Below are 72,089 nucleotides of genomic sequence, written 5' to 3' on the forward strand. Positions count from 1 at the left end.
TTCTTGTCTCTAATGTAGAAGGTTGTTGTCACACATACAGGGGGTGGGGAAGTGATCACTGACCTCCACCCTCACCCCTGTCCCTGCCTACTTGCCTCGCAAGTCCTAGCAACAAGGGACAACTGGTCGACAAACCCTTAGCTAGGATAGTGCAGGGAACACAAACACATAAACAGAAAGGTCAAACAAGCCGCGTCAAAACCAAGAGAGCAATAAAAAAGTACCGGAGGAGCAAGCAGAGAATCGTCAGGACAAGCCGAAGTCAAACCAGGAGAGCACGCCAAGACCAGATGAAGAGACGGACGGGAAATCGGAAGCCAAGCAGGAACAAACAAACCAGGTGAGTATCATGCAGAAAGTTTAAATAGTGCCAGCGTCACATAACTCCCGAGTTCCAATGCAGCCCATACAGCCGAGCGCCGAGTGATCAGCTCGGCACTCAGCCCCAGTGTGGTTCCCACTGGAAGGGGCGATGCTGGGGGCGCTGATGACGCGATCGCGCCTCGGCCATCCTCGCCTCCTGGAACCACACACAGAGCGCATCGTGACAGTACCCCCCCTTCCATGCGGGGCCACCGGACCCAAGGCCCCAGGCGACAGCTTCTCAGGATGTTCCAAATGAAATTTTTTGACAAGCCTAGTGGCGTGAACATCCTTAGCTGGTACCCAGGACCTTTCCTCCGGTCCATAGCCTTTCCAGTGTACAAGATACTGTAAAGAGTTGCGGACTCTCCTAATATCCAAAATTTTTGAAACCACAAATTCCTCAGAATAATTAACCAGTACTGGCAGCGGAACGGGCTGTGAAGGAACAACCGGAGTAACATGTCTTTTCAGCAGAGATTTATGGAAGACATCATGGATGTGGAACGAATCAGGTAACCTTAATCTAAACGACACTGGATTGATTACCTCCGTAATCTCGTATGGACCTATAAAATAAGGTGCAAACTTTTTGGAGGCCACCTTGAGAGGTACATTCTTAGAGGACAGCCACACCTGATCCCCAACCTGAAAATCCATCCCCCTAGAACGTCTCTTATTAGCATTGATTTTTTTTATTATTTTGAGCCTTCTCTAGGTTCGACTGAACCTGGGCCCAAACTGTGCACAGTTCAGATGAGACCTTATCCGCCTCAGGGTTAGATGAGGAGACAGATGACCCAGAATGAAAACGAGGATGGAAACCGTAGTTACAAAAGAATGGGGAGACACCAGCGGAGGAATTAACATGGTTGTTAATCGCAAATTCTGCCAAAGGAAGGTATTTAACCCACAACTGTTGATTACCAGAGACATATGTCCTGAGAAATTGTTCCACATACTGATTAAGTCGCTCCGTCTGCCCGTTACTCTCAGGATGATAGGCAGACGAGAAGGACAATGAGATTTGGCACCTCTGACAGAAGGCTCTCCAAAATCTCGACACAAACTGGACACCCCTATCAGACACAATGTTCTCGGGTACACCGGGGAGCAAATCCTGCACTTGTGGCCCGTTGCTAATGACGATCCCCAGCAAAAATGCATACAGTGGAGAATGTCCGCAGCGAATTGCTATCTTGTGTAGGATGTCTATTGTGGTACTTGTGGTTCGCTGCGGGCATCCTCCACTGTATGCATTTTTGCTGGGGATCGTCATTAGCAACGGGCCACAAGTGCAGGATTTGCTCCCCTGTATATATATATGCACAACTGCATGTGGGTTTGAGCACTTCCTGCCTGTTTAATACTACGCTATTCTTTTCAGTTTGTATATATAGAGATGCCTGGAGGTGTATAAACTCCAGTTTAAATGTGCCTGCTTTCCATCTACAGGCTAAATTTAGGTGCACCTGTGAGGCCTGGGCCATATCAGCCAGTCTTGAGTGGGACTCGCAGACTCCTCCCTCCTCCCATTGCTAGCATGGTTACATGCTGGAGGTAACTGGTGAGTTGTTTGTGAGTCAGCCCCATGCTCCTGTAATTTGCCCACTGGCTCCTGGTATTGCCCACATGGCACAGGTAGGTGAGTGTTAGGTCTCGAGCTACTTGAGAAACCTTGGCGCGGTGCTCGGGCTCAGACATGTCCTACATAGTAGGACATGTTGGCTAATCTCTCATTTTTAAAATCAGTTTGAGGGTTTAGTAAGACCGCAGAGTGCACCTGTCTTTGCTACTATTTTTATATATTGTTATATTGATTATCACATCCACATAATTGCTATCTTGTGTAGGATGTCTATTGTGGTACTTGTGGTTCGCTGCAGGCATCCTCCACTGTATGCATTTTTGATGGGGATCATCATTAGCAACGGGCCACAAGTGCAGGATTTGCTCCCCTGTATATACAGTACAGACCAAAAGTTTAGACACACCTTCTCATTCAAAGAGTTTTCTTTATTTTCATGACTATGAAAATTGTACATTCACACTGAAGGCATCAAAACTATGAATTAACACATGTGGAATTATATACATAACAAACAAGTGTGAAACAACTGAAAATATGTCATATTCTAGGTTCTTCAAAGTAGCCACCTTTTGCTTTGATTACTGCTTTGCACACTCTTGGCATTCTCTTGATAAGCTTCAAAAGGTAGTCCCCTGAAATGGTTTTCACTTCACAGGTGTGCCCTGTCAGGTTTAATAAGTGGGATTTCTTGCCTTATAAATGGGGTTGGGACCATCAGTGGCGTTGAGGAGAAGTCAGGTGGATACACAGCTGATAGTCCTACTGAATAGACTGTTAGAATTTGTATTATGGCAAGAAAAAAGCAGCTAAGTAAAGAAAAACGAGTGGCCATCATTACTTTAAGAAATGAAGGTCAGTCAGTCAGTCAGCCGAAAAATAGGGAAAACTTTGAAAGTAAGGGCTATTTAACCATGAAGGAGAGTGATGGGGTGCTGTGCCAGATGACCTGGCCTCCACAGTCACCGGACCTGAACCCAATCGAGATGGTTTGGGGTGAGCTGGACCGCAGAGTGAAGGCAAAAGGGCCAACCAGTGCTAAGCATCTCTGGGAACTCCTTCAAGACTGTTGGAAGACCATTTCAGGGGACTACCTCTTGAAGCTCATCAAGAGAATGCCAAGAGTGTGCAAAGCAGTAATCAAAGCAAAAGGTGGCTACTTTGAAGAACCTAGAATATGGTTTTCAGTTGTTTCACACTTGTTTGTTATGTATATAATTCCACATGTGTTAATTCATAGTTTTGATGCCTTCATAGTCATGAAAATAAAGAAAACTCTTTGAATGAGAAGGTGTGTCCAAACGTTTGGTCTGTACTGTATATATATATATATATATATATATATATATAAAATTGTATTTTTTCTTTGGGGGGGGTCATTGAATATAATTAATCCAGCATATAGGTGATCAGTACAGCAATACACAGGCTAGGGCAACAATTTACCTGTGAATGTTAACGTGATATTAAGGGTCAGACCTCAATCATCTGTTTCCATTTATTCTATTTCCACACGGTTAGAATTTTTTTATTATTCAGTTTAATAAAACCAGCATATATGAGTAATTATTTTAATAATACACATGGTAGGGCACGGCACAGTTCTGGAGGATGAGGATGATGATAAGGAGGAACCCTGTTCACAGTAGGGTGGCACCCAAAGCAGCTCATGGACATCACTGGAGCGTGGCTGGGGGGATACAGAGGACACAGACAATACACCTCCCACACAGGACAGCTTGTCGTTGCCTCTGGGCAGCCTGGCACACAAGCAATTACATGCTGCAGTGCCTGCGCAACGACCGCCGAGTTGCCCACATTCTAACCAGTGCTGATAACTGGGTGGCCACCCTGCTGGATTCACACTACAAGGACAACATGCCATCCTTAATTTCGTCACTGGAGCGTGATCGTAAGATGCGCGAGTACAAGCTGGTAGACACGCTGCTGATGGCATTCCCACCTGACACCGGGGGCACAGTGGAAGCACAAGGTGAAGGCAGAGGAGGAGGAAGAAGTTGCCAACGCAGCTGGGGCTCCGCCAGCACCTCAGAAAGGGGGGTTAGCATGACCAAAGTGTGGAAAACACAACAACCAGCACCACCAGCTGATATGGAACATCTTAGCAGGAAGCAGCATTTCAGCAATATGGTGGAACAGTAGGTGTGCACACGCCTACACGAACTGACTGATGGGTCTGCCACATTCAACTTCTGGGTCTCCAAATTGGGCACAAGCCCTGAGCTTGCCCTTTACGCCTTGGAGGTGCTGGCCTGCCCTGCGGCCAGTGTATTGTCCGAACGTGTGTTCAGCACGGCAGGGGGTTGATCACAGACAAGCGCAGCCGCCTGTCCACAGCCAATGTTGATACCTCAGCATATTGCACATCATGTCTGTGGGTAGGTTGCTATAGCTGCATATGGGCTGTTCCCTTGAGTAGTTTATCTTTTTGTATGTACATATGTGTGCAACTATTGATTTGGCTTTACTACGTAGCTAGATATAAGAGTTTGGGGTTTGTTTCCATTATTATTTGTTGTTGCCCTGGTGGAGAGCCTAAATTATCTAGCTTGGTCAACAAAACTTTTTTTGGGGCGTGTATTTTTTCACCCCCATTGTTGGAGTACAACTATTAGGACTCTATAATATCTTTTTGGCTTTACTATGTAGCTAGATATAAGAGTTTGGGGTTTGTTTCCCATTATTACATCTGTGGCATAAGTGCTGTATCTGATCTATGTACCCCATGTATATCTTTTCTGGATCTGTCACAGTCATTACCGCTGGCTGTGACCTTCTGTCTATGCTCTCGCTGCAGCTCCGTTCCTCTGTATTATTTGTGGTTCTGTATGGGTTAACTCCCCTGTATTCCTATTAGGAGTTAATCCTCTGTCTGCTCCATGGGTGTGGTCTCTCTGCTGCACCCATGGAACCTGTATATAAGCCTGAGGTTTCCTCAGTTCTGGGTCAGCTCTCCTGGTGTGTGTTGTCTGTCCTGTTCCTGGTTTGTACTCTCTCCCATGCTGCTGACCCATGGGATCTGTGTCTGTCTGTCTGTGCTCTGTGAGTTCCCCTACTTGTTCATTTGCGTCCTTTAACGTCGTCTGTCTGTTATCTGTTCTGCCTGTTATGTTTTAGTTACTTTGTGTTTATTCTGATGTCGGTGTTCAGCAAGCCTTTGCAGTAGAGTGGCATGACAAGGCCATGCAGTTTACTACTGGTGGAGCAAGTCCTTCTCTGCTCATTGCCACTCCTGCTCTCTTGCGTGAACTCCTGCTTGTATTATTAGTTGCCCTGTTTTGTATTCATATGTCTGTGTTCAGCAAGCCTTTGCAGCAGAGTGGCATGACAAGGCCATGCAGTTTACTACTGGTGGAGCAAGTCCTTCTCTGCTCATTGCCACTCCTGCTCTCTTGCATGAACTCCTGCTTGTGTTATTATTTGCCCTGTTTTGTATTTACCTGTCTGTTATGTTTGCCTATGTGCCGTCGGTACCTTCTGGTACCTGTTGTCCATTCGTTCCTGCTGTCACTGTGTAGGTCACGCTCCAGAGTGGACCCTGGCAACTTCCTGCGGCTAAGTCTAACCCTACCATCTAGGGCTCTAGTGAAAACCAGGAGTTGCTTTGTTACGCCCCTCTGGAGTATTACTAGACAGTGGCGCAGTGGGGGTTTTCTCCCACTGTGCTGATGGTACATAGAGCTCATGTTTTATCTGTGCTGCTTTCCATGTTTCTGTTTGTGCAATAAACTCTTATGTGTCTGTATCTGATTTCCGTTTATTGCTTGACGACGCGGTGGTCTCTCCTGGGACCTCCAACTCGTGACAGGATCACTTTCCAACGTACCTCTTTCGCCTTAATATTGTATTTAAATGATATATTTTGACTAATAAAAATTATTATACATTTTATAGTCATAGTCCCATTGATCTTTCTTTTGGTTAGGATCTATGTCGCGTTTTGATCTGTGGACAACTTGGATAATATGAGGTGGTTGTAGGTTTTGATTAATTAAAATGAACCAGGCATGGATCCCACAGGACTTGTCCGTACCTTGTGAAGAATAGACAAGTATACCGGCCGCACGCAGCCATTGTTATACTCCAGCGCACTTTCTCTTTGTTTTCTTTTTTATATTTCCCAATGTTTTGGGGTCTTTCCAAATTTATAAAAAATATATATATATTTTTTTTAAAAGAATACAAAAAAATACAAAAATAGTGTTGGCTACCTCCTTCTCCTCCACCGCTTCCACCTACACCACCACCTTAACCTCCTACTCCACTTTGACCTCCGCCTCCTAGTTCAAAATCATTATTTGTAACTTTTTTTTTAATTCTATGTTATTTTAATGAATTTCCCTATCCACATTTGTTTGCATGGCAATTGTCCTGCTCTTACCCCTATTTTGCTTCCTTTTGCAACCCTCTAGTCCTTTCTATGACTTTTTTAGAGCCATTTTAGTGCCCCAAAGTTCGGGTCCCCGTTGACTTCAATAGGGTTCAGGGTCAAGTTTGGGTCCTACCCTTGCTATCAAGGCAAAATGGGGGATTTTATTCCTAACAGAAAGGGAGGACAAATTACGTTATTACCAGGAAACACTGTGTATCTAGCTTGCCGCAGCTTACAGTGAGCAGACGCCTGCTGCCAGCATGTCTGAAAGGAAGGTCCGACTCCACCCCTCACAGAGTCAACCCCCTCCCGCCACCATGAGCAGAAGCCACAGCACCATCATGTTCCGTATGGTTGCTGCTGACTCCATTATGCCACTGCCACGATCATGCCACTGCTGTGACCTACCAACCATCATGTTCTGTTCAGCTGCTGCTGCCTGTGTTGTACCCAAGAGCTGGCACTACCATTCCTACACCCTGCTACTGTCTCTAATGGCTAACCATAATGTCATCTGTGTATTTATACCATGTCCACCTACACTGTGCATTCATAATATTGCTATGGAACTGTTATGTTCATGTAATGTGCAGTGTATCTGGCAGAGAGATCTTTAGATAGAATGGAACTTACCATTCCATGCTCCCCCTTTTGGGCAGAAGTGGTCGAGTTCTGTTTCCTACCAATGGTAGTGGTTTCAGGAAGTTCTAGTCTAGTCTAGAGTTGGAAGCAGATGAGTCAAGATAGAGCAGTAAGAGGACTAGCCCCCCCCCCCCCCTGCAGCAGGAGTTTCCCAAGGGAAGCAGCTCATAGAGCACCATGACTCCTTACAGTTTATAGACAGAGTATGACGAGGGGGTCAACAGCCAAAGGCACCCCACTCCAAAAGGTACCAGAGCTGTCAAAGTCCAGCTACCAGACTGAAGCCAGAGTTTAGCACAGCAGAGAAAAATACCCAAGTTTGGGTGTCAGTTTACCCCAAAACCTGCAGGAGCTAAGAGAAAGATCAAATATTGTCTGGATGCAAGTTTATTCCAGTAAAGCCGTCTGGACTCTTACTTCACAAACTATCACTCTCCCCTTTATTGCTACAAAGCCTAACCCTGGGGAGTGACGGTATCCAGATAGGAACACTGTGACACACAAAACTAATAAGCCTGCATCCCCACTCGGCATTCCTAAAAACCTGGGGCACGATCAGCCCTGTGGGCGGCTCGTTGCATCTCCATCATACTGCTGCCTGCCAACTTGTACAATATGGCTGCTGTTGACACTGCTCCTCACTGATAATCCCCTACTGCCAACACCATTAACGCAAAGCATCTGCCACTACTACCACTACTATTACTACTACCCATAGACAGCCTTTATGTTCCATGCTATGCTGCTTCTAGTGCCGCTACTATTGCGGCCGCATGCCACTAAACCTGTACCCTTTTCAAATCCACACTGCACTGCTGTTGCTCCCAATTAAAAGGGCGAATTTTTTATAGGCTCATTAACAAAACTTTGCCTCCCCATACGCCCCAGGCCCCTCACAGAGGTTGTCCTTATCTGGCTCCCTGACACCCAACAACACTTGAGTCCTATGAGGCTAGAGGGGGTTATACTGTATACCAATTTTCTGGGCAATTGGAGTGACTTTGGTTCGGCCCGAATCCATTCAGATCCGAACCAAACTTTAAAAAAAAATCTGTGAACCTGATCCAAACCGAATCTCCAGTGGTTGCACATCTCTATTACCAATAATGTCAAAAATATCCTACCTTAAACATTTACAAAATATAAGAGGAGAGGAGTCACCCCTGAGTGTGGGGAGCAGGATCACCCCTGGGCGTAGGGAACAGAGACTGGAATGGAGGTTTATCCTCTTCAGCGTTGAGTCCCACTTTTGTTATGGACATAATGATAGGCGGACATTGGTCTGAACATAGGAAACATTATTAAGAGACCTTCACAAGGGAACGTCACACCAGTACTACTCCGGGGATTATAGTGTGGGGTGGCATAATGTAGAGTATCTGGACCCCACTAGTCTTCATTTTAGCTACACCAACAGCTCAGTGTTACATTGACTTGGTTTTGAAACCAGTGGTACAGCCATTTCTCCAAAGTATTTCAGGAGCTGTTTGTCACCAGTTCAAAGTTAGTTTGCATGTTGCTTATTCTACTGTGAGCAGCCTGCATGGCCTTAATGTGCTACCATGCCCTGCAGCATTTCCAGACTTGTCTCCTATTCAGCACATCTAGGATATCTTTGGTCAGCAGTTGAAAAAGGAGCCCCCAGCAGCAGAATTCGATGATTTGCTTGCCCAAGTTCATTCAGCATCGCAGAACATTCCTCAGACAACCATTAATAACCTCACTGGTAGCATGTATGCATGTGTTTCTGCCCTTGGTGCTCATACTCGACACTGGATAAATTGAGATGTTCTGAATAATTTGCATATCATTAAAATGTTCCTGTGATTACAATAATTTCATGACTTTTCCTTCTTGGTGTTCAATGTTGAGAATTGTATATTCAGAAAGTTGCTACTGACCACACAAGTCTAAGTTTGTGCATTCCTAATATCTGTTGACTAGGGAAGTGAACACAATCTCATAAACCACACAGACTTATAAGAGCAAAGGGTTAATCATGTTCATACAGTGTCCGCTTGCATAGAGGTTACAGCATGCAAGTGCATGGAATTCATCCAGGTTGCTGAGGAAAAGCTGATTATGCCGCTGAGAGGAGATGAGGCAGAGAGGTCTGCGAGATTAGGTTTTTCCCTCATGTCTGCCCTACATTGCCAAAGAACCACCCGCTATACCAACATGGTAGATTTCTCTGCAATTACACAGTAAGGTGCATCCCTATAAAGCATGTCAATATTAACATACAAAAACATGTAGTGTCAGTATAAAATATTTATCAGGAGCAAAAAAAATCTGCATTTTCTTAATATGTCACTGTAGTAATCTGATTCTAACAGTTCACAGAGAAAGAACACACAGACGGCAACATTTCATCTATAGAACTCCACTTTGCCGCAACTAAACTGGCCCCAAGAATTACTGGTAGGTGCCTCCAGTTAGTCTGGTGTTTAATTTTCTGGAATAACTAATTGGGAACCAGGGCAAAATAAATAGATTGGAGCAGTGGCGTACAAGTAAGGGCCCCATAGCAAGAATCAAACTAGGCCCCCCACAAAGGACAGAAGGGTTTCTGCCTAAGCCTCTCACAAAGTTTTCACCCCAGTATAAGAGGAGATGATCCAAACCGGGCCCCCTCTTTCCCTAGGCCCCATAGCAGTCGCATGGTCTGCCGCTATGGTAGTTATACCACTGGATTGGAGATATGGCTGTAATACACCTGGAATAGTAACATGGAAAGGGATCACGTGAGGTCAACAGGGCAGAGACACATGTGAGACCAGGGGCAAGACTTAACTAGGTCAGGAAGAAGGGGGTCAGTCACTGAAATATAGGCATGTGGTACAATAGGATGAAACAAAGAGTAGTAGTCAAGCGAGCCAGGTCGGACAGGGATCATTTCACAATATACAGGAAAGAAAAAAAGAGCCATTTAAAGGAAATGTGTCATCAGGAAATGACCTATTGTTTAAATCATGTTTTTATGTGGATTTTTGATGATATTTTTAATTTTCCATGTCAATACCTATATTTAAGGAGAAACCATAAAATCCTGCAGTTTTCGCACTTGCCACTAAGGCTAAAGATGCCACTTCATGGTCTGTACAGATCACTTTGCACTTTTGCAGTAGTTATCTGCTTATCTATACACAGCGGAGATATCATTACAGTCAGGATTAGAATGGCAGATAAGACAGGATCCACCATTCACAGTAGGGGATTGTCAGTAGTGTTGGCCGCGAATATTTGAATGGCAAATTTTAATCGCGAATATCGCCACTTCGAAAAATCGCGAAGATTTAGAATATAGTGATATATATTCGTATTCTTGAATATTCTAGATTTTTTTTTTTTTCCATCAGTAACCTCCCTTCTTGCTTGTGGGCCAATAAGAAGGCTGCAATGTCTTTGTCTGAGCTTAGCAACATCCCTAGCAACCAATAGGAAAGTTGCCTACCCCTTACTATATAAGAACCTCCCCAGCAGCCATTTTCTGCAGTTTTATGCAGTTCTGAGAGAGACGGCAGTGTCATTGCTGTGCTCTGTGCTTTCCACTCATTACATTAGATAGATAATATATATATATATATATATATATATATAATACAGATAGTGGGAGATAGTCAGTGTAGGTTAGATGGTGATATAGTGTAGCTGATAGGTTCCAGTGCAGGGTGTTAGGTAGTGTCACAATACTTAGTGCCCCCATCAGTAATATAGTGTCAGACCTGCTAAAATGTGAAGTTGCACGTATTGCACAAAAATATGGCAATCATTAATTGCCGATTTGCGCTATCGCGAATATATTGGAGCACTCTATCTGCATATAAAGCCATTTTTAATGTTCTGCCGTGCCAACCATTTTCTCCAGTCTCAGGAAACTTCTAGCAACAGTGACCCACACCTGTATTGCGCGCGCAATACGCACATATTACATTGCCGATTTTCACAATCAAGAAAATAATCGCAAATTCTCGAATATATGACGAATATTTGCCCAAATATTCGCGAAGTATTGCGGATTTGAATATTGCCCCTGCCACTCATCACTAATTGTCAGAGCTTATCTATTCTTTCCTTGTATAATGACCTCTGCACAGGTCACAGAGCATGCCCAGAAAACTCTCCCATAGAAGTCAATGAGGTCCCTCCTGACCATTGTGTCTATGGACCATGGGGCTGCCATAAAGCAATTTTTGATGCTGTGTAAATGCTGTTAAGAACAGCTCAGGCAAGATGGCCACCCCCATAATCATGTTTAGAAATGGAATTAAAAAATCTGCAATCAGAAAATAAAAACTGATTAGAAAAAAAAAAAGAGATGTGTTTTTATCAGATTTTAACTGGCAGAAAAGATTTTGGTGACATATTTCCTTTAAACTCCTGCAGTTATATCATGGTGATTGTATGGTATGGGTACAGCTCCGTAAAGACCGACCGTCTTTATAACGGCTGAGATTAGAGATAGCGCTCCTTCTGTCCTTATCACTCCCAAACAAAGGCTTCCAGGCCTGATGAATTAGGGCGGTATTATACTGCCTGATGTACGGGCATTGCAAGCACCAATGGATGATAAAACATCCACTAGTGCTCATTTCCACCGGCCTGATTACACAGGCTGATGCAAACTGTATGCGGGATTAATGATCGCTACCACAGTCGTTCCTACCTCATATACAAGCAGGGCCGTCTTTAATATTGATTGGACCCGCATTTATGGGTCCATACTTTATTAACTATATGTCACCAAAATATTTTCTGCCAGTTAAAACCAGATAGAAACATATCCGCTGTGGCCCCCGTTACATTCTCCCACACTATATGCTAAGTAACAGCATCGGAACACCAGGGAGGAGACATCAGCTTTTCTCTGTGGGCGTTCCTTCTCCCTGGCTGTAGCGCTGTCCAATCGCAGCGCAGAACGTCACAGAGAGATAAAAAAAAAACTCACCTTCTCACTGGGTGATGTTCTGCGCTGCGATTGGACAGTGCTACAGCCAGGGAGAAGGAACGCCCACAGAGAAAAGCTGATGTCTCCTCCCTGGTGTTCCGATGCTGTTACTTAGTATACAACGTGGGAGAATGTAACGACGGGGGCCACAGCGGCGCAACGGAACAGCACCCAGAAATAATAGTAAGTGCAGGGACATCCCCCGTGTATGCCCTACATGTCCTGCTACTTAGTTAATAAAGTATGGACCCATGAAAGGTCCTTCAGTGGCAAGCGGGGCTCAAGAGGCAGCTGCCTTGGGCCCCCAGGAGCAACTGGGCCAGGAGCAGCTGCCCCTTTTGCCCCGCATTAAAGACAGCCTTGTTATACAAGGATGTGCTGCCAATAATTGGGCATCTTTCATCTTGAGCTCCCTGGGTGAACATGCAGTGATGAGGAAGACAGCACTAAATCCTCCGGGGCACTCTCTATTGCAGGGAACACCAGCCAGATGGAAGCTGAGGTGCCCTTGATGGTAGTGGGTATGCTTAGGGTGCTTTGGTGGCTGGACCCCTGTGTTCGTGACGCCAGCACCGTAAGGTGCAATTAAGAGATGGAGCAGAAGAATGAAGAATGAGGCAGTAGTTAAACCAAACAGGAACTTTACTTGTCAGATGTAGTAAGGCATCCAATATTATCACTTTGTCTTGCATACAGAGGGTAAAGCTGCAAATCCAAATTAGCAGGCTCCTGGAGGTAAAGTGTAGAGGTTAGCTCCAGCTCACTTTAGTAGAGGTAATGTTCTTACTTGTACTTGGTTCCTGATCTTGCTTTTGTTACTCAGCCTTTCAATAGTAGTTTAGATCCTCTGTAAGTGAGTATTCTGACAGATGGCCTTTTTGTCCTTGGTTACGGTGGGCAGCTTGTAGAAACTCTCCACCTAATGCAAAGGTGACTAAAACCTGATAAACGGCAGTTATCTTCCTTTGCCAATAGTCTATAGTTCGGTAATCCAGCAACCCAAGGGCGATCTCCCTCATGTCAGCAAACTCTCTGCTTCATTATTTTAAAAAGTTCCTGTCCTCAAATTGATAATTCACTTTATACCCCGGAAGGGTAATCTACAGTGTAGGATCAGATAGTCCTAATCTTGGACTCAAAGGTTGAAGTGAATTGGTTCCCCAGGCTAGGCACGGGAGAACAGAGACAAGACTGTCTCCTCTCGTTCCTCCTAACTCCCAACTCCTAATCTCCCTCTAACTTCCTGTGGCTGCACTATATAAATGGTGTTATGGTGACCTCTAGTGGTGGAAGTATGTAATGCATGTTACCAGCCTTAAATATGGATTCGGCAGCATAGACAAAGGAATCCTATACATAACAATTTGGAGTGGACCATATCAGTGGCATTGCGAGGGGTTTGCGGCGGGTGCGGGCCGCACCGGTTGACACCAGTGATAGGGTGACACCAGTGACTCTGATGGCAGCGGGGCACAGGTAGATGAGCGCTTACATTGTGGAAGCGCTCATCTCCATAGTCATCTGTATCGCCGTCTTTAGGACAGCGATACAGATGGATGCTGCGATGGGGTAGGGGAGGGGGAGGGGTGTCCCTTCCCTGTTCCTCGGATAGGCGGCGCAATGACGTCATCGCGCCGCCTGAACCATACAGCGCGGGACACAGGCCGGAAGAGGCCTGCATCGCATCGCTGACATGGAGGTAAGTATAACTGTTTTATTTTTATATGTACAATACTTTTACTGGCACATGAAGGGGGGCTATAGTTACTGGCACATGATGGGGGGCTCTTGTTACTGGCACATGATGGGGGGCTCTTGTTACTGGCACATGATGGGGGGCTCTTGTTACTGGCACATAATGGGGGGCTCTTGTTACTGGCACATGATGGGGGGCTCTTGTTACTGGCACATGATGGGGGGGCTCTTGTTACTGGCACATGATGGGGGGGCTCTTGTTACTAGCACATGATGGAGGGGCTCTTGCTACTGGCACATGATGGAGGGGCTCTTGCTACTGGCACATGATGGGGTGGCTCTTGTTACTGGCACATGATGGGGGGGCTCTTGTTACTGGCACATGATGGGGGGCTCTTGTTACTGGCACATGATGGGGGGCTCTTGTTACTGGCACATGATGGGGGGCTCTTGTTACTGGCACATGATGGGGGGCTCTTGTTACTGGCACATGATGGGGGGCTCTTGTTACTGGCACATGATGGGGGGCTCTTGTTACTGGCACATGATGGGGGGGCTCTTGTTACTGGCACATGATGGGGGGGCTCTTGTTACTAGCACATGATGGAGGGGCTCTTGCTACTGGCACATGATGGAGGGGCTCTTGCTACTGGCACATGATGGGGTGGCTCTTGTTACTGGCACATGATGGGGGGCTCTTGTTACTGGCACATGATGGGGGGCTCTTGTTACTGGCACATGATGGGGGGCTATTGTTACTGGCACATGATGGGGGGCTCTTGTTACTGGCACATGATGGGGGGCTCTTGTTACTGGCACATGATGGGGGGCTCTTGTTACTGGCACATGATGGGGCCTCTTGTTACTGGCACATGATGGGGGGCTCTTGTTACTGGCACATGATGGCGGGCTCTTATTACTGGCACATGATGGCGGGGCTCTTGTTACTGGCACATGATTGGGGGGGCTCTTGTTACTGGCACATGATTGGGGGGCCCTTGTTACTGGCACATGATTGGGGGGGCTCTTGTTACTGGCACATGATTGGGGGGGCTCTTGTTACTGGCACATGATTGGGGGGGCTCTTGTTACTGGCACATGATTGGGGGGGCTCTCGTTACTGGCACATGACTGGGGGGGCTCTCGTTACTGGCACATGATTGGGGGGGCTCTCGTTACTGGCACATGATTGGGGGGGGCTTTTGTTACTGGCACATGATGGGGGGGCTCTCGTTACTGGCACATGACTGGGGGGGCTCTCGTTACTGGCACATGATTGGGGGGGGGCTCTTGTTACTGGCACATGATGGGGGGCTCTTGTTACTGGCACATGATGGGGGGCTCTTGTTACTGGCACATGATGGGTGGTGCTCTTATTACTGGCACATGATGGGGGGTGCTCTTATTACTGGCACATGATGGGGTGCTCTTGTTACTGGCACATAATGGGGGTGCTCTTGTTACTGGCACATGATTGTGGGAGCTCTTGTTACTGGCACATGATTGGGGGGCTCTTGTTACTGGCACATGATTGGGGGGCTCTTGTTACTGGCACATGATTGGGGGGCATCTATGGGGGCACATTTTACTGGCACATTATTGGGTGGCATCTATGGGGGCACTTCTTACTGGCACATTATTGGGGGAACTTCTTACTGGCACATTTTTGGGGGCACTTATTACTAGCGCAATATTGGTGGGCACTATAGGGGCATCTACTGAGGCCACAAAGAAGGGGTATTTTATATAAGGGGGGCTCTGTACAGTAGCATTTTATACTGGGACACATTATGATGTGTACTATGGGGAAGGGAGGAGAGGAGTACTATGGGGTCATCTACGGGGGGCACTAAGTAGGGGTATTTTATACTTGCAAATTATGGGGGACACTGAGGGCATCTACTGGGGCACTATATATGGGGCATTTTATACTGGTACTTAATGGGGAGCACTAGGAGGAAGGGGGAGAGGAGCACTATGGAGGCATTTACTGGGGGCACTATATAGGGGTATTTTATACTGGCACATTATGGGGGCACTATGGGGACATTAGCTCAACTGGGGGCATTACAAGGGGGTATTTTTTGCACTGTCACATTATAAGGAGAATTATTTCTACTGGGGGGGCGGGCATTATGGTGGGCTTTATTACTCCCCCATGGTATGACCCCCTAGTAGAAGCACCATCCTCTCCCTGCTCTGCTATCCCATTTTGCCCCTTCTCCAAATCCTTATTATGAAATCTTTCTCATTAGGATAAAACACAACATCAGCTCCGCCGAGCCCCCCAGCCAAAGTGTTGAAGTGGTGTCCGAGATCCCCAAGGGCCAAGCCAAGTAATTGTAAGTTTTCATGCGAAATCTGTTTATGTTATGCACATATAGCATACACTGTGTCACACAATATACAGTATACCGCTACACTGTGCCCCACAATATACAGTATACCGCTACGCTGTGTAGTCTGTTCTATAAGCACCATTGTTTTGTGGAGGCGGACAGTAAAATAATCTGGAAGTGCCCCTCCCAAGACCAGGCTCTGGATCCGCCACTGCCTGGTAAGCGATCTGACTGCTAGCAGGTCCCCCCCTCCCGGCGGTAATCTGAGGGGGGGGGGGTCTGCTTAGCTAACGGATGCCCCCCTACGGCAGTAGCACCCCCATGGCCCCATATATGGCTAAAAAATTATTGCTTCGGGGGGGGTGGGGGGGGATGACACCATTTTCTACTGCACCGGGTGACACCAGCCCTAGCAACGCCACTGGACTATACACGCATATGTGGGACACTACATCAGTCACAGAGCACAAGTCTCATGCTCATACTTTACGGTCATAAACTATAATGCAAGTCGCCTGCCGCTGTGACTTACCTGTGACTGTTTTGTGTTTTGGCTGTGTTTTTACAAACATATAACCGTTATAAAATGAAAGTGCGACAAGTTACACAAAAGTTTTTTTGTTGCAAGACCTTTCTGAGACTCACAGTGTAGCACCAGACATGAGTCAACGATATTGAGTATTTGTGCTTGTGATTCTCTACTTGTCGCCACTATAAATTCTGTCGTTTCCTGAGGTTGTTAACCAGGCCTCTTTGCTTACTCCATGTCGGACTGTCCTGTCCCAGGGATACACAGCACCAGCTACTCTTGCTGTGTCTGCTGCACTCCATCAGGTACCACACCTCAGAAGCCGGCCTCTACTTTTATCGAAAACTAATCACCCCCTTTAACATCTCTTTTATGCAATGCACACATTCAACTCAGCCCAGGATAAAACCTCATTCACACGTCAGTGTTTGGTCAGTGATTTCCATCAGTGATTGTGAGCCAAAACCAGGATTGAAGGCTCCACAGACATAAGGTACAAGGGAAAGATCTGCTCTTGTTCTGTGTTTAGAGCCGCACCTGGTTTTGGTTCAAAATCACTGATGAAAATAACTGACCAAACACTGACGTGTGAATGAGGCATAACACAAGGCTTTTAACAAATGGTCTTGAACAACCACCACAAATGCCATAAGGTGCCACAAGACAAAAACCAGTGACAAACATCACAGAAACACATCAACAGTATAACAACAAAAACACACCACAAACAATACAAAGTATCCAAAGGGGAGGACTTGCAGACACAACTGTAAAAATGATACCTCTGCGGTTCTGTTTTTTCTGTGTACTGTGGCATCATATAGGATGTTTATTATCCCTGTAGTAGGATATCATTGTAAAAAAAAATATTCCAGTGCAGTGACATCATTGTGTGCAGTTTCAGTGACATAATAATACAAGGTGTAGAAGAGAAACTCGTGGCACTGCGCTTTCTTGTGCTGGGAGTCAGGTTCCCATCCTAAGCATATAGAAAAATAGAAACTCCCGCAATGTTGCAAAGTAGTGAGTTTTTATTGGAAATTGCGGCTGTACAAGCGTGACGTTTCGGCCACGCAGGGCCTTTATCAAACTGATGCCGCAGAGAGTGGAATATACAGCGCAGCCATCCAAGGATATTCCACTCACTGCGGCATCAGTTTGATAAAGGCCCTGCGTGGCCAAAACAGCGTCGCGCTTGTACAGCCACACTTTACAATAAAAACTCACTATTTTGCAACATTGCGGGAGTTTCTATTTTTCTATAATTTTACAAGGAACAGAAGGTTGCAACTGCATCTGGGAACTGGTGCCTGATGTGGCCCAGTGGTTTTTTCTTTCTGCCAGTAATACACATTACATGTAAAGTTGGAGGCCCCATTACAGATTTTTTCTTTAGGATTGACGCTTTATGGGCCAGTTCAAACTGAGTTTTTTGGTGCTGATTTCAGAGTGTTTCTGCCTCAAAATCTATAAATACTATTGGTGTCCATCAGAACTAATTAACACCTCTTGTTCCTACACCTTTGCTTTTACTAAGACTTAACTTTTATTAGTATCCAATTAATAAACAGTGTAAGCATCCAAGGGGTGAGGTTATTGATGGTAAGTATGTGTCACTGAGGCTGCTGCTCTCAGTGATGTAAATCCCGGAGGTAAATGGCAACCAGTGATGTTAGATTGCTGAGTTTGTGGTAGCTGGAATTTGGGTCCGGGATTTAGGAGTGACTGAAGAGTTTGGGTGGGAAGGTCACTCCCGTACTCCATCTCCTGTGTTACCACCTCACCCAGCTGGAAGCTAATTTAAAAGGCACACTGTCAGTGTGTGTGTGGTGTTGGTCTGCAGAGAACTTGGGAGCATTCCTCTCCACAGTGTTCCAGAGAAGGGAAAAGACAAGATTCTGCACAAAGGTGACTCCTGTATTTTGCCTGTTTAACAATTGAACTGTTATATGACTGAAGATAAGTGCTTTATGTGACTGAACTTTGATGGGCTGAAGCCAAGCCATCCTGTTGGACCAAATTTGAGTTGTGTTTTTTCCAATAAAACCCTTATGTTGCATCCAATCCTGCCGACTGCCTACCATTTGTACAGCTAATCTCCACATATGGTGTCGGATGCGGGCAAGTGGTTGCTAAGGGTAACGGCTGCATAATTATATTTTTTTACTCTGTAACCTGCTTATGTCTTGGATAAAGGCTGCTACATTGTTGCCCAGTGAGACTCCTGCCATGGATGAGCTGGTTAAGCAGTTGGTGCAGGTCAGTGCTGCCCAGCAGGAAACCAACCGTCTGTTGCTGGAACAGATCGCAGTCCTGAGAGAGAGTGTGTCAGCTCAACCAAGGAATATAGAGGAATTAGCTGGGACTGTGAATGGAAAAAAAAGCAGTGCACCGCGCCTTGCAAAAAATGACCCCAGATGATGACATAGAGGCCTATCTGGCGGTGTTTGAAAGGATTGTGGAAAGGGAGAAACTCCCTGTGGCTGAATGGACTGAGGTTCTGGCGCCTTATTTGACTGGAGAGCCGCAAAAAGCATATTTTGATTTAACAGCAGAACAGGCCAAAGACTATGATATCCTTAAAGCAGAAATCATGGCCAGGCTGGGAGTCACCTTATCTGTGCGCGCTCGCAGAGTCCATGAATGGCGGTTTGAAGAGAAAAAACCGCCCCGCTCTCAAATGTTTGATTTGTTACACCTTGTGCGCAAGTGGCTACAACCCGAGACACTGAGTACAGCAGACATGGTCGAACGAATCGTGCTCGACCGCTATGTGAGTGGACTTCCTTGGGACATTCACCGCTGGGTTGCTCAGGGAGACCCCAAAACCCTGGATCAATTGGTTTCACTTGTGGAGCGGTTTACGACTACCGAGACCTGTCTGAGGCCTGAAGGTAAACCACAGCAGTTCGTGGGATCCTCTGGTGGTCGTCGACAGAGAGCAACCTCCACAGCCATTTCTACCTCTGAGCAGGAGGACCGAGCCAACAGACAAAGCCTGGGTGGCTCACCCCGGGGAAAGAGGTTTTTCATTCCAAGAAAGGTACCCTCCCGTTCTGAAGCCCCACTCGAAGGCCGACCTGAGGTCCGTTGTTGGAAGTGTCAGCAACCGGGGCATATTGCAGCACACTGTCCCCAGGGGGAGGAGCCAATGGAGTGTGGTGCCACCCGCCGCCTCTCCATGTTTGCTCGTCCTGTTTGCAGTGCTACACCCCTGCAGGAACCAGGTCCCCAGGAGCATCAACTCCAGGTAAACGGGGTTAGTGTTGTGGCCCTTTTGGACTCGGGTAGCCTGGTCACCCTCTTGTGTGCTGCCGTACCCCATGACCTGGTCATCCCTGAAAGGCGGGTGGGGGTGGTTTGTATCCATGGGGACACTAAGCATTATCCGCTGGCCAAAGTGACTGTAGGGACTGGGTGCGGGACAGTGACCCATGAAGTGGGTGTGGTACCAGACTTATTACATCCATTGATTGTGGGACGTGATTTTCCGTTGTTCTGGGAACTCTGGTCTCATTCCCACTGTAATGATACGCCTGTTGCATGTTCACCTTCTTTCAGCCCAATTCCTTTAGGGGAAGAAGCCCAAACAGATGCTGTAGGGGTGACCAATGAGGTATCGGACAGTTTTCCCCTTGAAGTATTGGCTGGGGATGAGGGTGAGGAGTCTAACCCTGAGCAGAATGTACCAGACTTGGAAGTATCACGGGAGAACTTTGGGACTGCTCAGTTACGAGACTCCACCCTGAAACATGCATGGGAAAATGTAACTGTACTGAATGAGGTACCTCAGGAGCCTAATGCTGATCAAAGGTTTCCTCATTTTGCTGTCAGTGATAACTTACTGTATCGGGTTACTAAGATGCGTAATGAAATTGTGGAGCAATTGGTGGTACCCATACCTTATAGAAGGATGGTCCTTGATATGGCCCACACCCATTTACTTGGGGGTCATCTGGGGACTGACAAAACAAAGGAAAGAATCCTGCAAAGGTTCTATTGGCCAGGTTGTTACCAAGAGGTTGAGAAGGGTGGTAGAAAAGGATGGGAGGGACTGGGATTGTCTGTTGCCATATCTCATGTTCTCCATCCGAGAGGTCCCCCAGTCCTCCACTGGCTTCTCTCCATTTGAGTTATTATATGGGAGACATCCCAGGGGATTGCTGGATATTGCCAAGGAGACTTGGGAGAGTGAGGCTACCCCTTACAGAAGTGTGATAGAACACGTGGCCCAAATGCAAGATCGCATCAGCAGTATTATGCCCATCGTGAGGGAACACATGCAGAAGGCCTAAGAGTCCCAGAGCAGGGTGTACAATAGAGCGGCCCGGGTGAGGCAGTTCAACCCTGGGGACAGGGTACTAGTGCTGGTTCCCACGGTAGAAAGCAAATTTCTGGCCAAGTGGCAGGGTCCTTTTGAAGTAATAGAAAGGGTTGGAGAAGTCAATTATAAAATACATCAGCCTGGGAAAAGAAAGCCCATCCAACTCTATCACGTCAATTTAATCAAACCTTGGAAGGATAGAGAGTCCCTGGTAGCGGCCACAAAACCCCAAATGGATTGTCGCACAGATATTGAAAAGGTTGCAATAGGTGACACCCTGTCCAAACCCCAAAAACAAGAAACCAAGGAGTTTCTACAGCAGAACAGGGATATTTTTACGGACCTGCCAGGCACTGCAGATGTCATTCAGCATGATATAGTCACTGACCCCGAGGTAACGATAAACATTAAACCATACAGAATCCCTGAGGCTCGGAGACAAGCGGTCTCTGAGGAGGTAAAGCGTATGTTAGCTCTGCAGGTTATTGAGGAATCCAAAAGCGGGTGGTCCAGCCCCATTGTATTAGTGCCTAAGCCAAATGGGACCTGGCGGTTCTGCAATGACTTCCGCCGTCTAAATGAAGTCTCTAAATGCGATTCCTATCCTATGCCCCGGGTGGATGAATTAATTGAAAGGTTGGGACCAGCTAGGTATATTACCACACTTGACCTCACCAAGGGGTACTGGCAGATTCCCCTATCAGAGGAGGCAAAGGAAAAGACTGCCTTCTCCACCCCAGACGGGCTCTTTCAATATACCAGGATGCCCTTTGGGTTACAAGGGGCACCCGCCACTTTCCAGAGAGCGATGGACAGGGTCTTGGGCCCCCATAAAAGGTACGCAGCAGCATACTTAGACGATATCGTGGTCTTTAGCACGGACTGGGAATCCCATCTAGGTAAGGTACAGGCCGAACTGGATTCCCTCAGGAAAGCTGGCTTTACTGCTAACCCGGAGAAGTGCGCTATTGGGTAAGAGGAGGCTCGCTATCTGGGGTATATTGTAGGTAAGGGCACAATAAGACCACAGGTAAACAAAGTGGAGGCAATTCAGAAGTGGCCACAGCCTCGGACAAAAAAACAGGTGAAGGCGTTCTTGGGGATTGTTGGCTATTACCGCAGATTTGTCACGAACTTTGCCTCCATTGCAGCACCATTAACAGACCTCACGAAAGGGAGAAAGTCAGTAATGGTCCAGTGGTCTCAAGAGACAGAAAAGGCGTTTCAGGACCTTAAAAAAGCCCTATGCAGTCAGCCTGTGCTGATCGCACCAGACTTCTCAAAAGAGTTTATTGTCCAGACCGATGCCTCAGAGGTTGGTTTAGGGGCAGTAATGTCACAAGAGGTAAATGGGGAAGAACACCCCATCATATATTTGAGTAGAAAACTCACCTCCTGTGAGAGAAACTACTCAATAGTGGAGAGGGAGTGTTTGGCAATAAAGTGGGCCCTCGTGGCTTTGAGGTACTATTTGGCAGGTAGGAAGTTCCGCTTGGTATCTGACCATGCCCCTTTAAAATGGATGTGCCGAAATAAAGGAAACAATGCAAGGGTAACACTGTGGTTCCTGGAGTTGCAGTACTTTAATTTTGTGGTAGAGCACAGGGCAGGGAAGCTTCATGTTAATGCTAATGCCTTGTCAAGGATTTACTGTCTATCAGGGTCAAGTGCCCAGTCCCCTGGCCTTGGGCAGAGGGGGGGGGATATGTAAGCATCTAAAGGGTGAGGTTATTAATGGTAAGTATGTGTCACTGAGGCTGCTGCTCTCAGTGATGTAAACCCCGGAGGTAAATGGCAACCAGTGATGTTAGATTGCTGAGTTTGTGGTAGCTGGAACTTGGGTCCGGGATTTAGGAGTGACTGAAGAGTTTGGGTGGGAACGTCACTCCCGTACTCCATCTCCTGTGTTACCACCTCACCCAGCTGGAAGCTAATTTAAAAGACACACTGTCAGTATGTGTTTGGTGTTGGTCTGCAGAGGACTTAGGAGCATTCCTCTCCACAGTGTTCCTGAGACGGAAAAGACAAGATTCTGCACAAAGGTGACTCCTGTATTTTGCCTGTTTAACAATTGAACTGTTATATGACACATGAGGGCTGAAGATAAGTGCTTTATGTGACTGAACTTTGATGGGCTGAAGCCAAGCCATCCTGTTGGACCAAATTTGCGTTGTGTTTTTTCCAATAAAACCCTTATGTTGCATCCAATCCTGCCGACTGCCTACCATTTGTACAGCTAATCTCCACAACAGTTATAATAAAATATGGGATTTTTAAATTTCAAGCTAGTCACTCAGTTCTCACTATTCAGTATTCCTGTATATTCCTGCTATTAATTCATAGCCAGGATGAATACATTGTTTCCCTACTGGCTGCGCGCTGCCAGTTCTCATCGGGTACAAAGTTTCAGCTTAAACTATTCTAAATGTGATTCATAGTGGCTTCACTGAGTGCTTTGCTGTATTTAAACTAATAAGCAGCGCTGCCCCCCCGACATGTTTCGCCGAGTACCGGCATCTTGAGGGGTTAGGGCAGTGTATAAGCGCGCTCGTTTATCGGCAAGTTATATAACCTCTGTTGACATGTCATGTCCAATAGGGATGTGTGACGTCAGGGATCCTCCAGTATCATTGGTGGCAGTGGAGTACATCCCCTCTTTCGTCATCTCTTACCTGTTCGGTCCTCTTCTATTTGTCGGAGTCTGCATATGTCATCTCCGCTGGCCGCGCATGCGCTAGAACTTAGTCTGCTGTGTTACCATTTCTATCTATTGCGCATGTCTTGAGACTTAGTCTCCTTCTCTCATATATCATCCCTTTCACTGGACATCTTATATTGTTCATTCTGATTTATTATTTAGTCTTTAGTATATCTCTTAATTATCCTTGATTGCTAGTATTTTTTAGTGTAGGTAGTTTCATGGGTCAATCACAATTTTCTTTTATATTACTATGTTTATAATGTTTTATATTTATTTTTATATTTTTCTTGTGGTTTATTATTTTATTTATTTGCCATTTGAATATATTGGCCCTATTGTTTTATTCATCATCTGGGCTCTATGTCATTAACTGCTGGTCTTATTCATCACTCTACCTAGGTGTCAGTGCAGTGATCCCTTATTACTAATTTTATTGGTACAGTTGACATCTTGGTGACTCCATAGCTCCACTCCATTACACTACAGTAATTGATATACTTTTTGGGTATATTCCTTTGGTGTATTGTTGATCTTTTATATATATGTAAAGGCCTCCATGATTTGGTTATTTTCCTATTGCCGATAAATTCTTCTTTTAGTTATCATGTTTATATACTTCTCCTTTTTTTTCATTAGGAGTTACTTTGTTTACTGTTATATTAACCTTTTTGCTTGATTTTGTATTTTAGATTTTGTAAAGAGGGTGATGTTACAAGAAGGACGAATAGGTGAAGCCTTCATTTAGGCCCCTTGGGGATAGACTGTTTAATCGGTATATCCATTTTGTTTCCTCTTGCTGAAGCTTCCTATCTATGTCACCTTTTCGAGGGCCTGGTTTTATTTTGGTCACCCCCCAAAACTTCAAATTATTACCGTTTCACTTATGTTTTTCTCTCACATGTCTGGCTAGACTGGTATCTTCTCCCGTATTGATACTGCTCAGGTGTCTCGAAATTCGTCTTCTTAGTTCTTGGGTAGTTTTGCCTTTGATATACACTGCCCCTTTTGTTTTACAATTTATATAAAATTTCTTAAATTCTTCCATCAACAGGATTTGTGAATGTCTTTGTAGTTACCATTCGATTGCAGAAAATGCAGTCTCCACAGGGATATGATCCCTTATGATTTAACCAGGTTTCTTTTTGTCTTTTATGGGGTTGATAGTGGCTGTTGACTAACATCTCTCTAATGTTCTTTCCCCTTCTATAGGTGACTGTGGGGAATCTTGGTAAAACTTGCTGGATATCAGTATCCGCTTGTAAAATATGCCAGTGTCGTTTCAGAATACGCATAACCTCATTATGTTTAGTATCGTATGTTCCTATGCAGCGTATAATTTTTTTCCCCTCCTTTTAGAATTTTATGTGTCAACAGTTGTGATCTTCCTATTTTTTTGGCCTTATTATATGCTCTATGTAAGCATTTTTTTGAATATTCCCCATCTTAGAATCTTGAATAGAGCGTACTGCACTCCTTTTCAAATACCTCCTCACTGGAGCAGTTTCGCCTTGCTCTCAAATACTGCCCCACTGGGATACCTTTTTTTAGGGGCTCAGGGTGGAAACTTTGCCAATGTAGGAAATTGGTGGTTGATGTTGGCTTTTGATATATTTCAGTTTGGACACTGCCATCAGGTTCCAAAGAGATTCTCAAATCCAAAAAATGTAGTGTATTCTTATGTATTTATGCTGTAAATGTCATCCCTATTTGATTGTGATTGAGATGCTGGACAAATTCGTGAAATAGTGCTTCCGTGTTGTCCCAAAAAATCTAAATATCATCAATATATCGACCCCAAAATAAAATGTGTTGTGTGTAGTTGTTATGAGTGTCCGTGAATACCGTGCAATCTTCCCACCACCCTAACAATAGATTGGCAAAACTTGGTGCACAAATCGTACCCATAGCGGTGCCGGTTGTCTGTGAATAGTACTTACCATTGAAAGTAAAATAATTGTGCTTCAACAGAAATTTCAAAAGTGTCAAAACAAAACGGTTGTGCTCGTGGTACTGTACCTCTTTAGTGTTGATTATTCTACTGTTTCTATACCCAAATTGTGCTGAATACTAGTGTATAAAGCCTCGACATCCAGACTTGCTATAATCGTTTGTGGATTTACGTGAATCTTCTGCAACCCGACAACAGTGTCTTTTGTATCCTTTAGATACAATGGCAGTGATTTTACAAATGGAGAGATTATTTGTTCTACATATTCGCTAATACCCTCACACAGGCTTTGGTTTCCTGAAACGGTGGGTCTGCCTGGTTAGGTATGGTAGCTATTGTAGGACGTGGTCTAAATAACATGCAAAATTCTTCCTTTGTGATGAGATCCTTAGCTTTTTTCAAGACTTTTTTTTAATTCCATTACATATTTCTCCGTAGGGTCAGTGCTCAGCTCTTTATACGTGTTTTCATTGCGTAGAAGTGTCATTACCATTTTTTCATAGCACCCTTTTTCCAATAATACTATGTTTCCTCCCTTATCTGAGGGTTTTATGATTAAATTCTCATTTTCAGCTAGATCTTTCATAGCTACTTGTTCTTCTGTAGTTAAATTGCTATATGTATGATTTCTGTGTATTCTAATTTTTTGTAAATCTCTTGTTGCTACATCCACAAATGTCTGGATGTTTGCGTATTTTCGGTGGAGTGAATTTGGATTTGAGAGTCAAGGTACTGTACGGTTGATTAGGGGCTACAATCTCTCCTTCACTCTCCCTCATCAGGAATTCCAATGTTTTCAATGGCTGCTCTTTTACGCTGCCTCAAAATCAGCTCCAAAAACGCCTCAAAACAGCTTCTGTTTCATTTAAATGAGAAGCAGCACTTGCTTTTTTTTTTACACATGTAAAAAAGAAGCGTGAAAAAAAGAAGCAGCATGCCCTAATTTGGTGAAGAATCAGCGCTAAGTCTATGTGTTTCTTGCAGAGTGGATAAAAATCAATGATTTAAAAAAATAAAAATAAATTAAAATCTGATTTTTTTTATTTAAATCAGATTTTTTATATAAAATGCTTTTTGGAGGAAAATATATTACTATCCAAAGGTTATTCCATCATGAAATAAAGATTAGTTTTTTAATTATGTAGAATAAGGCTATATATGTTGAATTTTTTTGGTAAATAAATTCCTAAGGAACAACACGTGGATTCTGCGCTGATTTTTTAAGTCTAAACTAGCCCTAAGTGTCACATAGTTTGTAAATTATGGGGGTCATTTATTAAGCTGATATACGCCTATATTCGCAATCTGCGACTTTTCCCCGCTCACGCTAGGACTATAATTGTGGGAGTGGACGGGCCGTCAGGCCTGTCTCATTTATCATTTTCTACGCCTGTTTTAGGTGTAGAAAAAGGTCTAAATGTAAGACAGAAAGGAAGCTGTCTTACATTTAGAACTATAAAACTGAAAAATAAGGATTATTCTAACTTAAGATGGTATTATACCTACCATAAATGAAAAAAATAGAAACTCTTTTTTGATCAAATGTGTGTCGGGCCCATCTACCGGGCATCAAGGTGGCTTCTGCAGATGGGTCTGCACCTGGTCTTATTTTTCAGTTTTATCATTTGAATGTGAAATGTTGTGCTGCCATACCTTTTTTTGTTTGCTTCCTGCATGTTAGCTTTATGGATATGCATCTGCGATTATGAATGTGCTAGTCCAAATTTTCTTGTAGTATTACATTTAGAACTGGTGGAGGATCCGCTAAAGTTATGAAGAGGCTGGCGCCCCTCTTCATAACTCTGGCGGATCCACCGCCAGCACAGGTGTTTATTAAGACTGGAGTCTAAAATGCCGGTCCTAAAAAATGTGCCCCTATGTTACTCAATATGGACTTTATTCTCAAAACGCATGCTTATTAAAAAACACTGCATATACATGTCAAAAAAATAAAAATAAAATCACTTACAGTTCAAGAATATGTGACCATTTAAATATACATTCTCATGTGAATGAAATCTACAATACTCACAGAGGTAGTACCTTGTATAGCAGATTCATTTCTACATTGAAACTCTGCATTCCCCATACTGACATTGAACTCCAAGAGCAATGACTCCACGCAGATGACGTGGAATCAAGGATAGGCTTTGTTGCATTCTTTGGGTTCATCCATCTTAAACTTCTATAAGGGTTAAAGGAGAACAGTGAGGCATGTAGAGTACCAGTCTTTACATGTGTATAAGATACAGGGGCTTGTGTATAAAAAGCAAAACATTGGTACCAGTACTGTGAATCAGGCTTTAATATGGCGTATAAACATGCTATTCAAGATTATCAAATATGTACGGTATGAATATAAATTGCTGCCATAAGTGGGCTGATATGCAACACAGTCCTCATACAGGGCATCGTGAGACGTCCAGATGCACGTATTGCACCAGAAGCATTCAAGGCCACAATGCAAACGGGTCATGACAAATTAGCGTTTTTTCCATTTATGTTCTATAAGGAAGCAGTTAAACTACAGAAGTGTATCTAAAGTGTATTATTCTACAGACAACCTTCCCCAAAATATACTAAGAATGGTCTATAATAAGACCTAATTCATAGTTCTATGTGTCAGTTACAATATCACTCACCAATTCACGGTTATCTCCAATCTGAAACCAGCATGCAAAATTAATAAAATCATAAATGTTACTTCCCACTGTCAAACTGCATATTACACTGACTAATGAGCTTCACTAGAATGACTAACCCATGTAAAGAAGGGATTTCACTTCTCCAACCTGTAAGCCAGGAAGCTTATGGAAGGTGTTGCCTGATGCAAAATGTATGCTAATCTGTAATGAGTAAAGTCGAGACTAAGGCCTCTTTCACATGAGCAGGTTTTCCATGTGGATGCAATACGTGTTATGAGCAGACAGCATCCACACAGAATCCTGACCCATTCATTTCAATGGGTATGTGCACAGCCCTGGCCTGTGTGAAAATGAAAGGCATCCAAATGCAATGCATTTTTCACTGATGGTTAGTAGGACATGTTGAGTGCAATTTCTCAGTTTTACGTCACAACCATGAAAAATGCATCATAAACTGACTGAATTTCCACTGAAAATCCTGAAAAAAAAGTGATTGCAATCTCAGACAAAAGTGATTAAACTTGCGTGTAAAACCATCAGTTTCTCTAAGAACAGACCCTGACTTGTTCTGTATGACTCATGTGAAGGCCTTATCCAGTGTTTTTAGTGTAGAAGACCAACTTTGCAGATTTTCCTTACTGCATTCTCTTCCTCATGCCTCCAACCTAACCACAGCCTGGACTTACCAATGACACTCAACCTGTCATGTAAGGTAGAGAAAGTGCAGCGCTAAGCTCCACCCACACCACTGTCCCAACCTACTTGGATGATCCACCCTAAAAAAGTCACCCAACTTCATACCTCCCAACTTTTTGGACGATTAAAGAGGGACACTTATGGTTCATTGTGTGAAAGATCCATTTTCCTGTACATAGATCTCTACACTTTAATACTTTTTGCTTATTTTTCTGAATATCGAAATTTCTCGAATCTCAACTGCATCAAATAATGGAAACATATATATAATGGGCTCAAATATACAGAGAGGAACCAGAGAAACACTTTATGGGTCAATAGTGTGAAGGTAATAATGCAAATCTATACCTCAGATCTTAAAGAGGGACATTTAAGGAGCTTAGAGAGACAGAGGGATTTGGGTCAAAAAGAGGGACTGTCCCTCCAAAAGAGGGTCACTTGGAAGGTCTGCAACTTGGAGATGGTCCCTAACTTAAAGGGTTTCTGTCACCCCACAAAACTCTTTTTTTTTTTTGGATAGTTATATTCCTTATAGCGCGATATAGGAGAATATAATAGTCTTTCTTACTTTCATGCGGCCGATTCTTTAGAAAACGAAGTTTTATAATATGTAAATGAGGGCTCTACCAGCAAGTAGGGCGTCTACTTGCTGGTAGCCGCAGCAGCAATCCGCCCCCTCGCCGTGTTGATTGACAGGGCCAGCCGTGATCTCCTCCTCCGGCCGGCCCTGTCGGCATTTCAAAAATCGCGCGCCTCTGGTCATTCGGCGCAGGCGCTCTGAGATGAGGAGGCTCGTCTCCTCAGCACTCCCTCAGTGCGCCTGAGCCGATGACATCTTCTCTTTCGGTGATGTCATCGGCGCAGGCGCACTGAGGGAGTTCTGAGGAGATGAGCCTCCTCATCTCAGAGCGCCTGCGCCGATTGAACAGAGGCGCGCGATTTTTGAACTACTGACAGGGCCGGCCGGAGGAGGAGATCCCGGCTGGCCCTGTCAATCAACACGGCGAGGGGGCGGTTTTCTGCTGCGGCTACCAGCAAGTAGACGCCCTACTTGCTGGTAGAGCCCTGATTTACATATTATAAAACTTCGTTTTCTAAAGAATCGGCCGCATGAAAGTAAGTAAGACTATTATATTCTCCTATATCGCGCTATAAGGAATATAACTATCCAAAAAAAAAAATATGAGTTTTGTGGGGTGACAGAAGCCCTTTAACTAAGTGCAGGGGCCTAGAAAGAAATGGGATAGACAGACGGACTGACAAAGGCAGAACCAGAAGGTAAATAACAGGCAGGGTCACAACCAGGAGGTGATGTCAGAAATATAAATCAGCAGTCAGAGGCAAGGTCAAAGTCAAAGCAAAAGTTAAGATCCAGGAGTTCCAAAATGGACAAATGTAAGTGAAACAATGAAGGCCAATCACAGGAACCTTGTGCCAGCAGCTGCCTGTTTAATTCTCCCACCAGCAGGAAGCACACCGACACCGAGCCCGACTGGTCCGGTGTCCCTGCTCCCTGGCCTGAATGACTCTAGCTGCCACAGCATGAGAAAGTAATTATGGGACACAACCAGGAGTGCACCTAGCCTTTCTGCTGCCTGAGGAGAAAACTAAAACGCCCGGCTCATGTAGCACGATAATGATGACACCGGCCTCTGATAGTCTACAGGAACTAGGACTAAAGTCTATTAGAGGAAGCGGTGAGCCAGGAAGACATCGCTCCCGTGCCCCGTCGCAGCATTGAACTGTATTGCTGTCCTGAGATGCAGTTGAATATGTAGAGATGATTCACATGAAAGCGCTCATTGCCCATGGCCCTTCTGCTGCCCCCCTCTTGGTGGTGCCTGAGGCAATCGCCTCACCTCTCCTCATTGGTGGTGTACCCCTGGAAACAAACCCATCACATTATAAGTGCTGCAGATGTAGCATTGACTGCATTCGAGAACTGGCTCCTGTCTCCTGTTTGTGGAAAGTCTGAGCAGCTGGACTCCTACAACCTTAATGGTGGGTCCTAAATAAGTATGTGGGAAAACAGCTATAATACTGCTGATAATAGTAAGGTGATGGAGCGGCCCCTTAAGTTGTCTTCTAAACTGATACAGCTAAGCTGCTTATAGGTCATTTCATAGAGACCTCATTCACATGTAGTCTGTTATGCATACATTGCCAATGTCTTTCCATTGCTATGCTGCTACCTATTGGCCAAACTGATTAGAGGAGTTTTGCTAGGAATACAATATGAATGACTTATTCTAATGTTAGGTCATCAATATCAGATTGGTGGGGGTCCAACTCATTGGCTGGAGAAGATTAAGGCACGCACACGCTGGCCCTTTAAGAGCCAAAGAGCACATGCACCCTATGGGCAGACCTGAGGGAATGAGCTAAAAAAAAAAGCGCAGCCGTGGCCCGTGGCAATAGAAAAGTAGTGGGATGCCGGTTATTGGACCTATTGCTGGCAGGTAGAGGAAAGAGAAGTACAAGCGGGTGAGTAACATGTAGCCCTTACCCGCTAAGAAGAGCAGTGCATAAGTGGGCACGTTCCTCCATTACAACACACTACATGTGAATAGAGTTTTGAAAACCCTATTCACATGTACTGCCGTTTTATTTTTTTGTATGGTGGTTAAGACATTTTCTTTGTTATGTATAAGACCAGTTTTTATATATATATATATATATATATATATATATATATATATATATATACACACACACACACACAAACACTGTATATATACACATTTCTCGACAGGTAAAGGTATAAGTAAGTACGCCACACCTTCCTTCTGCCAATACGAAGTGCAGTGTTGCGGCCGTGCTATCCACGTCTTTCATTCTGCAATAAGGATTTTTTTTTAACCTTAAGTTGAGTACTATATTTTCTTCTACTTTTAACTGTGGATTATGTGGTAGTGTATATATACACACACACACACACACAGATATGTACACTGTAATTACCATATGAACATTGTAAAGATAGGTTGATTTTTTTTCACATATTTATTTCCCCGAAATAAACTAGAATTCAATATTTTCCTTCCTTGTAACAATCAGCTGTAGCGGGGTCTAAGGAAATATACAGCACGCAGCATAAAAGACGAATATTCAAAGTGATGTAAACAGGTCAACCATTCATAATTTGGATGCCGTTTGTTACCGCACTGGATAATTGCTGTAGCACACAGATTTTAACTGTAATAGCAAAACCATTAAAAGCTTCATTTGATATACCACACTTTCCAATAATTCAATCAATAACAGCATATTTAAGCAAGTGCTAAATAGAAACAAACCTTAAAGGGGCTGTCCGCTATTTTTATATTGATAACCTAACCTCAGAGTATTAGATCAGCAGGGGGCACCCCCACCGATCAGCTGTTTGCAGAGAACGCAGTGCTCCTTCTCTTCACTGTTTACCTGCTCACCATCGTAACAGCAGCGGTCAGCAGAACAGGAAGGAGCCATTCCATCGCAGTGAATTGGGGCGGCACAGTTGTAATTACACCTTCTCACTGCTGCGGTTACAACTGCGAGCAGGTAAACAGAGAAGAGATCACAACGCTCGTATGAACGCTGCTTTCTCCTCAAACAGCTGATCGGCAGGGGTGCCGGTAGTCGGCCCCCACTGATCTAATATTGATGACCTATTCTGAGGAAAGGCCATCAACATAAAAAAAAGCGGACAACCCCTTTAAAGGGGTTATCCAGCTTTTACTAAGTGATGGCCTATCTTCCGGATACACCATCACTAGCTGATCAGCTGTGAGTTTAACACTCTGCACCGCCACTGATCAGCTGTTTGGGTGTAGCTCTATGGCCTCATGCACACGACCATTTTGTTTTTTGCGGTCCGCAAACCGCGGATCCGCAAAAAATGGAAGCCGCCCGTGTGCCTTCTGCAATTTGCGGAACTGAACGGGTGGCCCATTGTAGAAATGCCTATTCTTGTCCGCAAAACGGACAAGAATAGGACATGCTATATTTTTTTTGCGGGGCTATGGAACATAGCAACGGATGCGGACAGCACATGGAGTGCTGTCTGCATCTTTTGCGGCCCCATTGAAGTGAATGGGTCCACATCCGAGCCGCAAAAACTGCGGCTCGGATGCGGACCAAAACGCCCGGACTGCACAGCTCCATCAACTGTAGAGGAGTGGCCCATAGTTATCATAGAGTTTATAAGCACCCCAATGGGAACCTCAGTTAAAGGGCATGGAAATGCTACATTACACATGATTAATACGAGTATGAAGGCTTGTTTATTGCCTGGATTGATTTGTAGTTTTAAGTGGCACCATTTTGCGGTATGTAGGATTTATTGAGTAGCATTTTTTTTTTTTTTTTTTACCAGAAAATAATGGAAGCAGCATTTCCATCAAATAACGGAAATGGACACCACTTGATGAACCCCAATAACTATAATGGGATCTGCTTTCTATTAGAAAACACGTCATTTCACCTGACATAAAAAAAAATGCAGCATGCTGAGCTATTATGGCCTATATTTTTGCAGAAATCTGCAACTGAGGCTCTGACAGATCCCCCAAAACAGATGTGGGTGAAACCTAACATGCACTTAAGTGCATGTAATCAACCTCCCCATCATCAGTCAGAGCATATTTACTCTCTAATTGTTATATGGAGTTTTTTTTTTATTTTTTCCAGAAAAGGAGTGAGAAGATGATCACCCCTCTGCTCCGAATAAGGTCTCTTGCACACGGCCGTTGTGCGGCTGTTTCATGCGTTGGGGACCGCAATTTGCAGTCCCCAATGCACCGGCCCCATCCATGCGGAAGCTGCGACGGATCCGGACCCATTCAACTTGAATGGGTCCGTTATCCGTCCGCACCGTAAAAAAAATACAGCTTCCGGATTCCGGACCCATTCGAGTGAATGGGTCCGTATCCGTGATGCGGGAAGCACAACGGTCGGTGCCCGCATATTGTGGACCCGCTGTTTGTGGGCCACAATACGTGCCACGGCCGGCAACGACCTTAGGCTGTTTAAATGATGCCACTGGTACACAAAAAAAATTCCAAAAAACTGCTCCTGTTGCCACATACAGTAGCATTGCCAAGCTGGTAGTGGAACTGATAGGGAAGCCAGTACGGGCTTGTGGTTAGACTCTGATCCCAACACATCATCTTTTAAAAAAACACTATGGTCGACTTGAGTAGGTTATTGGCTATTTTTTCGGGGGCCTCCCTTACTTGCTTTGACCCAACTTATTACTCTAGACTCCGCAAATAAAACACTGAGACCAAATTTTGGATTTAAATGGCCACAGCAGCCGTTTATTAAAATAAATATAACAACCATAAATAACATAACTACAAATGTTTTTTTACCCCTGACGAGGGAGGTCCTTGAAGCCCAAAATTTTTTTAAACACAACTCTCCAAACTGGCACATCCATCTTGCCTCCAGCCGTAAAGCACCAGCTCGTAGACCACCTGACAAATGCCTTTCATCCGAGCCAACTGTCCAACCATGGGAGTCTAGCCCCACCATTGAGGACCTCCCATTCTCCCAAAGCATCCGTACCACCAACTTCGAGGACCTCCCACCGCCAACAACGCGCAACCTGACAAAACCTCCCTCAGAGTTGCGCGTTCCTCCACACCCCAAGTGCTCTCTAAATTCCTCCTTGCAGCCCCAAAGACCACAAATCAATACCCATGGCATTCAGATGCACACCATCCGCCCTCCAAAACGCCCCTACACCCGGCTCCAATTCTGAATGCCGCACCACCATTCCTGGCCATAAACTTTCCCAACGCCCTGTTAACTTTAATCCTTGCCTTATTAAGGCGCTCCACTGATTGTGCCCCACGCCACACCTGGCGAGGCACAATGTCGGACCATACGGTTACCATGCCCGGGAATAATGACCACAAACGTAATAAATCAAACTTAATGTCCCGTAATAGCTCTCTCACTGGCCTAACCCCCAAATCGTTTCCCCCCACATGAAGTGACCTACCCAGCCGTACATAGTGATGAACTTCCCTTAAAACCCCTTCCCACAACATACCTCTCACCCCCAACCATCGAACAACCGCAACGTCCCTATCGAACCCCAACTGCCGACCCTCATGACGAACATCCGCCCTCAAAGCACCCTAAAACACGAAAGAGAGCCCAAGTATCTAGACCAAAGCCGAGCTGGAACCTGAAAAATACGACAAAGCAAACACAGAAGCACATCAGTCCGGATAATTACTACAACAACCCCACCCAAATATAAGACCTAAACCTAACTGATTCCTATCTCCCAATTCTTTTGATCACTTCATCACTCATTCCTAACCTAGCTGCCTCTGTAGAAGCTCCTATCCTGAACAAGTGCCCTGTAAAATCCTCCACTGAAATACCCAGCTTATGCAAAAAAAACTTTTAAACACTGCTAGAAACTGGTAACGAGATAAATACGACCCGTCCACGTGTCTCAACAACGGTCCCACATCTGCCACACCATCCACGACATACTCCCGCAAACACCGGACCGGACAAAGGGAACAACCAGGCACCTCAAACAACCTAAATTAGCTCCCCCTACCTTCCTTATCCGTTTTTGACCTGCGAATTTTAATCACTACCCTGTCCTTCCGAAAGCACAACATCCTCCCTCAATTAGCCCCCGCCAATAGCCTGCACGCTGTTACATACCAACTCCCCTAACCAAAACGCCCCAAAAAACGCTAAAGAAAAAGCTACCTTAAACAGCCTCACCTCCCAACCCGAACTACAAACCAAACCCAATTGCGAACCCAGCTTTTCTAATAGTTAAAAAGAGACTGGTCTCCTTCTGTCCTCAACCTTCTTCCTGCGCCGCCAACCACGCAACACCTGTCTAAAAAAGTCTTTGTCACATCTGGCCACCCCCTTAATTTAAATCTGAAAGCAACCACCAGCAATCCACTTATTCAACTTGGCGACAGACCAGCCAAGCTCCTTAACATGGCCCAGGAACAATAATAACGGGATATCCCCCTCATTCACCTGGGCACCCAACTCCTCACACCACCGCTGCCACTCACTCCACGCTTTACCGTAAGCCACCCACGTCCCAGTACTCATTGAATCCTGCAGCAGCCTGTCTATGGTACCTCCAACAGCTCCCACATGGACTCCGGGCACTCCAATCCCTCAAAATCCGCTCCCGGCGCCAACTGCCGAAACAGCTCCCACTGCGAACCAGAAAGGGCATCGGTAATACTATTAGAAACACCCGGCACATGTACCGCTATCACCCAAGCATTCAGCGACAAACAGATCAAAACTAAATGCTGTAACAAACGAACCACCGGCGGTGACGACGCAGTCATACTATTAATGGCCTGCACTACCCCCAGATTATCACAATGAAAACTGATTTTTTTAATCTCTAAACCTCCCCCCACAACACCATTGCTAGCACAATTGGAAAAAGCGCTAACAGTGCCAAGTTCCGAACCCAACCCCTCTCCACCCAGGCCTCCGGCCACATGCCCGCACACCATTGACCATGACAGTACACCCCGAAGCCAGAGCCGCCCGCCGCGTCCGAAAACAATTTAAAGTCAAAATTATCCACAGTTTTCCCAGCAATGACTGCAAATCCTTCAATCTAATCATTGATGCCTTCCTTGCCCTTTCAACCACCATCCTTAGATCCTGCACCTTTTCCTCAGGCAAGCGACACTCCATCCTTTCAGTGTTAATGACAATACCTAGCAAACTCAACTTCGTAGTGGGACCCACCGTTTTTTCAACCGCCAATGGCACCCCAAACAAACCAAAAACGGACTCCAAGGTGCTCAGCAACAACGAACAAACCCGGGACCCCGCTGGGCCCAAACAAAGGAAATCATCCAAGTAATGAATAATGGATGAACAACCCTAAACGTCCATAACGACCCATTCCAAAAACGAACTAAATGCGTCAAAGTATGCGCACGACACTGAACACCCCATCAGTATGCACCTGTCCACAAAATAACCCCTTTCCAATAACATCCCAACAAATGCAAACTATCCGGATTAACTGGCAAAAGACGGAACGCTGCCTCAAATGAAGTGTAGACCACCGAACAGAGTTCCAGATCGATACCTTCAGTAACTGAAGCTCCCTTAGGATAGGACAAATGATGAATAAGCCGAAACTTATTCGGCTCCTTCTTGGGTACAATTCCCAAAGGTGATATCCTCAAATTGACCAAAGGCGGTATCAAAAAGGGGCCATCCATACGACCCAAAGATACCTCCTTCGCCAATTTTTCCGACACCACCTCCAGATGTTCAGTTGCCGAACGCAAATTTTTTCGCCCCATAACAACTGGCAACGGCGCCGAAGGAATACAAAAACCCTTAGTAAAACCGTCCCTCAGAAATTCCGCCACCCCTCGATTAGGGTATCTACTTAGATAGGACCCTATTTCTTCCACCCGTACCGGAGTCAGACCCTTTTCCACCGACCTCCCCTCCTTTTTGCTTATTCCCTCTAAAACAACGTTTGAGTCCATGATTACCGCCGCAGGCTGAACACTCATGCTTAAACCTACATTTTGCCCCAAATCAGCAGTTGCCCTCGTTAAAGAGGAAGCAAAGGCCTTTTGCTGACGCCACCGAAAACGTTGACTGTCCTGACCCCCCCCCGACTCCCCCCGAAAGGACTGCCCCGTACGCACCGGAGCCATCACCCGCATCCATAAGCCGATATCCTTATGATCCCATCTAATGTTACTGCGCACCGCCATCCTCTGTCGGAACTGCTCGTCGTAACGTAACTAGCCCATCCCCCCGTACACACGGAACGCCTCCCCAAACGCATCCATATAAACAAAACAGAGCCGAACAGCACTCCGGCTTCTTCTCCCCTATCACACTGGCTAAAATAGCGAATGCCTGGAGCCAATTAGAAAAAGTATGCGGAATTAGGCGAAACCTACGTTTTTCAACCTCCTCTTTTTTACTGTCCTCCTTTTTCCCCTTATCTAAATTAAACCTTTCCAGGGGGAGCAAGGAAAAAATTTCCACATACCCCCACTTCCAAATCCGTTCCCGCGCCTCCTGTTTTAAATGCGCCCCCCAACGGTCCTTCAAAGCAAACATACACTTTCCCACGCACTTCGTCGTCCACCTTCGGTCTATCCTCATCCTCCCGAACCTGCGTCTGCACTGACACCGATTCGCATGCCCTGCTTGCCACACTGCCAGGGAGGAGCTGGCCGCAGGCACTCTGCCAACCTCCCTAAGCGAAGGGTCCCCAGAAGGGGCTCCGCATCCGGCCCCGAGCCCTTGGGGTAACATCGGGACTAAGGCGCGCCGGTGAGCTGGCGGTGAGCTGACTGTACTCACCGCCGCCCCCTGCAGAACGCCGGACACCTGCTCCTGCAGCCATTCGGGTCCCCAAGCCTCCGCCACTGCCCGCAACTGCTGGATCAGAGCCTCCACCGCCTGCATCGTGTAAGTTCTTTCCTTTTCTGTTTAACACTAAAATGGAGCCGATACTTCTCTCCTAATATAAACTCCCTAGCCCGCAACCTTCTACACTCCACCCACCAAATTCCTCCCAATCTTAACCCCTACCGGCCCCTTCTCGCCAAAACCCATCATGTCGGCCTCCCCTAAACTGCGTCCCAGTACGGCCTCACTTGATCTTCATTTAGGATGGGCCTTTGACTAGTCTGAATGAATTCACATCACACCTAAATAATAACAATTGGAGTCCTAGATTTACAAGAACATCATCCTAGACTAGCTAGAAATATTTGGATCTCTCATTAACAACTGAAAACGCAACTATTATTACAAAGATTTTTTTTCAACATTGATTGTAATAGTTTATTGGACTATAGAAGTTCACACTTCCATTAATGAAAAGTCTCCTCTATAGACAATTTAAGAGACTTTAGACAGAACTGCAGCAGGAATTCTGATTTTATTATTTTTTTTAGCCCAAAGACATATTATGATTTATGAACTAAATGTTTTGGGAGAAAAAAGTATCCAAGGGGGATCACTAAGGCAGCCCTGAGCAGAGCGAAACAACTCTAACAGAAAGACTGTATTTAACCTAAAAAACAGCCAGTAACTCGGATCCGCGCCAATTCTATAGTTACAGGTTCATCACCACCTATAACCAGTCTCATAACACAATGGATTAGGTCCATAACGGACAAACATTGATCTGGACCTCTTATAGATGGGCCAAAACACTTAAGAGATTTAGGCCTCATGCACACGACCGTTGTGTGCATCCGCGGCCGTTGTTCCGTTTTTTTTTTCGCGGACCCATTGACTTTCAATGGGTCCGTGGAAAAATCGGAAAATTCACAGTTTTGCAGCCGCATCCATGATCCGTGTTTCCTGTCCGTCCAGAAAATAGGACCTGTCCTATTTTTTTGACGGACAATGGTTCACGGACCCATTCAAGTCAATGGGTCCGTAAAAAAACATGGATGCACACAAGATTGGCATCCGCGTCCGTGGTCCGTGGCCGTAGGCTACTTTCACACAGACGGATCCGCAGATCCGTCTGCATAAAAGCTTTTTCAGATCCGACAGTATATTCTAACACAGAGGCGTTCCCATAGTGATGGGGACACTTCTAGTTAGAATATACTTTGAACTGTGTACATGACTGCCCCCTGCTGCATGGCAGCACCCGATCTCTTACAGGGGGCTGTGATCCGCACAATTAACCCCTCAGGTGCTGCACCTGAGGGGTTAATTGTGCGTATCATAGCCCCCTGTAAGAGATCATGTGCTGACAGGCAGGAGGGGGCACCCCCCCTCATTCCCCAGTTTTAAATTCATTGGTGGCCAGTAGGCCCCCCCTCCCTCCCTTGTATTTAACACATTGGTGGCCAGTGCGGCCACCCCCCCTCCCTCCCCTGTAGTTAACACATTGGTGGCCAGTGCGGCCGGCCCCCCCCTCCCTCCCCTGTAGTCCTTGTGATTCATTGGTGGCCAGTGGGCCCCCCCCTCCCTCCCCCTCCTAATTAAAATCTCCCCCCCCCTATCATTGGTGGCAGCGGAGAGTACCGATCGGCGTCCCAGTTTAATCGCTGGGGCTCTGATCGGTAACTATGGCAACCAGGACGCTACTGCAGTCCTGGTTGCCATGGTTACTTAGCAATTTTTAGAAGCATTATACTTACCTGCGAGCTGCGATGTCTGTGACCGGCCGGGCACTCCTCCTACTGGTAAGTGACCGGTCTGTGCTATAAGCAATGCGCCGCACAGACCTTTCACTTACGAGTAGGAGGAGCGCCCGGCCGGTCACAGACATCGCAGCTCGCAGGTAAGTATAATGCTTCAAAAAATTGCTAAGTAACCATGGCAACCAGGACTGCAGTAGCATCCTGGTTGCCATGGTTACCGATCAGAGCCCCAGCGATTAAACTGGGACTCCGATCGGTACTCTCCGCTGCCACCAATGATAGGGGGGGAGATTTTAATTAGGAGGGGGAGGGAGGGGGGGGCCCACTGGCCACCAATGAATCTACAGTACTACAGGGGAGGGAGGGGGGGGCAGGCCACACTGGCCACCAATGTGTTAACTACAGGGGAGGGAGGGGGTACCGGCCGCACTGGCCACCGATGTGTTAACTACAGGGGAGGGAGGGGGGGCAGGCCACACTGGCCACCAATGTGTTAACTACAGGGGAGGGAGGGGCGGCCGGCCGCACTGGCCACCAATGAGTTCAATACAGGGGGGGGAGGGGGGGTCTGCCAGCCAGGCAGGTGCTGCCAGGCAGCAGGGGGCAGTCATATACACAGTTCTTTTAGTATATTCTAACCTGAAGCGTTCCTATCACCATGGGAACTCCTCTGTGTTAGAATATACTGTCGGATCTGAGTTTCACATTCTAACTCAAATCCGATGGTATATTCTAACATAGAGGCGTTCCCATGGTGATGGGGACGCTTCAAGTTAAAATATACCATCGGATTGGAGAAAACTCTGATCCGATGGTATAAAAGGGACTCCTGACTTTACATTGAAAGTCAATGGGGGACGGATCCGTTTGCAATTGCACCATATTGTGTCAACTTCAAACGGATCCGTCCCCATTGACTTGCATTGTAATTCAGGACGGATCCGTTTGGCTCCGCACGCCAGGCGGACACCAAAACGACTTTTTTTTCATGTCCGTGGATCCTCCAAAAATCAAGGAAGACCCACGGACGAAAAATCGGATCACGGACCTACGGACCCCGTTTTTGCGGACCTTAAAAAAAACGGTCGTGTGCATGAGGCCTTATAGGAATAACAGACAGAAAAGAGGGGGCTTGACTGCCTTGATGTTCTCTACTCTGAAATTAAAGGTCTAAATTAAAGCATTCCTTTCCGGCAATCGCCTGCTCGTCAGCGGAGGAGACCGCTGCTATTACATGCAGTGATTGCCTCCACATTATGAGGAGAAGCGATCACTAATGCAATCACTCGTCCCCATACAGACTTGTTGTTTGCCAGCAGAAGATCCTGTTTACACAGCCTGATCTGCTGCCGACAAACGATTTTTGTGTCTGTGCAAATGATCTATTACCTGATGAACAAGCATTTCACTCTTTCATTGTGTAATCCGAGAGCACCTTTACACCGCCAGATAATAGTTAACGAGCATTCCTGTGAACGATCATTAACTATTATCTGGGGGATTCTCGGCCCGTGTAAAGGGCCCTTAAGTTACAGGTGCCACCACTCTAGATTTGTCACACCTCAATCCTAAAGAAGGGTCATATGATTAAAGGGGTTTGTTGGGGTTCAGAGCTGAACCCGGACATACCCATATTTTCACCCAGGCCGCCCCCTGACAAGAGCATCAGAGCATTTCATTTCTGTCAGTGAAAAACAGAAATATGAACAAGGCCTTAGGGCTCGTTCACACGACCGTTGGTGTCCCGTGCTGTGAACCGCAGATTGCGGTCCGCAATGCACAGGCACCGACCGTGGTCCAGCCACAAGGGGATCACGGACCCATTCACTTGAATTGGTCCGCGATCCCTCCGTTCCGCAAAAAAGATTTTGCGGTGCAGAGGCACGGAACGGAACCCCAGAAAGCACTCCGTAGACCGTGCTTCTGTTCCGCATCTCCGGATTTGCGGACCCATTGAAATGAATGGGTCCGCATCGGTCATGCGGAATGACAACGGAACGGTGCCCGTGTATTGCGGATCTGCAAATACGTCGTGTGAACAAGCCCTTAGGCTACATTCACACGTCAGTATTTTTCTATATCCCGATTTTCGGTCCTTTTTTTGCGGATCCGTTGTTCCTGAAAATGTTTCCGTATGTCATCCGTTTTTTGCGGAAACATGTATAAATTTCAATAAGCAAATAAAGTTGTTTGGATTTCTTTGAAAAAAAAATTTAAAAAAAATTAAAATGTAATTTCCAGGAACGGAATCCGCATAAAACGGATGACATACGTAATGACATCCGAATGTCTTTCGTTTTTTGCGGATCCATTGACTTTGTATTGTACCAGGATGCGAATTTTGAAAAGAATAGGACATGTTTTATATTTAAACGGACATGCGGAACGGAACAACGGAAACGGACAGCACACATTGTGCTGTCCGATTTTTTCCAGGACCCATTGAAAATGAATGGGTCCAGATCTGTTCCGCAAAAAACGGAACAGATCAGGAAAGAAAAAACAGACGTGTGAATGGACCCTTATACTGTGATTTATGCACCCTGGATTAGAGAAAGGCTATGTATGTGGGAAATAGTTAAGCTGGCTGCCTTTGCATGCATTTGCTCATTTGGGAATATTGCATGGTATTTTTAGAGAGAGACTAAAGGTGGATTTACACAGGCAGATTATCAAGAACGAACGTTCCTGCGAGCGCTTGTTCCTAACAATCTGCCCATGGAAAGATGCAGCAAATCACCCGATGAACGAGCAAATTGTTGTTTCATTTTTCTTGTGTGGATTTTACCCTTTTCAATAGAAAGGTGAGGTCTGTGACAAAACCACATCAAATCCGCAGCAAAAACCACATAAAAACCTGCACACAAATGTGTCCAAACAGCAAAAAAAATTATTTGTGCAGATTAATTAGTGCTTTTTTCTTTGCATGGTTTAGGTGCAGATTTTCTGCACACAAATCCACACCATGTACAGACACCCTTAGGGCTCATTCACATGACCGTGGTTTGTTCCGCATCCCAGCCGCTTTTTTTTTGGCGGCTCGGGTTCAGATCCATTCACTTCAATGGGGCCGCAAAAGATGCGGACAGTACTCCGTGGGCTGTCTGCATCGGTTGCTCCGTTCCGTGGCACCGCAAAAATTCTTTGCGGACAAGAATAGGCATTTCTATAAAGGGCCGTCCGTTCCGTTCCAGAAATTGCGGAAGGCACACGGGCGTTATCCGTGTTTTGCGGATCCGCAATTTGCGGACCGCAAACTACGGCACGTTCGTGTGAACAAGCCCTTAAGCTAGGGCTACACAGCATCATATGTTGCACAGCACAACACAGCTACATGGCGACATTTGTAGGGCGACAAGAAAACTGCATGGCATTTCATGTAATGTATTTCAATGATCTTGCAGTGCGACATAACAGTCGCAAAAAAATCTGATGTATATGACGTTGCTTTGCGACACCATTGGAATACATTACATGAAATGTCGCCGTGTAGCATTAGGGTACTGCATGTTTGCACCTAGGGGATGAGGTGCTGTTAAAGCTACACTGAAAAAGCTGTGATGCGTTTGCTGTTTTCATTGGTGGGACCTTAAAGGGATTCTGTCACCTCGTTTTAGGTTATAGAGATGCGGACATGCACGGCTAGATCTCCGCTAGCATGTCCGCAATATACCGGTCCTATAGGGCTGTGTGATTTTATTGTGTTTAAAAAAATTATTTTAGAGATATGTAAATGTGTCTTGTAAGGTGCCCAAGGGGTTGTACTAACCTTCCTGGTGCCCAGCCACGCCCCCTGTGAAGGAGCCCAGCACCGCCTGTGTCCTCCGAATCTCCTCCTTTCTTCACAGTTAGATCGCCGTAATCTCGCGATGCGCAGTTCCTTCCCTGAGGCTGATGCCAGCACAGGGAAGGAACACTATGCCGACACTGCGCATGCGTGAGCTCGAGCTTCGCGAGATTACGGCAATCTAACTGTGAGCAAGGAGGAGATTCAGAGGACGCAGGCGGTGCTGGGCTCCTTCACAAGGTGGCGTGGCTGGGCACCAGGAAGGTTAGTACAGCCTCTTGGGCACCTTACAAGACTCATTTACATATCTATAAAATTATTTTTTAACACAATAAAAGGACACAGCGCTATGGGACAGGTATATTGCGGACATGCTAGCGGCGATCTAGCCGTGCATGTCCACAGCTTTATAGGCTAAAACGAGGTGACAGAATCCCTTTAAGTAAACATTAGTGTTGAGCAAATCGAAGTATCCGAAGTGGACTTTGATCTGAATTTCAGGAAAAATGTGATTTGTCACAAAGACGAATTTCCTCGCTCTTCATAGTACTGAATCAGTTTTTCCTAAAATTGTGGCTGAAAAAAAGTATACTCACCTCATCCACTTGCTCGTGTAGAGGCCGTCCACTCTGGTCTTGATTGAAGAAAACCTGCCAAAGGACCTGTGGCGAACGTGATGACGTCACCACGTGATCACACTGGGTGTGTGCGGTGAGGATGTTACTGCACGCACTCAGCATGATCACATGGTGGCGTCATCGCGCATGCCACAGGTCCTTTGGCGGGTTTTCTTCAATCAAGAAAGGAGTAGACGACCTCTCCGGGAGCAAGTGGATGAGGTGAGTATTATTATTATTATTTTTTAACCCCTGAAAGACAGACTGAGTCACAGATGCCACAATTAATGTTGAATGCGGCATCTGAGGGGTTAAATAATTGGGGTTGGAGCGATCACCGTTCCCCATAATTGCTCCCGCTCCATACAACGGAAAACAACATTGCTTACCGGTAATTGTTTTTCTCGATACCCATGACGGCACCCCATGCGACCAGGGACCTCCCATCCGGGACAGGAAACCTGAGAAGATAAAAGGTTCACACCCCCACCAAGCACCAGTGATAGTAATAAACAGTACTCCGGAGGTGAATACACGTAAGAAAAATAGAGAGAGAGATATCCAATACGGTACATTATATCTCTTCAATACTTAAGAGAGAAAACTCTCAGAAACCAATATGGAAGTAGCGGGCTACCCCGCATATAACCTAATAAAGGAACAACTAAAGGCTTTTTATTTTATTTTTTATTTATTTATTTTTTAAATATACTTCTATTATAGGGAAGGGAAAATTTCGGGGGTGCCGTCATGGGTATCGAGAAAAACAATTACCGGTAAGCAATGTTGTTTTCCCCTCACCCATGACGGCACCCCATGCGAGATAGACTATTAATGAGAAATTAGGGGGGGGACAACTGCCTGAAGCACCTTCCTACCAAAGGCGGAATCCGCGTGAAGCTGGAGCCTGTAATGTTTTAAAAAGGTATGTTGAGAGCTCCAAGTTGCTGCTCTACAAATTTGGGCCAGGGAGGCATCCGCCTTCTCGGCCCAGGACGTAGCTACCGCTCGAGTGGAGTGGGCTCCAAACCCTGAAGGGGACGAGAGACCCTGCGCTAAATAGGCTTCGGAAATGGCCCTTTTAACACATCTAGCAATAACCGCCGTGGACACTTTCCGCCCCTTATTTCTACCCCAAAACTGAATAAGGAGGTTTTCATCCAACCTCCAGGCCGAGGTAGACTCTAAATAAGCAAGTAGACATCTTTTGACGTCCAGGCAATGATACTCCCTTTCTAAACTATTAGAGGGATTAGGGCAAAAAGATGGAAGGACAACATCCTGACTTCTATGGAAGTCCGAAACCACCTTCGGCTGGAAGGACGGGAGAGGCCTAATGATAACTTTGTCATCCAAGACCTGGGTATAAGGAGGAAAAGCCGAGAAAGCCTGAATCTCTGAGATCCTCCTAGCTGAAGTAATGGCCAGTAAAAAGGACATCTTAAAAGAGAGCATATCTATTGGCAAATCTGACAGGGGCTCAAAAGGTTTCTGTGACAGGGCCGTCAAGACCGTGTTTAGGTCCCAAGGAGGGGACAAGGGTCTTATCGAAGGGCGGATCCTGGAGGCTGCCGACAGAAACCTTTTAACCCAAGGATGCAGGGCCAGCTGGGAATCGAAGAAGTAACTCAAGGCTGCCACATGTACTCTTAGGGTGGAAGCCCTAAGCCCCTTATTTAAGCCAGCTTGTAAAAAATCTAGAACCCTAGAGACATCTGGAGGAGAAAAGGGGTCAGGATTGATCCCTAAAAAGGAGGAAAAGACTTCCCAGATCTTATTGTATTTTCTGGCCGTGGTGTCTTTCCTACTTCCCAAAATGGTGGAAACTACAGATTGGGACAGACCCCGACCTAACCAAATCTCCCTCTCAGCCTCCATGCTGCCAGATGCAGAATTCCTGGACTGGGATGCAGGATCGGGCCTTGATATAATAGATCCTCCCGAGGGGGGAGAATCCAAGGGGGGGTTATTGCTAGGTCTAGGAGGCAGGAGTACCAGGACCTTTTCGGCCACACTGGGGCCACTAGGGTAATTCTTGCTTTCTCCCTCTGGACTTTTTTCAGGACCTGCGGGATTAGGGAAAACGGAGGGAAGGCATAACCCTCCTCCTGAGTCCAGTCCTGTGCTAATCCGTCTAAAGCTGTTGGATCGTCCAGACGATTTATGGAGAAGAACCTTTCCACTTTCCTGTTCTTTCTGGAGGCAAATAGGTCGATCGTAGGGAGGCCGAACCTCTGTGTTAACTGGGAGAAGACTTCTGAGTTTAGGCACCAGTCCCCCTGCTTTAGCTGGGTGCGACTCAGAAAATCGGCTACTATGTTTTCTTTCCCTTTTATGTGGACCGCCGACAGAGATAGATGTCTCTGCTCTGCCAGCTGAAAGATCTGGTGACAGAGTATTGCCAGAGAAGGTACTCTTGTTCCGCCTTGATGGTTGATGTATGCCACTGTAGTCAAATTGTCTGAGTATAGAACTATGTTTCTGAAGGATATGTCTGGAGCTATTGCTTTTAATGCCATCTCTACTGCTTTCAGTTCTTTGAGGTTCGAGGTGGCTTTCCTGGTGTTTAAATCCCACCTCCCTTGCTAACCCTTGTTCTCCGAGTGGGCCCCCCAACCCCACGGGCTGGCGTCCGTTGTTATTACAATGGGATCCCGAAAGGCCCATGGTACTCCTGCTGAGAGATTTTCTGTCACAGTCCACCAAAGAAGAGACACTCTCGCCTCTGCAGATAAGTGGAAAAGCCGGTCCAACGACTGTTTGCAGCCGTCCCATTGGCGCAGGATGCATGACTGTAGCTTCCTTGTATGAGCCTGTGCATATAGGACCGCTGGAAAGGTTGCTGTCAGGTGGCCCAGCACTGCCATTGCCCTCCTGAACGAGCAGAGGTAGGATCTGAAAAGATCCAAAACATGCTCTCTGATGGAGAATATCTTGGCGGACGGGAGGAATGACTTTTCTACTCGGGAGTCTAAAAGGATGCCTAAAAATACACAACTCTGGGATGGAGTTAGGCAAGACTTCCAATTTATTTTCCAGCCCAGGCTCTTTAACAGGGCGCAGGAAACCTCGATGTTTTGAATCAAGCCCTCTTTGGTCTGGGAAACAAACAGGAAGTCGTCCAAGTATGGCAGCAACGGAACCCCTGACAATCTTAGGAAGGAGGCTACTTCCGCAATCACCTTTGTGAAGATTCTGGGGGCTTGAGAAACCCCAAAGGGGAGGGCTCTGTATTGCAGGTGTAGACATTCCCCCTGAACCCAGACTGCTGTCCTCAAATATTTTTGGGAGGACACATGTATTGGCACGTGGTAGTACGCGTCCTCTAAGTCCAGAGTCGCCATCCAGCAATTCTTTGATAGTAGATCTATGGCCGACCTTATGGTCTCCATGCGGAATTTTTTGTAGCTGAGGAATTTGTTTAATTTCTTCAGGTTCAGGATTACCCGAAAAGATCCATTGGGTTTTTTTACTAAAAAAAGAGGAGAGTAAAAACCCCTGCCCCTCTCTGCCTGCGGAACCGGGACAACCACCCCTTTTTGCAGAAGTAGCAGGACCTCTGACTCTAAGGCCTGTCTCTTGACTAGATCCTTGGGGTAATCTGTTAGCCTGAACGAGTCCCGGGGACGGGTCAGAAGCTCCAGCCGGAACCCCTCTCCAATCCCCCCCAGGATCCAGCCGTTCTTGGTTATGTTTTTCCAGGCTGGGAGAAAGAGAGATAACCTTCCCCCTACCTGGGATTCGGCGTCATTGCTTATCTTTGGGCCTTTGATCTTGGGGTTTAAAGAGGAAACCTCCGGATTTCTTAGGAAATCTATCCTTTTCCCTTTTATCATACTGCCTACCCCTTTGCCTTTTGCCTTGGTATCTACGAAAAAAGGGGGGGCATTGAGGAGCTGGAAAACCCTTCTTCCTATCCGAGGCCTTTTCAAGTATATCATCAAGGGAAGACCCAAAGAGCCTGTCACCCTCACAGGGGATAGCGCATAACCTAGCCTTAGAACCCTGATCCGCCTTCCAGGACTTGAGCCAGATAGCTCTTCTAGCTGCATTGGATAAGGCGGATGATCTGGCTGAGAACCTAACTATATCTGTGGAGGCATCGGCTAAAAAATCAACAGCCTTAAAAAAGGTGGGAAGAGAGGCCAAAACCTCTTCTCTTGGTTTCTTCTCACTGAGATGCTGTTCCAGCTGTTCCAGCCAGATATGTAGTGACCTAGAGACCCATGACGCTGCAACCGCCGGCCTCAAGCAGGTAGAGGATGATTCCCAGGCCTTCTTCAAATAAAAATCCGCTTTTTTATCCAGAGGATCAGATAGGTTACCCAGGTCATCGAACGGAAGAGCAGACTTCTTGGCAATCTTTGCCACCGGAGCATCAACAATAGGGGCTTGTCCCAACAGGCTGCTACCTTTTCATCAAAGGGATATTTCCTTTTGACAGAGCTTGGAATAAAAAACTTCCTATCAGGATTCTTCCATTCCTTTTTAATTAATGCCTGCACATTCTCATGAATGGAAAAAACTCTCTGCTTTCTGGGACCTAACCCCTGAAAGGCAACGTCTGCTGTTGATTTAGGTTGTTTCACCTCTTCTAATTGCATCGTCGCTCTGACCGCTTTAAGGAGGTTTTGGGTATCTTCAGGCGAGAAAAGGGATCCCCCTGTTTCTTCTTCTGCTGACGAAGTATTATCATCGGAGAGTAACTGGCCTGCTTCTCTTTCCTCCGCGTCCGAACGGTCTATATCTGAATCCCTCATATCCGGAGATCTTCCCGGAGACTGCGGGCGATTCGTAGTTAAGGATTTTAGGGATGCTTTCACTTCAGATCTTATTAAAGATCGCATATTCCTGGAAAGGCTCCGTGACTCCTCTGCCACCAACTTATCAATACATGGGGAGCATAACGGCTTAGAATAAGAGGAAGCTAGGGGGACCTTACATCCTGCACACTCCTCATGCTTCGTCTTTGAGGCCGCTTTTTTGGGGGGCTTTGCCACCTACACAAATCAAGCAGATAACACCCCATTAATAAAAAAGGATATATCTCACCACCTTCTTTAGCCCCCACTCCTCAGGACTGGTACCGGACTCGCGGGCCTTGAGGGTTCTAGGGGTTCGGCGCGTCCGTCTGCAGGCTCTGACATCTTGCTGACCGCAAAGAGCCTCTTCAGCACCACACTGTGTGCCACATCAGCCGGCTGGGTTCCCCCCCTCTGCCCCATTTATATTTTAAAAGACGCGCCAGGGCACACATCGGCGCTTAACCCAACTTCCGGGTCAAGCCCCGCCCCCCCGCGTCGGGGCGTGCGCATGCGCATACGCCCCTTCCGACGCCGACAGGAAGACAGGCAACCCGGGAGCAAGGAGGGAAGCCGCCTGAACACGGCCACAGCGGCTCCCTCAGGCCAGCGCCGGAATGTGGGGGAAGAGGCCCAGACTGTAGGCAGCAGCCCCGGAGAGCCTGACGCCACCTGGGGGAGGCCACCCACCGGATAAGAACCTGGGCCTCCCCCCGGCTGTAGGTGAGAACCAACGTGAAATCCAACGTGAGCTTCCCAGAGACTTCCCATCCGGAGGACAGGAAACCTGAACTGGTGCTTGGTGGGGGTGTGAACCTTTTATCTTCTCAGGTTTCCTGTCCCGGATGGGAGGTCTCTGGTCGCATGGGGTGCCGTCATGGGTGAGGGGAAAGCGATTTGTGACAAAGTATTTAGTAACGAATGGAATTTCTTGTCGAAGTCTGGCCAAGCAGTCGAATCGAATTTTTCAAAACTTCGCTTCTCTCTAGTAAACATGTTTCACATGCAAACATTTCAATGTGGTCTTGATGAGCTTTTAACAGCACTGTACAGGGATTATCCGACCCCTGGAATGCCCGGGCCCCTCATACACAATGTACTCACCTCCCTTCCAGGCACCGGCGTCGCTTAAGAAGCCCACATGGCCGCCCCTGCATCTCCCCATTGTGTGGATACCAATATTTGGCATCAGGGGAGGGGGGAGACAACAGCAGCAGTGCAGGCTACTGAAGAGGCGCAGGTGCTGGGGACCGAGGTATGTACATTGTGTGTGAGGGGCCCAGGCATATGGGGGGCATCTCAGGGGTCGGATAACTCCTTTAACTGCTTTTTGGAAGCACACTGGAGGTTATTTATCAAGGGACTTTCAACTATTGTGTCGAAAATTGATGCCTACTTTTTTTGACAGTTGAGGGGGTGGTGCGGGGGCATGTTAGGAGCAGTGCCATGGCCGGGGGTTCAAGCCCTGGCAAATTTACTAACATGTACGACTGGAAACAGGCTACTGCAGTTTTTCCGCCAGGCACGCTGCTGGAGGATTGGCCCAATTTATGATGAAGTACATGCCTCGTCATAAATTAGGCTAATCCTCCAGCAGCACAAGGGGGAAAAGTCTTCGTAAACGTGTCTCACTAGAACTTTAGGCTCTGTTCATATTTTTGTTGGAGGTTCCATCGTAAATTAAATCATGTTTGATGGGGAAAATAGTGCTCGGCCTGCTGCGCTATTCTTCGGAAACCCAACATACTGTAAATCGATGGGGTTTGATAGCAGTCATCAGTGGCCCAATTTGTAGGCAGGTCCAAATTTACAGAAGGCGGGGCAACACAAGCAGGCAGGGTCCACAATACCAAAGTGCTAAATGCGGCGCCCCTGATGCCATCCCAGCAGAACCAAATAACACAGTGTAGCACAATATATTGCCCCAAAAGCTGTCGCTCTGTGGTGGCCATTAATAGCTAGTAGCTACCATCTTTGGTCCTCCTCCTCCAGTTGTCTATGGAGCAGGGGGCTTAGGAGGTGAGGTGTGGGACACAGAAGTTAAATTCAGGAGGGCTCATTGAGAGCTCATTATGTACCTGGTCAGCGGCAGAGAAGAGGACCTGGGTGGCCCCCTGGGGCATCGGCCAACGGGGAAATTTCCCTGTACGGTCTATGGCCAATCATAGAAAAGATCCAGCACGCCATTGTTTTCATGTTCTGATCCTAGGACAGAGCAGACGAAAAAAAATAAAAAATTAACGTGTGAACAGAGCCAAATCAACAACTCTGTACAAAATACATAACAAAAATCCCCCACAAATTAAACCTTCATTCTAATGTACCATATACAGGAGGGTACAGCAGTGCTGGAATTTTTGTGACTCACGCAACAATCCCATTCATTTCTAAGGGATGACCGCTACTAGGATTTAATGGATGATGGGTATTTTTTAGGGTACTTTCACACTAGCGTTTTTCTTTTCCGGCATAGAGTTCTGTCCTAGCGGCTCTATACCGGAAAGGAACTGATCGGTTTTATCCCCATGCATTCTGAATGGAGAGTAATCCGTTCAGGATGCATCAGGATGTCTTCAGTTCAGTCATTTTGACTGATCAGGCAAAAGAGAAAACCGCAGCATGCTACAGTTTTATCTCCAGCAAAAAAAAACTGAAGACTTGCCTGAATGCCGGATCCGGCATTTTCTTCCATAGGAATGTATTAGTGCCGGATCCGGCATTCAAAATACCGGAATGCCGAACCCTGCGCAGACCGAAAAAAAGGTAAAAAAAACAAATGCCGGATCCTGATCAGTCTTACTAATGCCATCAGTTGGCATACGTTTTGCCGGATCCGGCAGGCAGTTCCGGCGATGGAACTGCTTGCTGGATCACTCTGCCACAAGTGTGAAAGTAGCCTTTCCTGAACGTATCATTACTGCAAGCCAGGTTTTTTTCCTGTGTGAAATATTGCCTAGATAATAGACAAGGAGACTTCTGTTGTATCTGCAGTATGTGCATGGATTTCTGCAATCCCTATTTAGATAAATAGGAAGATATACCGGTATTTGCTGAGAATATCCCCTATTCGTAGATTAAAAATAACATTGTACATTCCCTTTATGTGTCTGAATGAAAAGCGTTTCTTTGCTTTGAATGAACAAACCCCAGGGGTGCACCTAGCCTTTCTGCTGCCTGAGGTGAAAACTGAAACAGCGCCTCCGCCCCCCAGAACCAATTTCTTAACCTAGCCTCTTTTCCACAATGAAAGCGCTCATTGTCCATGGCCCGTCCGCTGCCCCCTCTTGCCCCTACCTGGTGCTGCTTGAGGTGATCGCCTCAATGACTATATTGATGTTACATGAAACTTTCCTGGAAGAAATTTGTGGCTTTTAGGGTGCCCTCCAACAGAAAATCCGCAACATTAAGACTCCCCTATGTTATCCTATGGGGCTGAAAATCGTCTATCCCGGTGTTGCGGTACATTCTGCAGCATAAGGCCTCTTGCACATGAATGTGTGAATTTGCGGAATGGAACAGACAGCCTATTATAGAAATGCCTATTCTTGTCCGCAAAACGGACCACGGAACGGAGTGCTGTCCGCATCTTTTGCGGCCCCATTGAAGTGAATGCGGAACCAAACCACGGTCGTGTGCAAGAGGCCTAAATGTGTTTCGGACATCCTGTATGAGAATTTCTCCATTCATTTCAATGGAAAATTGATTCTTCAATGGAAAATGCTGCAAAAAAAAAATAAAATCTGCAACATTTTCCATTGCAGAATCGGTTTCCAATTGAATTGTACGGAGAGATTGTCATAAGGAAATCCACACCATAAGGCTCCATTCACACGTCCGTGGTGTGTTGCGGACCCGCAAATTGCGGGTCCGCAACACACCAGCCCGTCACCCCCATAGAAATGCCTATTCTTGGCCGCAAGCTGCGGACAAGAATAGGACATGCTCTATCTTTTTGCAGAGTTGCGGACCCAAAGATCGGGGCCGCGCACCGCAAATGCGGATGCGGACAGCACACTGTGTGCTGTCCGCATCCATTCCGTCCCCATAGAGAATGAATGGGTCCACACCCGTTCCGCAAAATTTCGGAACGGATGCGGACCCATTTTGCGGACGTGTGAATGGAGCCTAATTCACACCAAAAATCCACAACTTTGTAAAAATCTGCACCTGTGGATTTTCTGGCTGAAAATTCCACCATGCGTGAGGGCACCCTTAGGCCCCTCTCACATGAGAGAGATTTCCATGCGGGTGCAATGCGTGAAGTGAACGCATAGCACCCGCACTGAATGCATTCATTTCAATGGAGTGGTTTTTTTTTCACGCATCATTTCTGAGTTGCGTGAGAATCACAGCATGTTTTATATTCTGCATTTTTTATGCAGCCCTGGCCCCATAGAAGTGAATGGGGCTTCAGTGAATCCGGATGCAATGCGTTTTTCACTGATGGTTTCTCTGAGATGTTGTTTGCAAATCTTCCGTTTTTTTTAACGCACGTGAAAAATGCATCAAAACTGATTGCACCTGCGCGGAAAAATTTAAATACTGAACGCAAATGCAGACAAAACTAACTGAAGTGGTGCGGGTTTCACTGAAAGCACCCTGACTAGTGTTGAGCAAGCTTGCGTTTCAAGTTCCGCGTACAAGATTCGGGTTAAATTAGCATTCCGTTATGGATTCCGCTACCATAAACTGAACCTTGTAGGCCAAAGTTGAAACACAAGTTCGCTCATTCCTAATCCAGACATAGGGCCAGATTTATCATTAGCGCAAGTCAAAATAATGGAGTTAAAAAGTCGTAATTTTTTTGCGCAATTGCTAAAACTGCGCAAAAATTTGCGACTTTTATTGGCTCTGCGCTATGCTCGCCAGTTTTCTGAAAGTGGGCGTGTTTTCTTATGTAAATGAATCTCTAGACAGATTTACTATTGCAACAGTTTAAAAAGTCGCTAAAAATTGCACAATTTCACTCCAGTGAGGACCATGCTTATCTTATGCGACTTTTTAATAGAACATACAACTTTTTCGTAAAGCCGCTTACTGAAGGATAAACTGCTGCCGTCAAACCACATTTATCACAGTATTAAAGGGCCATTAATAAATCTGACTTTGGACATACGTAAAAGTGGAGTAAGATGTAAGTGTAATGATAAATATGGCCCATAGTCTGCATCGTTCGTGTTAAAGAGGCCTTATATACATTCAGTGCATGACTTACCTTCTGTAGGCTGTGAATTGGCACTACATTTCACATTCACAAGTCCTTGGCTGTGTATATGTATTATTTTCTGCAAGGGGAGGGGTAGAATCTATTTCTCCCCTGATCACAGCAGGTCAGGCCCTTTAGACCATCCTGCACACGTTCAGGTGTGGAGTGGAGGGGAAGCTTCATTTCCCTCAGCTGTTTGCAGACTCCAGAGACTGCTGACTTTTCACAAATATGGCAGCCTGATCTATTCCTGTGCATCAGGTAAAGTATGATAGTTGTCCAGTGTTTCATTATTCTGTACTCTGTGTATGTGTGTTTTATTTCTAAGGGATCCGGCTCCCATTGTTGGAGCACAGTATAGTCACATTGGATATTTTTTGTGGTTTGCTATTTAGTTTTTTTGCCCTAGTTTACATAGGTCCTCACAGAACTGCTGCCACGTTTTGATTGCAATTGCACAAATAGCACAAAAAGAAAGTCACAAAACTGCAGAAAAAAGTGTGTGGTACACTTTCCAGCTCCATATGCTAACTTAAAGGGGTTATCCAAGACTATAAAAATGTCCCCCATATGCCAAGCCCCTCACAATGAATACACTTACCTGGCTCCCCACTTCCTGCGCTGCTCCTGGCCCCCGCACTGCCGCTTCTCCCCGTGAGCAGATGAAAACATCCGGTGACGGGGACCAGCCTCCCTAGTAATCACGGGTGACGCTAGGGGGGCTTGTCTCCCCCCCCCCCCCCCCGTCACCGGATGTTTTTATCAGCGTCGGGGAGAAGCTGCAGCAGGGGAGTGGGGTAAGTATATTCATTGTGAGGGGCCCGGCATATGGGGGACATTTTTATAGTCTTGGATAGTGTTGAGCGAACTTCTGTTTTAAGTTCGGCGTCTAAAGTTCGGCTTCCGGTTAGCGGAGAATCCCGATATGGATTCCGAATTCCGTTGTGGTTCGTGGTAGCGGAATCAATAATCGGCCATTATTGATTCCGCTACCACGGACCACAACGGAATTCGGAATCCATATCGGGATTCTCCGCTAACCGGAAGCCGAACTTTAGACGCCGAACTTAAAACAGAAGTTCGCTCAACACTAGTCTTGGATAACCCCTTTAAGGTGTAGGGAAATATGAAAAACGGGCCACACAAGCATTTTTATTTTTAATTAATTTTTTTACTTTTTGTTAATTAGGTTACATTCACACGACAGTATGTATTTTGCGGTCCGCAAAATGCCGATCCACAAAAAATACAGATGATGTCTGTGTGGCCTCCGTTTTGAGGATCAGTGGTAACTTCCTATCCTTGTCGTCTCTATATTTTTTGCAGGGCTACAGAACAGACATACGGATGCGGACAACACACGGTGTGCTGTCCGCATTTTTTGTGGACCCATTGAAATGAATTGGTCTTCATCCAATCCGCAAATAAAACAAAAAGAACGGACATGGAAACAAACAAAATACGTTTGTGTGAATGTAGCCTTAAAGAGGACCTTTCATGGGTCCAGACGGCTGTAACACTGTCCAGTCACAGCCAAGGAGAAGGAGACACCCATTGAGAAACAGGGCAGTCTCCTCCTCCCTGTACCAATGCTATTCATTAGCATACAGGGCAGAAAAAGTAAACAGGGGGCACGGCGGGTGTACGGAGCGGTGCCCAGACAAACTAGTAAGCGATATCACATCCCTGCACTATGCCCTACATAAAATGCTAGTTATTTCATGATGTCTGGACCCATGAAAGGTCCTCTTTAATTGGTGTTTTAGGCCTTGTTCACATTTCATTTTTTTCTTTTACTGATGTGTGCTGTTCACATATTGGTATTTTTTTATTGACTGTGGGCCAGTAAAAAAAATCAGAGACATGCTCTACTTTGGTCCAAACACGCCCATTATAGTCTATGGGGGAGAGATATCAAAACTGCTGTAAAGGAAAACTAGCTTAGTTGCCCATAGCAACCAATCAGATTGCCACTTTCATTTTTCTGAGCTCCCTTGGAAAATGGAAGGTGGAATCTGATTGGTTGCTATGGGCAACTAAGCTTTATTTTTTGCACCAGTCTTATCTCTCTCTTAGTTTGAATAGAGCAGTATCGACAATATGACAGTATTCAAACTCCTCACAGTCGTCATGCAGACCAGTCAGTTTAAAATAGTTAGCAAAACTGATGTAAAGTAGAACTGGCTTAGTTGCCCATAGCAACCAATCAGATTCACCTTTCATTTTCCAAAGCAGCATTTTACACCAGTTTTGATTAAAGGGGTTCTCCGGGAATTAGGAAAATGAAAATATTTATTATTTTATAATATATTCCCAAATACCTTTCATAAGTTATAATGGCTCGTTTTGTCTGGGGAGCAATCATTAGGAGAAATAAAATGGCCGCCGTGCTATTAGTACACACAAAACCTGTCCTAATCACACAGGAGGACAAGTTACTTCACAACACTGAGCTAAAGAGCTGCCTCATCCTCCTCTCAGCTCTAATTGTCAGGGATTATGATCAGGTGAATCTCTGTGGGAATGGAGATGACGAGGAGACAAAAGAGGATAATAAGCAGCAGCACTTGTATGCAATCTCCATTACCACAGCCCCACATTACCACAGTCTGTCCTGTCCATCCTCTCTGTACTTCATATCTCCTCATGAACTAAATTCCCCAGAGATTCAGCTAAAGTTCGTATCTGTATTCAAGATCATAATCCCTGACAAGCAGAGCAGAGAGAAGGATGAGGCAGCTCTTTAGCTCAGTGTTGTGAAATAACTTGTCCTGCTGTGTGACTGACAGGTTTTGTGTGTACTAATAGGACGGCGGCCATTTTGTTTCCTCTGATGATCACTCCCTAGACAAAACGAGCTATTATAAATAACGAAAGGTATTTGGGAATATATTTATTATAAAATAATATTTAAGTATTTTCATTTTCTTAATTCCTGGAGAACCCTTTTAATGTCCCCCTGTATGTTATTCGTAATCCACAGACAATGCTCAGCTGAAAGTTAAATTTCCGAAGCATCTATAAGTGGTCAGTTAAAAACGGACCAAACATGGACTCAACTAGGGATGAGCAAAAAGACTTCCGATGCTTCATCCGAAGTCGATTCGCATAAAACTTTGTTTTAATACTGTACAGAGCGGGCGCTTGGAACTGAACCCAAGTTCGGTACCAAGGTTTTTTACAGTAATAATTAATTTCCGAAGTTATTACTCAAAGTCTCGCGAGACTTTATGAAGTAATAACTTTGGCTCATCAAAGACAATGAAAAATGAAAGGCGGAGTCTGGTTGCTATGGGCAACCAAGCCAGTTTTCCTTTACACCAGTTTGATAAATCTTCGGCTATGAGAGTGGTGAATCAGCCGAGCTACAGATACCTTCACACTCCTCCTTCCCACTTTACAACAGGCACTGTACAGTGATCTTAATGTTCACAGTAAATTTATCAGCAGAACAATGAGTGCAGCTCTGGAGTATAATACAGGATGTAACTCCGGATCAGTACTGGATTAGCAATGTATGTACACAGTGACTGCACCAGCAGAATAGTGAGTGCAGCTCTGGAGTAGAATACAGGATGTAACTCAGGATCAGTACAGGATAAGCAATGTATGTACACAGTGACTCCACCAGCAGAATAGTGAGTGCAGCTCTGGACTTAGGCCACCTGCACACGTTGCTGGTGAATGCACATATGGTCCGCACAAATTTCTGTGTTGATTTATGTGCGCTTCTGTGTCATATCCATACCGAAAATCCACAATGTCTAATTGTGTTCTGGTGTGGTTTTGCCACAGAACTCGCCCTTCCCATTAAAGCCTCTTTCACACGACCGTATGGCTTTTTCAGTGTTTTGCGGGCTGTTTTTCCGGATCCGTCGTTCCGTTTTTTGTTTCCGTTGTGCTTCCGTTTCGGTTCCGTTTTTCCGTATGGCATATACAGTAATTACATAGAAAAAAATCTGCTGGGCATAACATTTTCAATAGATGGATACGGAAGACATACGGATGCATTTCGTATGTGTTCCGTTTTTTTTGCGGACCCATTGACTTGAATGGAGCCACGGACCGTGATTTGCGGACAAGAATAGGACAAGACTCAAAATCTAGCGGAACGGAATTGCGGACATATGGAAACTGAATGCTCACGGAGTACATTACGTTTTTTTTGCGGACCCATTGAAATGAATGGTTCCGTATACGGAACGCAATAAACGGCCCGTATACGAACAGCAAAAAACGTTTGTGTGAACGAGCCCTAAATAGGATGAAATCCGCAGCTAAAACCGCTAATATAATTGACATGCTATTTAATTTGAATGGTCAATTTCTACATGGAAAAAATCTGCAAAGTGTACATGAGATCGGTTTAATGCTGGTATGAAAATCCAGGCTGAAAACCGCACGTATTCTGCAACGTGTGCAGGTAGCCTTAGGGTCCGTAGAATGGGTCCAGATCCGTTCCACAACGTTGCGGAATGGATCCAGACCCATTCATTTTCAATGTGTGCTGTCCGCATCCGCATTTCCGATGCGCGACCCCAATCTTCTGGTCTGCGGCTCCCGAAAAAAATAGAACATGTCCTATTCTTGTCCGCAATAGGCATTTCTATAGGGGTGCCGGCCCGGTGTATTGTGGATCCGCAATACACAACGGACCTGTGAATGGACTCTTAAGGTGTCTTCACGCGCTGCATTTATTATTTTTTTTACAAGAATTTACGCAACTAAAAATCGGTTCCATTCATTGGAAAGAGGCAGGAAGCTCAACAAAATCTGCAGTGTGAATGATCTGTATTAGGGTGGAAGACCTCATTAGGCTGGGTACACACATAGGTATTTTTTTTTAAATGCCACTTTATTGTTGCCTTTTTTTTCCTTTTTGTGCAGACAAATCTTGCGTGTTGGTCCACAAGAAATTATAACAACTCTACAGACCCTTCATGGGTTTACTACTGTTTAAGGCCTCATGCACACGGCCGTTGCCTGGCCGTGGCCCGCAAACAGCTGGTCCGCAATATGCGGGCACCGGCCGTGTGCTCCTCGCATCACGGATGCAGACCCATTCACTTGGGTCGTGTGGAACGGAGGCATTGAACCCCACCGAAGCGTGTGCTAAGCTGATACTGTGCCAGGGTGCCTCCCGCTGTCCCACCAATAGTAATAATTCTCTGCCAGAGTGCACTGTGGTAACAGTGCACCCAATAGCTGTAATGTCCCTTATTTTGCCCCAGTAGTAATAATTCCCCCAGGCAATGTGTGCCAGTACAAAAAATGCTCCCTTATAATGTGTGGCAGTACAGAAAAAAAAAACTTTTAGTGTCCCATGTAGAAGAAATGTCCCCATAGTGGCCACCTTAGAATGTGTGCCAGTACAAAAAATGCTCCCTTACAGTGTGTGCTATGTAAAAAAATAATGTGCCCCCAGTACAACGAATGTGCCCATAGTGGTCCCGTTAAAAATGCTCCTTTTTTACAGCCATAGTAAACTGAACTGATGACACTGACATAATGCTGTCAGTGTTATCCATTACTTTCCAGAACTGTAAGGCCTCTTTCACACAAGCGAGACGGATTGGCTCCGGATGCGTTGAGTGAAACTCGCACCATTTTGCAAGCAAGTTCAGTCAATTTTGTCTGCAATTGCGTTCAGCTGTTTAGTTTTTTTCTGCACAAGTGCAATGCGTTTTGATGCGTTTTTCACGCGCGTGATAAAAAAACAGAATTTTTTTTTTATCGATTTTTTTTTTTTTTTTTTTTTTTTTTTTATAAAAACTATTTTTGCGCCCTGGTGCCACCCTCCCCCCCCCCCTTCTCTGCGCCCTCAAGCAGCCGCTTGGTCTGCCTTATTATACAGGGAGTGCAGAATTATTAGGCAAGTTGTATTTTTGAGGATTAATTTTATTATTGAACAACAACCATGTTCTCAATGAACCCAAAAAACGTATTAATATCAAAGCTGAATATTTTTGGAAGTAGTTTTTAGTTTGTTTTTAGTTTTAGCTATTTTAGGGGGATATCTGTGTGTGCAGGTGACTATTACTGTGCATAATTATTAGGTAACTTAACAAAAAACAAATATATACCCATTTCAATTATTTATTTTTACCAGTGAAACCAATATAACATCTCAACATTCACAAATATACATTTCTGACATTCAAAAACAAAACAAAAACAAATCAGTGACCAATATAGCCACCTTTCTTTGCAAGGACACTCAAAAGCCTGTCATCCATGGATTCTGTCAGTGTTTTGATCTGTTCACCATCAACATTGCGTGCAGCAGCAACCACAGCCTCCCAGACACTGTTCAGAGAGGTGTACTGTTTTCCGTCCTTGTAAATCTCACATTTGATGATGGACCACAGGTTCTCAATGGGGTTCAGATCAGGTGAACAAGGAGGCCATGTCATTAGATTTTCTTCTTTTATACCCTTTCTTGCCAGCCACGCTGTGGAGTACTTGGACGCGTGTGATGGAGCATTGTCCTGCATGAAAATCATGTTTTTCTTGAAGGATGCAGACTTCTTCCTGTACCACTGCTTGAAGAAGGTGTCTTCCAGAAACTGGCAGTAGGACTGGGAGTTGAGCTTGACTCCATCCTCAACCCGAAAAGGCCCCACAAGCTCATCTTTGATGATACCAGCCCAAACCAGTACTCCACCTCCACCTTGCTGGCGTCTGAGTCGGACTGGAGCTCTCTGCCCTTTACCAATCCAGCCACGGGCCCATCCATCTGGCCCATCAAGACTCACTCTCATTTCATCAGTCCATAAAACCTTAGAAAAATCAGTCTTGAGATATTTCTTGGCCCAGTCTTGACGTTTCAGCTTGTGTGTCTTGTTCAGTGGTGGTCGTCTTTCAGCCTTTCTTACCTTGGCCATGTCTCTGAGTATTGCACACCTTGTGCTTTTGGGCACTCCAGTGATGTTGCAGCTCTGAAATATGGCCAAACTGGTGGCAAGTGGCATCTTGGCAGCTGCACGCTTGACTTTTCTCAGTTCATGGGCAGTTATTTTGCGCCTTGGTTTTTCCACACGCTTCTTGCGACCCTGTTGACTATTTTGAATGAAACGCTTGATTGTTCGATGATCACGCTTCAGAAGCTTTGCAATTTTAAGAGTGCTGCATCCCTCTGCAAGATATCTCACTATTTTTGACTTTTCTGAGCCTGTCAAGTCCTTCTTTTGACCCATTTTGCCAAAGGAAAGGAAGTTGCCTAATAATTATGCACACCTAATATAGGGTGTTGATGTCATTAGACCACACCCTTTCTCATTACAGAGATGCACATCACCTAATATGCTTAATTGGTAGTAGGCTTTCGAGCCTATACAGCTTGGAGTAAGACAACATGCATAAAGAGGATGACGTGGTCAAAATACTCATTTGCCTAATAATTCTGCACGCAGTGTAGAGGCGGCCCTGCATACAGGTAAAAGCAGCTTTCCAAATAATATAATGTAGGGGTAGGGGGGTTTGGAAAGTGAAGTAACAACTCAAGACTAGTGTTGAGCGAACTTGTGTTTTTAAGTTCGGAGTACAAGGTTCGGGTTCTCTAAGAATTCCATTATGGATTGCGCTACCACGGACCATAAGTTATGGTCCGTGGTAGCGGAATCCATATCGGAATTCTTAGATAACCCGGACCCTGTACGCCGAACTTGAAAACACAATTTCGTTCATCCCGACTCAAGACAGAAATGTTAGACTTGAAGATGCACGAAATTTGTCAAACATCGTGCGACATTTGTCACGTTTCGTGCAATGTAAACTTCCTTAAAATGGACTGTATAAATGAGCTCCATGAAACATTTCCTTCTGCGTCTTCACATTCCGATTCCGCTCCTGTCTTTGGCTTTAAATACTGCATAAAAAAAACCTGAATGTGGGTCCCAATTCTTGGTTGTCAGCGTGTGCTGTGAAATGTGGTTGGTCATGAAGAGGTTAAGGACTCCTTGGTTTGAACCGCCCCTAAGAGCAGTGATTGGTTGGCTATATTCTAGCAAGCTGTGGGCAAGCAGGCAGGAGAAGAGGTGGCATACACAAACATACAAGCGAGAAGCGGAGGTACCACCATAGAGAGGAGCACAGGGGCACTGGGGAGGGGGCAGCCTGTTGTATATAGATGGCAATGTAACCTGGGCTATGGAGCAGAGGTCACTGGAGAAAGCCAGAGGTTCACCATGGGACAAGTGCTGGATGGAGCTGAAGACTAGATGTAGGGCAGGATGTGATGGAGAAGAGAAGATTGAATGGACAGCTTGGAAGTAATAGGAAGGTCAAGTGCAAGCCTCTGGAGACCCTGGAGGGAACAGCCGCCCATCCAGCATGGTGAGCAGGGTCTCTGTATCTCACCATCTTGTATTGTACGTCATGGACAGCAGCTGGATCAATACTCTGTATCTCATGCGGTGAATGTCTATGGGCTGGATTGTATTATGTATTGTTTTCAGTTATTATAGTAAATAGTTTATGGTAAATATTGCCGCAGAGATGTTACTTTTAGATTTGCTCCAGTGTTATTTCTGCACATTTGTTAGTGTAAGGTCTAGATGTCTATGGGCTGCTTTCCATTGATAGATTACTTTGGAAGAGATCCCTGGGATCGCTGCAGTGGATGCTGTTTGTCCGAATTTCCAGCTGATTGCTATGCAGTAAAACCCGCTCACTGCTTGTAGTGACATCCTATATAAAATACAGTTTCCTTCACTAGAAGAGCTTTTTATCCAATGCCTTGAGGTATAGTCTGACTAATGATGCTGCATTGTGCTGCAGATCTCTACACAGAAGTGCAAACCCTAATGATTTGCTCATGAGGCTCACTTCTCAGGATTGGGGAAGATGGGACCTTTTATAACTGATCATAGTGTTAGGCTACATGCACACGAACGTCGTTTGTTTCCGGGGCCGTTCCGTTTTATTTTTTGTTTTTTTGCGGATAGGATGCGGACTCATTCATTTCAATGGGTCCGCAAAAAACAGTGTCCGCATCAGTATGTTCGTTCCGTTGCCTCGCAAGAAAAATAGTGCCTGTCCTATTTTTTTCGAGTTTGCGGACAAGGATAGGCATTACAATGGATCTGCAAAAAAAAAAAAAAACGGATGCCATACGGAACGTCATCTGTTTTTTTTGTGGACCGCAAAACACATACAGCCGTGTGCATGTCGCCTTACTATGTTTCTGGTCCTTATATTTTAAACATAGGGCTGCTGCTGCTGTGTTTACCTTAGAAACGTCTGTATTAGGCCCTGTTCACACTTCAGTGTTTGATCAGTGATTTCCACCAGTGATTTGTAACCCAAAACCAGAAGGGAAGCCTACACAGAGATCAGGTATAATGGAAAGATCTGCACCAGTTCTGTGGTTTTGACCCGCACCTGGTTTTGGCTCACAAATCACTGATGTAAATCACTGGCCAAACACTGAAGTGTGAACGAGGCCTTAGGCTTATTTCCCACAAGCGATCTTTCCGTTCGGGTGCTGTCCGTTTTCACAATGGAGAACATCTGGACTGAACAATGACCCATTCATTTGAATGGGTATGTGCACATGAGCTTTATTTGTCACTGACCATCTGTCAGGGCAGGAAAACGGCAGCATGTCCTGTCTTCACCTGTTTTATTTGCAGGATCAGTGAGAACTGACTGCATCCGTTTTTTACTGATGGTTGGTAGGAAATTCCAGGAGTTGTTCTTCAGTTTTTCTTCTTGCACATGTAAAATGGATGCAAACCTGATGGCAAAACTGACGCAGTGAAGGCAGTCACGGACAAAACTAATTGAATTTGCATGCAAAAGCAACAGTTTTTCACTGAAAAGACCCTGACCCTTTCCATATTGCTCATGAGAAATAAGGCTACTTTCACACTGCCGTTTCTGGGTCCGCCTGTGAGATCTGTTTCAGGGCTCCCACAAGCGGCCCAAAACGGATCAGTTCAGCCCCAATGCATTCTGAATGGATAAGGATCCGCTTAGAATGCATCAGTTTGGCTCCGTTGCCTTTTTTTAGACGGTCACTAAAACGCAGCTTGCAGCGTTTTGGTGACCGTCTGACGATGCGGAGCCAAACGGATCCATCCTGACTTACAATGTAAGTCAATGGGGACGGATCTGTTTTTCACTGACAAAAAATGGTGCAATTAAAAACTGATCCGTCCCCCATTGACTTTTTTAATGTAAGTCAAGACGGATCCGTCTTGACTTGGACTTTTTTTATTTTATTAATAATACAAACGGATCCGTTATGAACGGATACAAGCGTTTGCATTATTGGTGCAGATACAAGACGGATCCGCACCAAACGCGAGTGTGAAAGTAGCCTAAGGCTTTAAGGGGTTATCCGTGATGCGTCCATGCAGCCGACACCTCCAGGGTCATAACCTGCAGCACATGCGCGAGTCTGAATCTCTTTAGACATTCAGACTCATACATGCAATGAAGGTTGTAATCCAAGGCTGGAATCATTCCTGGAAGTGGCGGCCACATTTCGGATAACCCCTTTGACAGTTTCTACAACTACTTATGCAAAATGATCCTGTTCATGCGTTGCTGCACGATGTGTCCAATGCTTTCAACACACAGCAGACTGTAGGCAGGGCAGCCGAAGATCCGTAAATCATGGACGGTTTGAAAATCGGAGACCTTTTATTCCCCACTGTCCATTTTATTTAAGCTGGGGGAGGGATATTATCATAATATAATAATTTTACAAAGCACAGTAAATGCTGCCGATGTGTTTGTATTAGTATCTGACCTATGGACATATATCACTCAATAAATGTATGTCAGTAAAAAAAAAGTCTGCCCATGACTCTTGGATAAGCTGTCTGCAAAAAGAAAAAAAAAATCAGGTTGTCAACCTTATAGCAAGACAATTACATTCCATAAAAGCCAAAGGAACCTGGCACCAACATCCAGCAGGGGGGGGGGGGAATTGCTTCTTTGAGTCCTGGAAGGGGGGGGAATAGTCACATTGTGGTTCTATAGTTATGCAACATCTACAGTATTTGATAAGTAGTTCACAACATCTCAACACAAGTGGCCTCCCGCCCTGGTCTATGTGAGCACTATCCATTCGGTCGCAGCCTTTGCTGTAATGTATTTATGGCATTACTGGCTGATTTTGGTCCTGAACTAGAACTATTTGATCCGGGGTTGCATTATGGTAGAGTAGCTGGCACTAATGTGTTTTCTCTTGAGTGCCCCCTCCTACGCATTTTTCTGCTTCATTATCCATGTCTATCCAGCCTTCTCTCCCTCCAGTTCCTTTGAAAGGATGAATAAGATTAACCTTTCACTCCTCAGGGCCCCATGTTAACTGGTGCCGTGGTACTTCTGTGGGACGGATATTCATGGTGAAAAGTACAAAGAGTTTTTAGACTATTTATAAAAATCCGGCTCTGTTCATGCATACCTGCTGACATGGATTTAGTACATTTCACTGTGTCGATTATCAATTATAGTTAATATTTTCACCAATTCTAATTATGTAGTCATTCCGGGGCTCATTGGAAAAGTTCAGATTGGGCCCCCCAGGCCAACTTTTCCTTACGCTTGCCAGCTGCTGCTGGTCTGTATAGTCTCTTAAATGACCTATCAGCACAGCACTAACAGCCAGCGATTACAATGCAGTTACATCTTGTCTGATTGGAGTTGTCCACTTCCCAAACAGTGACCGCATCTCCAAGGTGTTTGACAGATGGAGAGTGCTTTCACACCAAATTGTACATTTGGTGTATTGAAAAAAGGGGCGCTGTGGCAATTGAAATGATATTCAATAGAACCTGAGGGGGATCCAAAAGTTGCAGTACAGACACAAAATTTGCATTAGGAATCATGCACATGGCAAAGTTAACTTTCCAGTCTCCTGCTGCCAGGGGAGCACCAATCAGGAGGCAAAGTGAGGCGGTGGCCTCAAGCTGTGCTGTGCTAGGACTTTGGAGGGGTCAATTTAGCCTCCAGCCTTGCACACATACACTCCTCACAAAAAGTTAGGGATATTTGGCTTTTGGTTGAAATTTATGGAAAACTTAAAAAGTTCACGCTACAGTGATATTACATCATGAAAGTAGGGCATTTAATTAGAAGCAGCAATGGTGATTTCCTCATCTCAAACTATTTATTGAATCTAAAGCTAACACCAGTGCTGGGTACAACCCCACAAAATGTCAGTGTCCCAATAACTTGTCATGTGGCCTTGAGCATCAATTACAGCTTGACGACGACGTCTCATGCTGTTCACAAGTCGACTTATTGTCTGCGGAGACATGGCATCCCAGTCATGTTGAAGGGCGGCGCCCAGGTCATTGAGGTTCTGGGGTACAGAGTTACAAGGCTCTACACGGCGATTCAGCTGATCCCATAGGTTTTCAAAGGGGCTCAGGTCTGGAGAAAGTGCAGGCCTGTCTTAGCTCCGGTAACAGCAGGCAGTGCGGGCGGCGCTCACTCACTGACATCACTAGGTGGCGCAGGCGCGTGACGTCAGTAAGTGAGCGCCGCCCGCACTGCCTGCTGTTACCAGGGCTAACAGTAAGGTATCCAAGTAAAGAGATCAGCGATGATTAAAGTTAAAGTTACTGATTACAGTTTATAAATGTACTCCTGTGAGCGTCGGGGAGGGGGATCTGTGGATGTCACTGTTTAGGGGAGGGGGATCTGTGGATGTCACTGTTTAGGGGAGGGGGATCTGTGGATGTCACGCTTTAGGGGAGGGAGATCTGTGGATGGCACGTTTTAGGGGAGGGGGATCTGTGGATGGCACGTTTTAGGGGAGGGGGATCTGTGGATGGCACGCTTTAGGGGAGGGGGATCTGTGGATGGCACGCTTTAGGGGAGGTGGATCTGTGGATGGCACCGCTTTAGGGGAGGGGGATCTGTGGATGGCACCCCTTAGGGGAGGGGGATCTGTGGATGGCACATAGGAAGGGGTGGGGTTTAGAGAGGAAGGGGTTGGCCTTGACAGGAAGGGGTGGGTCAAATTTATATTAGGGGGGTGCCCGAGTTTAGTCTCGCCTAGGGCAGCACAAAACCAAGATACACCACTGGGTACCCCAGTATCCAGCAGCCGTTTACTAATGATGTGACTTCGATGAACTGGTGCATTGTAGTCCATGAAGATGAAATTAGGCCTGTGTTGTTCATGCCGATGTTATTAAAGTACACAGGCTTGTCGCTGTACCATTCACACAAGTGTAGGACATTTCTGTATTGACTAGACACACTTGCCCACACTGTAACACCACCACCAAAGGCTTGTCTGGTGACAACAGTGGCTGATGCATAGTGCTCTCCTTGACGTCTTGAAAATCATTGGTGGCCATAATTTCTGCTCAGCATGAATCGACTTTCATCAGTGAACAGCACTGATGCCCTCGTCCAGCGTAGATGCTCCCTGGCCCATGCAAGACAATGATGCTTGTGCCTGGTGGTGTGGTCAGGTACCTTGCTGGTCATCTAGCATGCAGACCACCCTGATTTTAAATGGTTTCGAATGGTCTGACTTGATACTTGGGTGACTCTCACCGCCCTTAAATGTGCCAGGAGTTGTGTGACATTCATCATCTGGTTCTGCAGGGCATTGTTCACAATGAAGCGGTCATCAGTGTGGGATGTGGCCAAAGGACGTCCACTTCTATTCCTTTCTGTGACTCTTCCAGTCTCTCTGTTGCAACCTACTGATGACACATTAAGTCACGTTAAAGGGGTTGTCAAAGTTATATTTATTGATGACCTATCCTCAGGATAGGTCATCAATATCAGATCGGCTGGGGTCCAACACCCGGCACCCCCACCGATCAGCTGTTTGAAGAGAAATCGCGCACTGTGCCAGCACTGCCTCCTCTTCACTGTTTACCTTCTCGCTGTTGCATCTGCAGCGGTGAGCAGGTGTAATTACACCCAAGCCGTCCCATTCATTTCAATGGTACGGATCACTCCTATACAAGTATATACAAGCGATCCTTACCACTAAAATGAATGGGACAGCTAGGGTGTAATTACACCTGCTCACCACTGCGGATGCAACGGCGAGAAGGTAAACGGTGAAGTTCACCTGTAAAGGTTAGAGTGCATTTTAGGTTCAACCTGAAATTTCACCCACAAGCCAAATATCCCGAACTTTTTGCGAGTAGGGTATGTGTCTTTGGGTATTATTGTAAAACATACTGGATGTAATTAGTAGTCTCTACTATTATTCTGTATATACGGACAATGCATTATGTATAGTGGATGTAATCCTCAGTATCTGCTCTTATTCTGTATATATGGACACTGCACAGTACCACTTCTCCTGTCCTGTATACTGGGTGTAATTCTCAGTATCTGCTTTTATTCTGTATATATGGACACTGCACAGTACCACTTCTCCTGTCCTGTATAGTGGGTGTAATTCTCAATATCTGTTCTTATTCTGTATATATGGGCACCGCACAGTACCACTTCTCCTGTCCTGTATACTGGGTGTAATTCTCAGTATCTGTTCTTATTCTGTATATATGGGCACCGCACAGTACCACTTCTCCTGTCCTGTATACTGGGTGTAATTCTCAGTATCTGCTCCTATTCTGTCTATATGGACACTGCACAGTACCACTTCTCCTGTCCTGTATGTCAGATATAATTCTCAGTATCTGCTCTTATTCTGTATGCATGAACACTCCACAGTTTGAGAAAGGGGTTTGAGCTAAAGGGACTGTTCAGGAGTTTATTTAACATGGTGCTGTTTACCTGGAGTTTTCTTAGATAGGGGACAGCCTGTTTTAATTGTGGGATTTTTGTTGATGGTGTGATGTGGGACCGTCGTGGCCTTTAAAAAGGGTCAGAGTGTATGTCTGTAAAAAAATAAATTGGGGCATCCATGATTTTTGGCTATTCTCCAGTAAAAAAAAAAAATTACGTTTGTACAATGAATAGGTTGTCAACCCTGGACTGCAGTTTGGTCTGGGGTCTGTATTTATTGTACTGATTAGGGCTGCAATGATTAATCGACTTTATCGATAATATTCGATAACAGGATTCATTGTCGACGAATCCAGTTATCGAATAATCTCCGATTCATTGCTATGCGGGCGGGCGGTTTACTTTAAATCAGCGCATCTTTATTTTACCTTACAATGAAGCTCCAGTAACAGGCGGAGCGGGCGGCGGCGTAACGTCACTTACTTACGTGATGTGTCTACTCTGCCTGCTTAATTCATAAAGTGGGCAGAGCAGGTGCCTCACGTGAGTGAGTGAGGTTACGCCGCCCCCCTGCTCTGCCTGTTACCGGAGCTTCATTGTAAGGTAATAAAGATGCGCTGAGTAAAAGTTACTGCCAGAATAGTCTGCTGTGAGCAGCGGGGTCGGGGCTTTTATCGGAGGGGGATCTGTGGATGGCACTGTTATGTGGAGGGTGATCTGTGCACTGTTATGGGGAGGGGATCTGTGGATGACACATATAGCATAAGATGCTATATAGTGTTATCCACAGATCCCCCCCCCCCCCCATATCAGTGTCATCCACAGATCCCCCCCCCTCCCCATAACAGTGCCATCCACAATTTGTTTTAATATGGCCATTGAACATAATTTTTCAAGTAAAATCATATAAACCCCTTTTTCCACCTCATCACCACGACGGCTACAAGGAGATTGACCCCTGACCTCTGTAAGGGCAGGAACAGAGAGAGGGTTTAAATCCCCCCCCTCCCACCACCAACACCAGTGTTTTCCTGTCCCTACAGAGGACAGGGGCAGAGAGAGTCTCCCTGCGGTGAGATGAAGATGGTAATTCTTTCCTGGCACCTACCGGTGTTCCCCCTGCCCTCCTGCCGTCGGTGTACTAATGCTGGGCAGGGGTGAGGAGGGAGGCCTCACTCTATTATAAGATGTGAGCCTGCTCCCGGCTGCGATCTCCCGCCGACGCCGAGTCTGGGGCGTTCGCCTGGTGCACACCAAAGCGCTTCTAAGGGCGGCCGACGTCACTTCCGGTGGACGGAGGGAAGTGACGTCATCCAGGAAGCGTCTCCAGATTCAAATTTTCGGCGCCAGCAAGCGCTGAACGCCTGATCTGTGCGGTGTACCTGGAGCTGTGTTAGTCATGTCGGCTGAACCCCGCTCCCCTGGAGACCCTCCTCTGCTGCCTACAGTAAGTCCCCTGTGGGGAAGCGCTTGTTGCTCTGCTACTTGTTTTTTAAAACACTGTACCAGGTTGCATACTCCTCCTCCTCCACTTCTCAGGCTTGGGGCTTTTTTTCTCTCCATAACTTTTATCTCATGGCTGATAGGGATTATTTCCCCCAGGTTCCTAAGGAGGTCCAGAAAAGGATCAAGAAACAGGCCAAATGCGTGTCCTGCCTCAAACGGCTTCCGGACGAGTATCGCAAAAAGCTCTGCAAGGACTGTATCGCTAGCGTCATTGCGGAAGAACAGCCTTCCTTCCTTGAGGAACTGAGGTCCATGATTCGTAATGAAGTAAAGACCTCCTTATCCCAAATTTCCCCCCCTCCCCGGGATTCGCCTCCACCAAAAAGGCGAAGGGAACCATCTCCCTCCTTATCTGAACCGGAGGTAACAGGGGAAGATGTGTCTACATCTAGAGCCTGGGAGGACGAGGAGCTTCTCTCTGATACCGATATGGCTGAGTCAGAGAGGAAGTTTTGCTTTTCGCTAGAGGAGATGCCAGACCTTCTAAGGGCTGTCCGGGCCACGATGGGTATAGAAGACACCCCAAAAGCCCACTCAATACAAGACGAGATGTTTGGGAGACTCCGGGTTAAGAAAACCCGTGTGTTTCCGATCAATGAAAATATCCGAGATATGGTTTTGGACGAATGGTCCAACCCTGAAAAACGGTTGGGGGTTTCCAAATCCTTCAAGAACCGTTTATTATTTGATTCAAATGAGGTGAAGATCTTCAATGAGACTCCCAAAGTGGACATTCAGGTCGCCAAGGTCAATAAAAAGACTGCCTTGCCCTTTGAAGATACCTCACAATTACGTGATCCTATGGATAGGAAGGCAGATAGTCTCCTGAAAAAATCATGGGAGGCGGCCATGATTAATCTGAAAACTAACATCGCGGCCACCTCGGTAGCCAGGTCCATGAGGATATGGCTAGACGAGTTAGAAAATCATATTAGGGATAATACCCCTAGGGAAGAGCTACTCAGGTCCCTTCCCTTATTGAAATCGGCCACAGCTTTTATGGCAGACGCCTCGGCCGAATCCGTTAGATTCGCCGCAAAGGATGCGGGGCTTTCCAACGCTGCCCGCCGCGCCTTGTGGATGAAAAGCTGGTCGGGCGACAACACTTCAAAGATGAAGCTATGTGCTATCCCGTTTTCGGGGGAATATGTATTTGGCCCGGTCTTAGACCGTATCCTGGAAAAGGCCGCAGATAAGAAGGGCTTTCCTGAGGAAAGATCTTTTAAAAGGAAATATCCCTTTCGGGCCCCCTCTAGCCAGAATAAACCATTTAGGGATAAGGGAAAGTCAGGGCGTTGGAGCTATTCCAAAGGGGGCAGGGGTAGAGGTAATCCCTCTTCCGTCCAAAGTAAATCCGATAAACAATGACGCCAGCGTGGGGGGGAGATTGAGGAGATTTTTGACTCCGTGGGAGTCCATCTCCCCGAATCCTTGGGTCCGGGACATCTTAAAATTCGGCTATCGGATCGAACTTTCCTCATCTCCTCCAAACCGCTTCGTCATTACGAATCCAGGCTCCCCCAGCACTCGT

Source organism: Bufo bufo, chromosome 11, assembly GCF_905171765.1.
Source record: "Bufo bufo chromosome 11, aBufBuf1.1, whole genome shotgun sequence".
NCBI lineage: Eukaryota > Metazoa > Chordata > Amphibia > Anura > Bufonidae > Bufo > Bufo bufo.